At 49.0% G+C, this 70,200-nt stretch overlaps 2 protein-coding genes and 1 pseudogene across 6 annotated transcripts; 1 reads left to right on the forward strand and 2 right to left on the reverse strand.

Annotated features, from left to right (window-relative positions):
* Nucleotides 1-750: 750 nt before the first annotated feature.
* LOC129146513 (uncharacterized) lies at nucleotides 751-4,209 on the forward strand. 2 transcript variants are annotated; one of them, XR_008553364.1, is made up of 4 exons: nucleotides 751-925; nucleotides 1,185-1,374; nucleotides 1,611-3,948; nucleotides 4,043-4,209. XR_008553364.1 is itself a non-coding variant. In XM_054699154.1 (3 exons), the coding sequence occupies exons 1-3, from the start codon at nucleotides 791-793 to the stop codon at nucleotides 1,904-1,906; spliced, it is 621 nt and encodes a 206-aa protein (XP_054555129.1). In that variant the 5' UTR covers nucleotides 751-790; the 3' UTR covers nucleotides 1,907-4,209. The 2 variants fall into 2 exon arrangements, 1 of the variants encoding a protein (XP_054555129.1); XM_054699154.1 differs by having other exon boundaries at nucleotides 1,611-4,209.
* An 11,061-nt stretch (nucleotides 4,210-15,270) lies between these two features.
* LOC119253903 (class I histocompatibility antigen, Gogo-OKO alpha chain-like) lies at nucleotides 15,271-23,039 on the reverse strand. Of its 4 annotated transcripts, XM_054699152.1 has the most exons (7): nucleotides 22,924-23,039; nucleotides 22,407-22,676; nucleotides 21,923-22,195; nucleotides 21,071-21,346; nucleotides 20,820-20,954; nucleotides 20,161-20,190; nucleotides 15,271-16,499 (listed from the first exon to the last, which is right to left on the reverse strand). In XM_054699152.1, exons 1-5 carry the CDS (start codon nucleotides 22,985-22,987, stop codon nucleotides 20,833-20,835), a joined length of 1,005 nt encoding a protein of 334 aa, XP_054555127.1. In that variant the 5' UTR covers nucleotides 22,988-23,039; the 3' UTR covers nucleotides 15,271-16,499; nucleotides 20,161-20,190; nucleotides 20,820-20,832. The 4 variants fall into 4 exon arrangements, with proteins under 4 accessions (XP_054555127.1, XP_054555126.1, XP_054555125.1 ...); XM_054699151.1 differs by lacking the exon at nucleotides 20,161-20,190 and having other exon boundaries at nucleotides 15,271-16,578; XM_054699150.1 differs by lacking the exon at nucleotides 15,271-16,499 and having other exon boundaries at nucleotides 17,545-20,954.
* Nucleotides 23,040-43,837: 20,798 nt separating this feature from the next.
* LOC119253904 (class I histocompatibility antigen, Gogo-OKO alpha chain-like) lies at nucleotides 43,838-46,028 on the reverse strand (annotated as a pseudogene).
* Nucleotides 46,029-70,200: the final 24,172 nt, after the last annotated feature.

Below are 70,200 nucleotides of genomic sequence, written 5' to 3' on the forward strand. Positions count from 1 at the left end.
CCGGGCCTCATCATCCAACGGTAACCCAGCCCTGCCGGGCAGGGTCAGCAGACATCTGCGAGCAAGGAGGGCGCCCTGGGAACACTGTGGCCGGCACTCGCAGGATGTGTGTGGCTCTGGCCCTTTGATTCGGGCCCACAAGACCCCTGTAGGGCACGGCCAGAGAGGAGCAGGGCTGAGTTTGGGTGGATTCCACCTCTCAGGAGAACAGGCACACCGGGTGGGAGATGACTCTGCCCCCAGCAGGGCTGGCCAAGCCTGGGTGAGGCGTGTGCAGGTGCCCTCCCCAAGGGGGAACCCTCCAAGTGCTGCGAGCCTGACACCAACCACCCTCCAAGGGCAGCAGAGAGGAGTGGCCCACTCCCCAGGACTGCCCCAGGGAGACGCTCCACACTCTGGAGCTCCTCTGGGCCCATGGGAGACGGGAGCCTGGAGTTGCCGATACTGCAGGGCCTGCTTCCTGGCAGGGAGGATGAGCCAGGTCAGCAGCCAGAGACCAGAGTGCCCAGCAGGGGCCCTGGCTATGTCTTGCCTTCCAAGAATTTGGGAGGCTGTGCTGCTGTCAGTGTTGTGGACTGGGCCTGGCATGGAGGACAAATAGGAAGTGGCCTAGGTAACCATCGGGGGAGGCTTCTGTCTGAGCAGGAAATCCAGGGAGGGGGACCCAGAAAGTGACATCACCTCCACGAAATGACACGGCACAGAACTCGGAACCCTGGTCCCCAGGCAGCTGGGTTCTGAACACAAAGCCAACCTGGCTCATGTGCCTGGTGGTCCTGGACCCAGCGCCATGTTTTCTTGCTGTTTGGACATGTTTCCCCACAGTGGCCCAAAAAGAGGTCCCCAAAACGCATGTTGCACTCTGCTGAAAGGCATGAAGTGCCTGTGTCGACCTCTCAGGCCAGAAGCTAACACTGCCCCTGAGGTAACTGGGGGGGCCCTGGGGACAGGTCAGGCCACGCCAGGGCTCTGATGACCCCACCCCTCCCTTTCCCCCATGAGTGTGGGTGTGCGAGCTGTGAGAGTGAGTGTGTGCGTGCTCAAGAAGGAGGGTCTGGCCCAACCAGGAGGTGCGTGATGTCTACACCAGGACCAGCCTGGATGGTGGTAGGACCCGAGAGTCATGGCCGCTCCCTCTTGCCCCAGTTCAGTGCTACTCAGCAGGTGTGTCTGTTTGCTCCCAGAAGGTGCTCTGTGTCCAGGAAACTGAGGAGGCCCAGGGAGTGCATTTCAGCCACTGGCCTCCCTCAGCTCAGTGTGGGATCCCACTCAGCGTAGAGCGCAGTTTGAAGCACACCCGCAACATTGAGCTTGTCACACATGTCCATAGGAACTGGCTGGAGTACATAAAGCCCATGATGGAGCTGCACGAGGGTGAGTGGCCTAGGCTGGTGCCCTGGCTTGACTGGGAGGGGTAGGGTCAGCTGCCATGGGAGGAGACCCAAGGGCTGGATTTGGACCCTAAGCAGTATGACCTGGGACTTGTAGTTGCCAAATGTAGGGAAGAAGACCCCCAAGGGCCCACTATCTGGGCCTGGTCTCCTCTCAGGCTCTAGCATGAGTTCTGTTGCCAATGTGGCGTGTGGCTGACTATCCTCTTGCATCTCTAGCATCTTCTCCAGGAGTTCAGCAGGGCTCCGCTGTAGCCCAGGGGACAGGTCTGGAGCCCGGCCAATTTATCGATTGGACGCCAACAGTCACCAGGGGTCCTGAAGGGACAGGAGAATCTGCTCCTGCATATGCGGTTCTAGAGCAACAGGAGAGCCCAGCAGGCCTGCTGGGTCAGGAGGAAAAAGCCCAGGATGATCCTGGCAGCTCTGGGGCCACCGAATACATAAAGCCCGTGGAGGATTTGCTGGAGAGTGAGTGGCCTAGGCTGGTGCCCTGGCTTGACTGGGAGGGGTAGGGTCAGGGGCCATGGGAGGAGACCACACGGGCTGGATTTGGACCCTAAGAAGTATGACCTGGGACTTATAGTTGCCAAATGTGGGGAATGAGACCCCCAAGGGCCCACTCTCCTGGGCTGGTCTCCTGTGAGGGCTCTAGCATGTGGTGTGTTGCAAAGTCTGGTGTGTGTATTTTTTATCATTATTTAAATGGTGGCCAAATTTCATATAAAACTAAGGTTTTATTCAGTTTAAGAATGAGAATTTGTTAAATAATATCACTTTCTCTAAAAATCATTGAGCTTGCAGGTTTACTTTTTGCTTCTTATTATAAGAAAACCAAAATTTAATGACATCGCACCAAAAAAAATTAAGGCAATTAAAATATGTGTTTCTGTATGAGTTATCCAGGATAATAGTGGGGTCCCCAGGAAAAGGGGAAGTTCCAGGTTCCCTGCCCCACCTAAAGGAGGGTGGAGCTGAGCAGGGAGAGAAGAAGCTGCAGAGGATTCTGAGGAAGCAGGATGGAGCCAGGAGACCCCGAGGAGGCACATGGAGCCATGTGAAGAAACTGCGCTTGCCTTTTAGTTGTGGACTGGGTGACACAGATGTGGGTGAGAGACCCGTGGGGAGGTGACATTGGTGGTTTTTGTCTTTATTTTGATTTTGTTCTTTTCCTCCCAAACTTGTCTGGTTGTTTCTGAACCTTTTCTGTGGGTCCCCACTGGAAGGTGCTTTGGACTTGGGACAGGCTTTGGGGCCTTGCTCTAGGCCAATCCTGTTTGGGTGGAATTTTTCCCACGAGGGGACAGGTAACTTTGGGTGCTTGATTTAGAAACTATATTCTTTACCTTTCCTGCATTGTTTACTAACTGTATTAACGTTCCTTTTCATTAAAATCTCATGTTTTATGTTGATGCAGCGGATGGCAGAACCCATTTAGAGCAGGCAGGTTTGTGGTGTCTGAGCTGCCCTTCTCCCTGACCTCTAACAGATTCTTTCTCATTTCTCTATTGTTTACTAATTGTGTTAAAGTTCCTTTCCATTAACATCTTTAATGTTTTGTGTTGATGGGGTAGATGGCAGAACCTATTTAGAGGAAGCAGCTTTAGGGATTCTGGGGTGCCCCTCTCCCTACCCTGTAGTAGACTGACTACATACACCTCCTGGATGACAAGTGACAGGGCCCAAGGACGTCGCCAGTTCCCCAGCAATGTGATCTCTGTGGTTGAGCCTAGGGTAACCCTGGATGTCACAGGTAAGATACTAATTTTCTGATTGCTACGGGAGCCACTTACTCTGTAGTCACCCAGCATTCGGGACCCAACTTCCTCTCCTCACAAAATATAATAGGAATGGCTTTGATGGAAGACAGAATAGAAAGACTGGAAAGGAGGTACCCTGACACCAGAACCTGACTCACAAGGAGGTGGGGATAGAGGGTAATAACATGACCATTAACTCAGCTGTAGAGGTCGTGACCCTTAGGCACCAGGGCCTCATCATAAGGCATGAGACCCAAGCAGGATCAGATGCTCTAGGGAGTGGAGCACAGGCCTGAGGGGAAAGATTTGGAGATTGGGCCCATCCTGGAATCTCCACTCCCCATCCTGGTATCTCCGGACCCTCTTGGATTCTGCGTGGTTATCCAAAATCAGCAACCAACTGATGGCTCATGTAGAGGCCAGGAACAGACACGGTACAGGTTTTCTGATCCCATGCAGACCGGGTAAAGGAGGAGTCAGAGGCCTCAGTGTGTTTTTTTTTTTTTTGGGCAGGTCTTTTATTGAGATTACCAGGTACACAACAGGCAGGGGTGCTGGGGGGCCGGGAGGCTGGCAGGCCTCCCAGCCCCCAGCAAATCCGCACTCTCTCTGGGCTCTCTGGCGTTCTCTGCTTCTGTTTTGACTTCTCCTTCAGGTTCTGCTGGTTCTGCTGCTGCTGCTGCTACTGGTGCTGCTGCTGCTGCTAGTGGCATCCCCCCACCCCCGTGACGCCGCCCTTAAAAGCACAGTCTTAGCTCAGCTGACTCCCATCTACCTATGCCCACACCCTATTCCAGGTGCCCGCCATCAGGCATGCATTCAGGACAAGGATCCATCATCTATCCTGATGGCGGAAGGGCAGAAAAGCCTGATATTTTCTTTACCCTACAGCTCACAAGGAGTGACCCCCCGCAAACAGAAGAGGACTGTGTCTGTAAAGTCTCTGCACTGGCTCGGGGCAGCACTCCCTCTGCCCACCTGGGACTGTGTAGGTTCCTCTTCTTACCAACTCCCTCCCTCTGCAGGGCAGCAGCTTCCTGCCTGCCTGTGACCTGTCAAGGCCGCCTGCCTGCAACCATGCAGGCCTCTCTCAGCAAAACCTGCCCCTTTCCCTTTCCCTAATAAACCTGGTCTTTAAATATAACTACCGTCTCTGTCTCGTGGAGAAACTCGCCCGGAAAACTCACCGCGTGCCACTGACAGGGGAGCTCTGCAGACACCTTTCCCAGAGTGAACAGCAGGACCCCGCTGTAACGCAACCAACCCATCCCGGGTAGGTTTATGAGCGGATCTAGCAGCCACATGCTCTTCATCGCTGTTTGTAGTCACCGTCCTCCTCCGTACAGGGTGGAACTGGGTGATCTCTCGCAGCTTGTCAAAATTAACTGCCTTGGAGACTGGCTGCTGCTTGGAGTCCGGCTATCAGGCAGGGGATGAAGCGTCTCAGCGAGCCCTGCCCCCCGCGACAGGCGTCAGTGTCAGTCTGGGATTCCCAGCCAGGCTCCTGGCGGGGACCTGCTTCAGGGCCTGGGGCATGGTTGTGTCAGTGAAGTGGCCTGATCTGCCTGGCCTCGAGCAGACTGAAAAACACGTTCTCTGTGATTAGAGGCCAGGGTGGAAGAGAGGATAACGTGTAGTCATGACACCGAAGGTTATAGGTGTAACCTTAGGTGTAACCTTGGGTAAGAGAACGAAATTCTTTGGTGTAGGTAGTGGGGTCCTTAGTGAAACAGCCGAGACGCTTTTCAATCTGGGAGAGATCAGACAGAGGGAAAGGATCGTGGACTCCACCTGCTCCTTCATCCCCGCAACCTCCCTAAGGGGACAAAGAGGACGACTGTGAGAGCAGGTGTGCTGGCTGGGAGGTGGAAGCGGGGGCTGGACTGGGGAGCTGAAGGAGGTGAAGACTGAACATCTAGAGGATCAGAGAATGCAGAGGAGGTGTCTGGAGAGGGCGAAGAGTGCGAGGAGGCTCTTGAGCTGCTCCGTGTCTGAGGGCCGTCTTCTCTCCCCACAGCCTCTCTCTGCAGCCCCTTGATGACCACACCCTGGAGACTGCAAAGCAGATGCTTTTCCCTTCCGCTCCCTGTGCCTTTCCTGAGGGCTATTTTTCAAATTGCAGTAACGTTGATTTACAGTTCATGCAGGGATCAGAGGTAGTGACCACACCACCCTCCACCCCAGCACCCAGAGTCCTTCCCCATATTCATTGTGCCCCCACACTCTGCTCTCCCCCTCCTTCCCCATCTAGTAGCCTCATTCCTACAGTCATGTGTCTAGGTTTGTTTTGGTTTGGGTTTTTTTCCCTTACCTTTTTGCTTGCTTTCTTTATATTCTGCATGTGAGCAAAATGGTCTGATACATGTCTTTATCCTTCTGACTGACTTCATTTAGCCAATCCCCTCCAGTTCCATCCATGGTGTTGTAAATGGCAAGATTTTATCTGTTTTTATAGCTGAGTACATATGCACATCTTCTTACCCCTCTCCCCTGCTGTTGGGCACTTAGGTTGATTCCATGACTCCGCTGCTGTACAGGGAGCTGCAGTGAGCACAGGATGCATGTGAAGAGGTCACAGGAGGAGGGAAGAGGTCGTGGCCTGGCAAGAGGGGTGGCTCCTGGAGGAGTGCTGAGAGGGAGGAAATAGGGGCTTTAGGGGAAGGAGGCCAGAAGGAGGGGAGAGGGAGGCCCAGAGAGGATTGGGGCAGGAAGGGTCAGCTTAGGGGACACTTGGTGAGAGGGGTGGTCTGTGTGGGGAGAGGCCCAGGGGCTCTGGCTGTAGAGTCTGTTATCATCCAGCAGTGACTCCCTGGGGGACGTGAGTGTGGGGGTGCGGGATCTGCTGGTTCTGTGCTGACAGCTCTGTAGCTGACCGGAAACTGTACTGAAGTTAAAGGCATCTCCGCACTGCAGGTGTGGGGTGACTCACATTCAAGGCGAAGATGGGAAAGGAAGAGGGGAGTGATGATGAAGGGATTCCCCTCTTCCAGAGCAGCCCCCCTTATTCTAGGGTGACAGGGCGAATCAAGGAGACAAGAGAGGGGGAGCCCAAGGTCTGTGCTGCCTGCTGGAGGCAGCCCTGGGGCCCTGACCCAGGGTCCAAAGGCCCTCCCTGTACTGGGACCTCACAGCCCGGTCTGAATCCATCTCAGCTCACAACCCTTAGGCCCTGGACACCGTCCAGGTACCAGGAGCCACTGCACCAGGGGGAGTGGCCCAGGCCTTGGACTCCATGTTCTAGAGCACAGAAGGCAGGGGTGGGAGGAGCCTGGAGTCTGAGGCAGCCACAGGACATCAGCCAGGAGTAGATCCTAGGTTACTGGCTAACTTCTCCCCAAAACAGAATGTGTCTCCCCATCCCCACCCTCCAGGCCAGGTGTCCACACTCATACCCAAGATGCCAAGGATGGACCCTCCTGCCCAGGGTGAACCACCTACCTTTGGAGCCTGGAGGGTGGCCCTTCCACTTCCCTATCCCTGGGAGCCCAGGCCTGGGGTCTTGTCTCTTCTCCCTCCTGGACAAAGAGGCAGGGATCTGCCATCTGGATCCCTCAGGCCTCGTTCCTGTCACCTCCTGCAATGAAAGTAAAGGTTAGTGGTTCTACTTTCTATTTCCTTGGCATATCTTTTCACTCTTTAACTTGTAAACTATTTTTGTTTGTATAGAAAGTCTTTCCAGCACACAGAGAATACAAGTCTCCTTGATATTATCCAGTCTGAGAATCTCAGGCTTTGGATTGGGATATTAGTTAATTTATTTTTAACATGATTTTTTATATGGTCTGATTTGAGTCTATCATTCTGATATTTATTTTTCAATTGTCTCACATCTTTTTTATTCCATTTCATCTTTTTCTACCTTTCTTTGAGTCAAGCAAATATTTTTTCTGTGAAATTAATTCTTCATGTGGCTATAGATATTTTATTGCAGTGCACTCTATTGTAAGTATTTAAATCTGTATTTTTAATTTTTCAAAATCTACTTAATTGAACTACATCCCATAACGTACAGGAAATTTACAGCAATATAGTTCTATTTAACCACCTTAATGTTATTATTGTAATATATATATTAAACCAAAATACAATTTACCCCAATAAAACTTTATAATAAAAAAATTAAGTAATCATATCTGTTCAATACATTAAGACAAGTCTACAAATAAAGAGTATTCTGTGTGTCTCTGTTGTTAGTTACTGCTCTAATGTGTGAGTTATTAGCTAGTGCCATTTCCCTTGTCCTGGAAGAATTCCTTTAACATTCCTTAGGATAGAAGTGCTAGCAATGAATTCTCCGTTTTTAATTATATATAGTGTATTTACTTTGTCTTCTTTCTCCCCTTTTATTTCTTAAGTTCTTTATATGAAATAAAATGTCACAGCTCGTAGAGATGCCATTTGTACCAACAGCAAATAGCCTTAGAGAGGCTGGGCAGAAGCCACCAGCAAACAGCTCCATTGGAAACACCAGGGACAGCTGACGATGCTCTGCAGGCAGTGTTAGAGGCAGGGCCAGAGGCAGGTGTGATGATGAGGTCTCGGGAAAGGTCTCAAAGGTATATTGAGGTCTCAAAGTCTGCGGAGGTCTTGGCAAAGATCTTTCTAGGAGTACTTATGAATCTGACCTGCAGTGTCTATCACGTGGCTCAGGCTGGCTACTGCTCCGGCTTGTATCCTCTTCAGGATCCCAGCTATTCAAGCCTGACTAGCCCCTTTATAATCCCAGCTGTTTGGTTTGTGCCAGTTGAGCTCCAATCAGATTGGTCCATTTAGAGCCCTGAATTGTCTCATAAACCTTGAATGGCTTGAGAGCTATGAAAACATATTTGCTTGACTCAAAGAAAGGTAGAAAAATATGAAATGAAATAAAAATGATGTGAGACAATTAAAAAATAAATATCAGAATGATAGACTCAAATCAGACCATATAAAAAATTATGTTCAAAATAAATTAACTAAAAAACCCTAAAGCCAGTAGAAGAAAGGAAATAATAAAAATCAAAGCAGAAATAAACAAATTGGAAATTAAAAAAACAATCTAAAAGATCAATGAGGGGCCTCCCCTGGTGGCGCAGCGGTTGAGCGCTGGGCTGCGAAGCTGCGCACAGCCTCAGCAGCGCGGGTTCGATCCCTGGCTGCCAGGCGAGGGTCTCACATGGTGCGCAGACCTCTCCTGCCACCCACTGCTCCCCTCAGCAGTGTACTCCGTCACTCTGCCTGTTCTGCTCTTCGCTCTGGCTCTGGTGAATTCTCTCACCCTCCCGCGCTTCTGACTGTACCCAGTGCTTGTATGAATAATAAATAAATCTTAAAAAAAAAAATACAAAATAAAAGTCAATGAAACCAAAAGTTGGTTCTTTGAAAAAATAAACAAAATAGACAAATCTCTAGCCAGTCTCACAAAGAAAAAATGGGAGAAAGCACATATAAATAGGATTGCAAATGAAAAAGGAGAAATCACAACAAACTCAGTAGAAATCAAAAGAATAATCGGAGATTATTATGGAAACTTATATGCAAACAAATTCAACAACCTAGAAAAGATGGACAAATTCCTAGAAAAATATAATCATCCAAAGCTGGACAAAGAAGAAATAGACAACGAAACAGACCAATTACAAGCAGTGAAATTGAGGCAGTAATCAAAGCACTTCCCAAAAACAAAAGCCCAGGCCCAGACAGCTTCACAAATGAATTCTACCAAATTTTCAGCAGTGAACCAGTGCCTATCCTACACAAACTCTTTCAAAAAATTGAAAAAAAAAGGAATACTACCAAATGCGTTCTATGAAGCCAGCATTACACTACCAAAACCAAACATACACAGCACAAAAAAAAAGAAAATTACAGACCAATCTCACTAATTAACACTGATGAAAAATCCTCAACAAAATCTTTGCCAACAGAATCCAACAATGCATCAAAGGGATAGCACACCAGGACCAAGTGGGATTCATTCCAGGGACACAAAGATGGTTCAACATATGAAAATTGGTAAGAGTAATCCAACACATCAACAAAAAGAAAAATAAAAACCATATGATCATATCAATAGATGCTGAGAAAGCATTCGACAAAGTCCAAAATCCATTTATGATGAAGACCCTTGAAATTCTCGGGATAGAAGGAACATACCTTAACATGATAAAACATATGACAAACCCACTGCCAACATTATTCTCAATGGTGAAAAGCCGAAGGCCGTCCATTTAAGATCAGAACAAGACAATGATGTCCTCTCTCACCACTGCTCTTCAATATAATACTGGAGGTCCTAGCCAGGGCAATAAGACAAGAGAATGACATATAAGGAATCCAAATAGGGAAAGAAGAAGTAAAACTATCACTATTTGCAGATGATATGATAGTATATATAGAGAACCCTAAAAACTCCACAGAAAAACTACTCAAAATAATCAACCAGTTCAGTAAAGTAGCAGGATACAAAATCAACATACAAAAATCAGTAGCCTTCACAAACAATCAATCCACAAACAATCACAAACAATCCACAAACAATCAATCGGAAGAAGAAGAAATCAAGAAAACCATCCCTGGCCCCCCCCCCCCCCCCCCCCCCCTGGTGGCCCAGTGGTTGAGTGCTGGGTTGCGAAGCTGCCCACAGTCTTGGCAGCGCCGGTTCGATCCCCGGCTGCTTCCTGGCCACCGGAGGAGGGTCCCACATGGTGCGCAGACCTCTCCTGCCACCCACTGCTCCCCTCAGCAGTGTGCTTCGGTCCTTCTGCCTGCTCTGCTCCCTGCTCTGGCTCTGGTGAATTCTCTCACCCTCCCGCGCTTCTGACTGTACCCAGTGCTTGTATAAATAAATAAATTTAAAAAAATAAATAAATAAATCTTTTTTAAAAAAGGAAAGAAAACCATCTCTTTTATAATTGAAACCAAAAAAAAATCAAATACTTGGCAATAAACCTAACAAAAGAGGTGAAAGACCTATACAAAGAAAATCATAAAACACTGTTAAAAGATATTGAAGAAGAACCAAAGAAATGGAAAGACATCCCCTGCTCATGGATTGGAAGAATCAACATTATTAAAATGGCCATCCTCCCAAAAGCAATATACAGATTCAATGCTATTCCAATAAAAATCCCAATGATATTCTTCAAAGGAATAAAACAAATACTGATGAAATTCATATGGAACCACAAAAAAACCACGAATAGCCAAAGCCCTACTGATGAAAACAAAGGAGAAAGGAGGTATCACACTTCCAAACTTCAAGCTATACTACAAAGCCTAATAATTAAAATAGATTGGTATTGGAACAAAAACAGACACACAGACCAATGGAACCTCATAGAGAGCCCAGAAATAGTCACACTTTTATGAACAAGTAATCTTTGACAAAGGAGCAAAGAATATGCAATAAAATATGGACAGTTTGTTTAATAAATGGTGCTGGACATCCACATGCAAAAAAATGAAACTAGACCACTACCTCTCACAGTGTGCAAAAATCAACTCAAAATGGATAAAAGAACGGGACATAAGACCTGAAACCATAAAATATATAGAAGAAAATATAGGTAAAACACTACAAGACATACATCTCAGAAACACCTTTAAAGACTCATCACCCAAAGCAGTGATAGTGAAGGCAAAGATAAACACCTGGGACTACATCAGACTGAAAAGCTTCTGTATAGCCAAAGAGACATTAACCAAAACAGAGAGAGACACCCCACTGATTGGGTAAAATCTTTGCATTCCATTCAACTGATAAGGGAATGATCACAAAGATATACAAAGAACTCATAGGGCTCAACAAAAACAAAATAAACAATCCAGTCAAGAAATGGGCAGAAGAACTCAAAAGACATTTCTCCAAAGAGGAAATGCAAATGGCCAATAGGCATATGAAAAAAATGTTCAACATCCCTTATCATCAGGGAAATGCAAATCAAAACCATACTGAGATACCACCTTACACCAGTAAGAGTGGCACATATCAAAAAAACAAGCAACAACAAATGTTTGCGAGGATGTGGTGAAAAAGGAACTCTCCTACATTGCTGGTGGGAGTGCAAACTGGTCCAACCATTGTGGAAAGCTGTGTGAAAGTTCCTCAGTCTACTAGAAATGGAGCTACCATATGATCCAGCAATTCCACTCCTGGGGATCTACCCAAAGGAAACAAAAACAGTGATTCAAAAGAGCACCTGTACACCTATGTTTATTGCAGTACTATTTACAATAGGTACAACCTGGAAACAACCCAAATGCCCAAAAATAGATGACTGGATCAAGAAGATGTGGTACATATACACAATGGAATATTATTCAGCAATCATAAAAGATAAACTCATGCCATTCGCAGCAATGTGGATGGAGCTAGAAGGAATTATGCTCAGTGAAATAAGCCAGAAGGAAAAAGAAAAATATTGGATGGTTTCACTTGTAACAGGAATATAGGGGAACCAAATAAGACATCAGTGTAAAAAAAAAAATAACAGTACAAAACACAACAAAGCAAAAACTGACAATTATAAACCAGAGACATACTGCAGGGGAGGAGGAGGGAGAGGGATCAGAGGGAGGGAGGGAGCAGCACAGGAGACTGTGGTGATGGTGCATGGGTGCCTTGGGGAAGGAAATTCTATGGGCACTCAATTTGAGGGGCTGGGGGGAAGCAAATATCATCTAAAAAATGTAAAAAATGATAAATGTTAAAATAAAAAAAATTTAAAAAATTAACTAAAATCCCAATCAAAATGGCAAAAGAGCTTGAATCTGATTGGTCCATTTACAATTCTGGCACTGTATTCATAAATGAAACACCTGCCAGTGTGTCCAGATGACTGATGTCAGGTAGTCTCACACAGAAGTGCAGGAGTTTGGGGCCTGGCACACTCAGAACCCATCTGAAGGGCCCAGAGGCTACCCATGGTAAGGTCCCCTCTCCCCCCTGCATCAGGGATCATGTGGGAGTGGGCTTTAGCGGGGCCAGATGCTCACCTGGGCATCCAGAGCAGGCACCCCTCTATCACAGCCCACCAGGCTGGTCTCCCTCCTGCCACAGCACAGCCTAGGTCAGCTCTGCCAGAGCTCAGGGATGCCCACAGGCTGCATGCTGAGTTTGGGGCCTGGCACACCATGGGCCCCTCTCCCCGTGGCTTGTGTCAAACCTGCTGCTGAAGTGGCCTCAACAAAACTGGTCACACCCCACTGACTGCAACAGATTGCAGGGATCCTCATTTATGTAGCTACTCTAAAATGACCACTGGCCAGTTCTGCCCCCAGAGGACACACCCACTGGGGCTGCTGTTCCCTCTGGGGTGGTTCCTGGCAGCATGGCCAGCACGTAGCCCCTCAGTGGGTCTCAGAGTGACTTGGCTGTGATAGGCCTGGCAAAAGTTGTGGCCACAGGAGATGCTCCCTGGACCCCTGTCTCCAGGCAGAGGCTACAGGTCACCTCTGCCAGGAGGGCCCAGTTGTGGCCCCAAGGTCATGACTGTCCTGCAAGGTGGGTGAGGAAGGGGAACAAACGGAGGGCAGAGGAGAAGGTCAGGGAGGAGGTGACCACACCTGCCCTGGTCAAGCTGCAGGAGCCTCCTCCCTGCCCCGCACACTCTCACCCTCTCCAGCATGTGCTCCCCAAGGCGCCCCAGGGCTTTCCCAACATGGACCCTCACCTGCCTTCTCTGCTCCCCACACTAGGCAGGGAGGGCTCACAGGACCTGCCATCACCTCCACTTTCTCCCCCAACCCCTTTCCCTGAAGCCAGGAGAGCAGACAGGGGCTGAGTGCCCATGATGTGCCAGGCCCTGAGCTCAGACTCACAGGCATCAGGTCACCATCCTCACCGTGTCCCTAACCTCACCACACGCAGGTGAGGACACTGAGGCCCTGGAGGGGAGTCCCTGTGCAGGCCCCACCCACGTGATTGGGGGAAGACAGGCTGGAGTCCCATGGGGATCCAGGGGGCTTAAGGGAAGGCCCACGCTCCTCAGCCCCCGCTGCAGTGGCTCCAGCTCCTGCCTGTGCCCAGCCCTGGACCCACCCCTCGCCCAACACCCAGGACCCTCACCTTGTCTCCTCGGAGTCACTCACCTCCCTGTCACCTCCTGCTCCCCCTGGGGCTCAGGTCACATGTCACCTCAAGGAGGAGGCCCAGAGGCTCCCAGGTCAGGGGACCCTCGCTCTGTTCTCCCCGGGCCCGTCTCCAGCTGGACTCTGAGTTACAGACACAGAGTCCTGGGACGGCTCACTCTGCACCCCAGTGCCCAGCGGAGGGCACCCCAAATATTGGTCATTTGAGTTAAGAAATTAATACAGTTACACAAAAGCCACTCAGGAGGACTCTTGTTTCTGGTAATGACTTGTTAGGACATTTCCATCAAACACAGACTGAAAACAATATCTATTGGTGGCATTTACCCTCCTTAAGAACACAAGGATTTCAGATATTTCAAGGGCGATTATGTGAAGATTTATATTTATTCTGTTTGAACACAGAGGTCAGAACCTGGTCATGTCTGCAGCAGTCTGGGGCCCAGCCTCTGTCATCACCTCCTCACTCCCCTCGTCTCCCTCCATCACAAGAGCAACATCAGGAGGAATTTTTAAATTCAACTAAATCACATATGGCTGCCTGGGCAGGAAGGGGGTGCCTATCACTAAGAGGACCCAACCCTCACTCTGGATGTTTCCAGGGGATGTGACCACACTGAGACCTCAGCCCCCTCAGCTCTGAGACCCTTCCTCACTGCAGCTGCCACAGAGGGGGGCCCTGAGGCAAAATGTTTATTTTCTTTCATTCTTGCCTTTTTGTCCTGCTTTCATTGTTTGCTGGGGTTAACATTTTCTCCTCTCACACAATTTTCTATTTCACATCATTAAAACAACAAAAAATAATAGAACTTTTACAGTAAAAAAGAAAACACCTCCAATCCTGGTGGCTAATGTGGTAACAACACTCCTTTTTATGCCTCCTCTTCCAGTGGGGACCAGGACAGTCATCCTGAGCACAGTGGTGAGGAAGGGAGGGAGGGAGGTGGGGGAACCAGCCTGGGTTTATCTGAGATCCTCTCCCCGCTGCACACGGAGGGTGACCCTGGGGAGGTGGGAGAGCCCCAGAAATGAAAAACAATCATTTCACATGTCACCCACTCTAACATTTTCCCTTCCTCCAGGAGCTGAGGTAGACCCTGCTCCATCTCTCCCTCCCTTCCCAGACTGTGGACAAAGTCTCAGCTCAGGAACTGGGGTGACCTGGGCTAATCCTGCCCCTGGGCCGGGCCAGCAGGGCACACACTCCTCCCTCCCCCTGTGGGACTCCCTCCTGCTCTGCTCTAGAGAGAAAGTAGCTGCAGCCCATGGAGGAAGTGACCCCCTGGGAGACAGAGGGGCTGCCAGGCTGGAGCTCCCTGACTCCAAAGGAGATGAGCCAGGAGTGAGCATTAAAGGAGAGAGAGAGCTGGGGGGGGAGAGGGGGTTGCCCCCACAGCCCAGCAGGGCCCCACCCAGGCTCCCTACAGCAGACAGCGGCTGAGCACCCAGGATGTCCCAACTCCAGATCCTCTGCTGCCTCAAGTCCTGCTTTAAACCTGCTTCTCCACAGAACTGTGCTTATAGGTGTGTTGCCTGACACTCTTCACTCTGTGGGACTGGAATCAATTTATGCTGGAGCTTGATGTGCAATTATCCTCCCAAAATAGTTTCTTGATAGAACTTTTGCCATTGAGGTGTTGTCCTGACATTCTTTGCTCTTTGTGGGATTTGAATTCATTTATGCTGGGCTTGATGTGTAATTGTCCTCCCACTGTCTATGTTGTGTGCCCTGTCTCTCCTGACACACACACACACATACCTCTCCTTGGGAACCAGATCCTCACTCAGCACTGGGGTTACCCTGACCCTCTGTCTCTGGTCCCCTCAGAGCCGCCCTCTCTGCAGTGTCTCTACTCAGCCGGGTCTGAGCAGCCCCAGGAGTCCCTGCACCTCCTGCCTCTGCCCTTGTGGGAAACCAGCCCCTCAGCCTGCATGACAGTGAGGAGGCGAAGCAAAGTCCTGAGGTCAGTGATTGATGGAGAAAACAAGTTAATTTTTTTCTTCGTTTAAAAGTTTTTTTATTACTGTATTTTTAAAAGTAACACTCGTTTACACATTGCACATGACTCAAAGTCGGAGACTCACCTCCTCAGATACAGGTTCCCTCACCCCCCACCTCCAATGCACCCAGAGTCCTCCCCTGTGTTCCTGTGGGCCTTCTTACTCCTTTTGCTCCCCACCCCCAACTCCCTCTGGGAGCCTCAGTTCTGCAGCCAGACTCCAAGGGCAGGTTAGGTTTTATCTGTTCCTTTGCTTGGTTTCTATATATTACATATAGGAATCATATCATTTGGTATTTGTAGTTCTCCTGATTTATTTCACTTAGCATACTTTAACCCATTTCCATCCATGTTGTTGTAAATTCAAGATTTCATGTACCTGCCACTAGAGTTCCAGTCATCTATTTTTATGCACATAGATTGTTTCCATAATTTGGTTATTGTAAATACTGTTGCAATGAACACAAGAGTGCACATATCGGGCCTCCGCAGTGGCACAGCGGTTGAGCACTGGGCTGCGAAGCTGCCCGCAGCCTCTGTAGCGCCGGTTCAATCCCTGGCCGCCTGTGAGGGTCCCACATGGCGCACAGACCTCTCCTGCCGCGCCCCCTGCTCCCCTCAGCAGTATACTTTGGTCCTTCTGCCTGTTTTGCTCCCCGCTCTGGCTCTGGTGAATTCTCCCACCCTCCCGCGCTTCTGACTATACCCAGTGCTTGTATAAATAAATAAATTAAAAAAAAAAAAAGAGTGCACATATCATTTGAAATGAGCTTTTGCATTCTTTGGATAAACCCCAAGGAGTGGATGCTGGGGCCTCTGGCAGATCTATGTTTAATATTTTGAGGAAACTCCATACTGTTTTTCATAGAGGCTGGACCAATTCCCACAACAGTGTATGAAGGTTCCTTTTCCCCCACACCTTGCCAACACTTGCTGTCTCTGGTCTTGTTAATATGAGCCCCTCACAGGTGCGAGGTGGTGTCTCATTGTGGTCCTGATCTGCATCTCCTGATGATGTGTGATAGGAGTATTTTCCATGTGCCTGTGGCCATCTGTATCTTCTTTGGAGAAGTGTCCACTTAGTTCCTCTCCGCGTTTTTGATTGGGTTGTTTTCTGGTTGTTGACTTATATGTATTATTCATACATCTTGGATGTATGATATGCAAATTATTTCTCTCACTCCATAGGGTGTCTTTACATTTAATGACAGTTTCCTTCGTTGGGCAGGAGCTTGCAGTTTGATGTGTCTCCACTGGTCTCTCTTTGCTTCTGTTTCCTTGAAGCACAGAAGATTTTCAGGGCAGTGAGTCTACTGTGTAGGACACACTATGGTGTCCACGTCATTGTACATTTGTCTAAAACACAGCAGGATAGGATGAACTAGGGAGAATCTGACATTTCTTTTAAAGTCAAACACAGACCAACCATACAGTCCAGCAATCACTGTCCCTACTATTTACCCAGCTAACATGAAAACTTGCATTTGCAAAACAACAAAGAAACCAAATCAAAATACCCTGCATGGAAGTAAATGTTTATAGTAGAACCCCCACTAAGTGTGAGCTAACCATAGTGACTTCCTTCCAAAGACAACAATAACTAAATAAAGGAAAAATAAAAGTGGATATTTGTACACTTGATGTGCTGATGGAGAATGGCCTCAAATTGAAGCCATTGTGCCTGAGTAGCTCTGCTCACAGATGTCATCAGAAGAGGAAAGTTTGAGAAATTGTCAGCCAGAGAAACTAAGGACACGTGGTTGGAACTTCACTTGGTGTCCTGGGTGAGATGTTGGAGCATGAGAAAAGCATTAGGAAAATTAATGAAATCCAAATACAGTGCAGACTTCAGTGAAAGTGCATCAATATTGCTTCCTTAGTGGCTCAAATGCACTGTGGTCACATGAGATGTTAATATGGATACGATGTGGGTTATATGGGAGCTCTACTACCTTTGCCATGTTTCTGTCAATCCAACAGTATTTTTTTTAAAATGTCATTTGAAATTAAATTTTAAATCCAAACAACATTTTAGGGCCTCCCCTGGTGGTACAGGCGGTTGAGCGACGCACTGTGAAGGTGTCCACAGCCTCTGCAGCGCTGGTTCGATCCCGGCCAGCCCGCAATGGTCCCACATGGTGCAGCACACCTCTCCTGTCTCGCCCGCTGCTCCCCTCAGTGGTGTATTTTGACAGTCAGCCTGCTCTGTTCCCCGCTCTGTCTCTGGTGAATCCTCTCACACTCCCACGCAGCTGTCCTGTACCCCAGTACTTGTATGCATAAATAAATAAATCTTAAAAAAAAAATTTTAAAAAATAGCTCTCAACAAAGTTATAGGCTGGAGTAGGAAAAATGATGAATTTCCCAGTTTTCCCAGGTATTGCTTTCAAGAGACTAGAGAGAAGAGTTTTGGGGAGGAAACCTGGAAACCTCACACACAGGACAGGCTCCGGAGTCTCCTCTCCTCTGAGCCCTGCTTCTCTGACTCCTCACAGAGCATCTCTGCCCCAGGACACCGCCCTGCAGGACCCCCAACTCTGCTCAACTCAGACCCCACACCATCTGGCAGCTCCACCAGAATCCGGAACAGCGCGGCAGCGCCCCCGTGTGGCCACAGGTGAGCACAGGAGACCAGAGCTGCCCTTTCTCCTGCTCAGCCAAGCCCTCCCCAGGGTTCCCTGTGCTCCCAGCATCAGGACAGGTCCACTGTCAGGTTAGGAGTTCTCAAACTGACCACCTGGTGGGTAACTATGGGTACAGGCCTCAGGGAAGAGCCAGGTGTCTAGGTCATAACAGTTGCTCCCCTAGTTCTGGGAAGGCAAATTATACAGTTTCCCTCAATCTTTTTGGATGGGAACTTGGACTCCAGAGTACCTGTTATCTGTTCCTGCTTCCAGGGATGAAAGTGCCTCATCCTGAGCATCAGCCCTAAATTCTCCATCCCTAGGGTGAAGGAAGGAGCCAAATAACAGACTCTTAGGCTCTGTTCTAGACCTTCTGAGTCTTCATGAGCATCCAGGTGATCCTGTGCTCATTGAAGTGGGGGCTCCCTGGTCTCCGGGTCTTCTCCATGTGGGGTCAGACTGTATAGTCGGCTCTGGGGGGTGTCTGCTCCAACTGCTCATCACTGTGGATTCTGGGGTTCAATTCTGCTCCTTACTCTTGCTTAGTCATCACTTTCTGGGTGACCCTTACATGCTCAAGACTTTAAATATCATTTACATCACATCACCTCCCAGATCTCTTTCTTACCTCAGACATTTCACCTGTGCCCCAGACTTGTCTGTCCAATTGCCGACATCACTTTCAACTTTAATAGATCTGACTCAACTTTCCTAAATTGAGTGCCTAGGATGCCCACATATAGTTCTTCTGGGTCTTCCCCATGTCACTGAGGCTCCGCCTCTCTGCCTGCACAGTCTGAGACACTGAGTGTCATCCTTGACCCCTTTCTCACAGCCCAGTAGTAGGAAACTCTGTAAAGTCCATGTCTATATATGCACAGTCCTGTCACTTCATATTATTTTCCTGCTCACCCCCCAACGAAGCCACCAACCTCTCTGTCCTGGGACCTGCACTGGTTTCCTCCATTTTTCTTTATACCTCTCACCCTTCCATGCTGCACAACAGCCAGACTGAGGCTACCAGAGAGAGGTCCCACAGATGTATCTGTTCAGAAGGTATTGCACCCCCACATCTTACTAAGAGAGTCAAATGCTCCCAACATCCTCGAGGCCTGAATGACCTGGGTGCACACAGGTCCCATCTCATTGGCCTCTGCTCAGCCTTTGGCCTCCTTGCTCATGTCAGTCACACAGACACATTCCTGCTCAGGCATCTGCACTGGAGGTTGCCCTGTCTGGACTGAAGTTCCCTGCACATCACATCCTTGTGGCACATCACGTGCCCATTAAACTTTTTCTCAAAGGTCACTTCAGTGAGACCCACACTGACCACGCTGGGAAGAAAACCATCCTGTCACCTTCCCACATCCCTTACCCACTTCTATCCAGACACGCGTGGTTTACTGTCTGATCTACTGTCACACAGTCCCCAGTCTCCCCTCCCCACTAGGACACACTCTCCACAGGCCGCAAGTTGTGCATTTTTTAGTTCAGTTTTCCTAGATGCAAAAACAGTCAGTCACACGTCTGGTGCAACAGTCGTTGGTTGTGTCATCAGTGTAGAGCACCTCCCCATTCTAGAGACAGTGTCTCTACTAATGTGGCACGTTACACTGGTATATTTCTTTTGAAAAGGGGTTCCTAGGTTTTTTTTAAGATTTATTTTTAATTATTTATACATACAAAACTGGGGTGTAGGCCAGTGGTGTGGAGGGTGAGAGGATTCACCAGACAAAGTAGGGAGCAGAACAGGCAGATTTACTGAAATACACTGCCACGGGGAGCAGAGGGCGAAACAGGAGAGGTCTGCTGCGCCATATGTGGGTTAGCTCCCTGGCTGGGTATTGAACTTGGGGTGCAGAGGTGAATGCTGAGACTTAACCCCTGGGCTAGCAGGGAGGACCAGTTTCCCAGATTTATGGGTCCTATTTTCCAGCCAATTATGAGGGTAACTGACTCCATCAACCACAGGTCTCAACTGGCACGGCCACTGGGGTTACTACATTTAAGGGAAGGGTTACAGGGAGAAGCTGTAGAGAAAAATATAAATCTATCAGGAACTTATCTAAATCCATAAGGAAAATATCAAATCCTCCTCTCTAGTAATACCAGAATTTGTTGGAAAAGATGGACAGAATAATCCAGAAAAAAGTCCTAAATGAGGCTGAAAATCAGATGAGTCTGGAAATGATCTCACCAGACTCCTGTGTGCAGGGGACACCATGGGCCTTGTAGGTGCAATGACAGGTGCCTTCTGTTGCTACATATACACTGTCCAGGGGGCTCAGGGACCAAACACCTGATCCACACTTACCTGCAGCCTGAGTGTAGGTTCCTTCTTTTCCTCCAGTGGGAAGAAGCATCATGTGAGACCAGGGAGGAGTAGGCTATGAAGCCCTACAGCAATCCCCAGTGCGAACCACAGGCATGTTTCCGGAACTCTGACTGGACACTTAGGTCAAGACCAGGAAATACGCAGCCTTCCTGGTGGCTCAGGGGTTAAAGACAGAGCTAGCTATCAAGCTACTGCCAGCCACTACAACAGGAGTTCGATCCCCAGCCAGCCAAGAAGCAACCCACATGGCGCAGCATACCTCTCCTGTTGCCCACTGCTCCCCTCAGCAAGGGATTTCAGTCATCTCCCTGTTCTGCTTCCCACTCTCTCTGGTTAATCCTCTCGCCTCCCGCATCAGAAAGGAGATAAGAAGGGAGTGACCAACTGCCTTCTGGGTCTGCCCTCAGCAGGGAACTTCCCCTCTACCATTTGCTGGAATCAGGGCCCCAGCACCAGATTTATCAAAGTGAACAATGTGATTCATTTTCAAAAATGCTTTACAAAAGAGGGCTAGCAATCAGCTCCAGACTGGGCAACACAAATACATGTAGTGTACTTCCAATTACCAGTTAGGGCAAGTTCTACTTGTGGCCTGAAAGCTCCCAGTGGACATGATCCCTCCCCACTCCCTTCCCTACCTGAGCGCGTCTTCTACCTCACAGCTGCAGCCACCACAGCTACACTGAGCACAGCTCCAAGGAGAAACAGGCCAGCAACGATGCTCACAGTGGGGAGGATGGAGTCAGTAGGGACAGTGGGCTGAGGAGGTGGCACTGGAAAGGAAGGGAAGGTGAGATCCTGAGCCCCAGAACCCCTTCTGATGCTCTGAAGGTCTCCAGAAGGGCTCCTGATGCCCCTGAGAAGCAACGTGCCCACGTTCCCTCCTTACCCCATCTCAGGATTTGGGGCTCCAGCAGCCCCTCATGCTGCACATGGCACGTGTATCTCTGCTCCTCTCCAGAAGGTACCTCCACAGCTGCCCACTTCTGGAAGGTTCCGTCCCCCCCAGGCCTGGTCTCCACCAGCTCCGTGTCCTGGGTCAGGTCCTCCCCATTTTGCTGCCAAGTCAGGGTGATGTCCGCAGGGTAGAAGCCCAGGGCCCAGCACCTCAGAGTGACCTTCTGGTTAGAGGTGGGGTGGTGGGTCACGTGTGTCTTTGGGGCCTCTGAGGAGAAGGGTGAGAACTTTCACACTTTGGGTTTTTTTCTCATGGACCCTGAAAAACCCTCCTGTGACCATCCTCAGAATGGACAGGGCAGTGTGTTTAGAAGAGGAAGCACAAAATCTAGAAACCAGCCTGGTCTGGGGAGTCTGGGATAATCTCTTATTCCTTAGAAAGTTCTAGAATTAGGGTGACAACTCTGGATAGGAGGACACAGTTCTCTAAGGAGGAGAGCACAGGCTTTTGCTGCTGACCTGGGGACTCAGAAAAGCAGGAGTCAGACCAGAAAAATATCCTCTGACCAATCACAAGACCCTGAGGGAAAAGCTGATGGTTCCCAGGAGGGCTGCCTTGTCACAAGGATCCCATGAAGGGTGATTCCAGGGCTGGTCTCCCCTCAGGCTAGGAGAGACTGGATTCCTTAACTGTTCTGAGGAAAAGTGGGGTCCTCTGGGGAGTCAGGAAACCCAGGGGGGCTCCTCCTCCCCTGACCAGAGAGGGGGCGCTGCTGTGACCCTGACTCCACCCTCCCCGCGGTGCCGGCCTGAGGGAGTGGGGAGACCTCGCGGCCCCTCTTACCTGAGCGCTGCAGCGTCTCCTTCCCGTGCTCCAGGTACCTGCGCTGCCACTCCACGCACGTGTCCTCCAGGTAGATCCTCCAGCGCTTAGTGGCTCCGGCCTCCCACTGGTGCCGGGTGATCTGAGCGGCCGTGTCCGCCGCGGTCCAGGAGCGCAGGTCCCCGTTCAGGGCCAGGTAATCGGCGCCGTCGTAGGCGAACTGACTGTACGCGCGGAGGAGGCGCCCGTCGGGCCCCACGTCGCAGCCAGACATCCTCTGGAGGGTGTGAGAGCCTGTCCCCGCCCGTCACCCCGCGTCACCCCGCCCGCCCCCCGGGAATAAACCGAAACTGACGCGGGAACCCCGCGGGGAACGTCCCGGGGCTCGTCCCGGGTCGAGGGTCCGGCGGGTCCCCCCGCCTCAGGGGACGCTCGGGCCGGGGTCTGGGGTCCCCGCCCGCCCGCGGGGGTGGGGTCGTGAGCGCCCCGGGCCCGCCCCGCTCACCGGCCGCGCTCTGGTTGTAGTAGCCGCGCAGGTTGTTCAGGCTGACTCGGAACATCTGCGCGTTGGCCTTCATGATCCGCGTCTCCTCCTCCCAGTACTCCGGCCCCTCCCGCCCCGCCCAGGGCGCCCGCGGCTCCATCCTCGGCCCCGCCGCGGCGCTGTCGAACCGCACGAACTGCGTGTCGTCCACGGAGCCCACCTCCATGTAGCGGGGCTGCCCGGGGCCGGGCCGGGACATCGCGGTGTAGAAATACCTCAGGGAGTGGGGGCCTGGGGGCGGGAGGGAGACCCGGGCTGAGCCTCCTCCCCGCGCGGGTCCAAGGGAGTTGGGGCTGGAGGGGAGGAGGGGCAAGAGGAGGGAGGTGGGGAGGTATAGAAGTGGGCAGGGCGGGGTCAAGGGGGATAACAGGGTCAGCAGTGGCAGAGACTTGCCATTCCAGAGGTCCTGCCCCCCCTGCCGGGGTTCCTCTAGTTCCCACCTTGTCAGTGGCATTTTTGCTCCAGAGCCCGCACTCACCTGCCCAGGTGTCTGTTGGAGCCAGGGTCCCTGAGAGCAGCAGCAGGAGGGTTGGGGGCCTCATGACTGGTGCTCTTGCGGTCTGGGGAGACTCAGCCCAGACTGGTGCAGCTGTGATGCTGATTGGACTTCCTGGAGACCTCCAGGCAATGAGGAGAGAGAACTGGGGTGAGTCACCAGTATCCAGGAAGGAGGACCCACGCAGGTTGTGAGAGAAGTGAAAACTGTGGGGGATGGGGAATCCCCAACAGTGACCTTCCCAGCCCCAGACAAAGCCCAGAGAGCAGAGACCCTGAGAACCACACCTGGCACCTGGGACTTTGCTGCCCCCTCCTCTTCTGCTCCAAGGCCTTTGTCACACCGGGTCCCTGAGTCCAGGCCAGGAACTGGGTCAGCAATTTTTAGGCTTTTTCGTTTCAGGATCTCTGCAGTTTTACAAGTTAGCGAGGACCCAATGTAATTTTAGGAAGTTAATAGCTCTCAGTATTTACTACATGAGGAATAAAAACAATTTAAAGATATTTTTATTTAATTGAGAATATTAATACCCCAATGTGTGTTCAAAGTATCTTAAAGAAATATAGATATTTAATGAAAATAGTCAGGGTAATGAGTGGATCTTTTTCAGCTTACATTTTTGCAGTTATTTTTCCTTTCTGTCTCACTAGAAGAATGTTGGATTGTCATATTTTCTCCTGCATTTACTCTTTGTTTTTTGTTGGCCAATGAAAAATTATACAGCCTTGAAATATGTGAAAATAAATTTTTAAGTACTTTGCAGAAAATTGTTAATATTCAACTTTGTTCCACTTCTACAATAAATTGAAACTATACAGGTGGTGGTTTTTCAAATGTTATTTGCAAAGTGAGTGGTAGAACAGTATCATTGAATGTTTTCTATCCTGTTACGTTAACTCCATAGGCCTCCATTGATTATTAATCTTGAACTAATATATGATTTTAAAAAGTGATGCATTGTTTTACCAGGTTATATCATCTTATGTTAATTATTCTAGAATCAAATTTTGAAAATCATACATGTTTTAAGTTCCAAAGATCCCCAAAGAAAATTAAAAGGCTACTGAAAGTTGTCGAGTTTATAGTGATGGGACACAATTTTTCACTAACTGGTTTTCACTTGGAGCTTGTACTTTATCAAGGCAGTTAACTACTATCATTTATCAACTGTCAGTTGATTTTCTTAAAGGGACAGCTCACATTCATCTTCTAGAAAGTGTGCACAGGTTAACCAAATCTAAATAATGATAGCTTTTGTCATTCATTTCTTCAAGAAAAGATGGTAGTACCCTTCCTACCTCACAAAAAAGAAAAGGTCTAATTCACCTCATACAAATTAGTTTCCTTGGCACATAGTACTTTGGATTGTGGCAGAAGTGACTTACATATGCTCTATGTCATCAGAAACTTGGTTTACTTTGTCTCCAGATTCTTTCTCTCGGGCTTGAGGAGATGCTCCCTGCTTTCCTGAGCCTCCCTGACCAGGACCCCACAGCTCTTTACACTGGACAGGGTGGTCTCTATCCATATCCCTGCTTTCTCCCTCCTGCTCCCTTCCTGTGCAGCCCTTCTCCTCTGGGCTCAGGTGCTGGACCTGCCTGGGGAAGGTTGACAATGAGGGGTCATCTCCAAACTTGAGGCCTCATTTCAATGCTTTTCTGTTTCTCATTGTTACAAACAGCTGACAATGTTTTTACTCCCTGCTGGTCTAAAAATGTAACATTTTGTATTTTTATTGTGAACACAGATTATATCCTAAGAACTGTACTATATATGTGTGTATATATAGTATGTATACATACACACACATTATATATACATACACACACATACACACATTATAGGCAGAATAAAGCAGGTCTTCCTAAATTTTGAAAGGGACACGGATGTTGGTCTTCAGACTCGGCACAGAGCTGAAGGGCTGGGCTCCATGTCGGCTATGGGCAGGGCCCTCACAGCCATTCCTCCCTCCTCAGGAAGCTGTTCTCTGTGGGGCCCAGGCAGGGTCTCTCCCTTCTCTTCTGGGTGTGGCCATTTATTACTAAGAGACTCACTGGCCTTCTTTGCGGCAGGCTGCGCCTCCCATACTGTCTCTGGACAAGGTCCGGGCATTGGGGGAGACTCCGGAGAAGTGGGGAGTTCCTGTGCTCTCCTGAAGAGGGAAAGTTGTACTTCCCAGAAGAGGGGAGTTCTTGCACTTCCCAAAGAAGATCTGAACTAGGGAGTCTCCATGGCAACGCCTGCTAAAGCTCTCCTCTTTGTTCTTGATTAATGCTGAAGTAAATTAGTTATTAATTGGCCTGTGAAAACCTAATTGGGACCCAGGTGACAATTGGCTTATTGTTCTTACTGCATGAACTATCACAAAAGAAGTAAAAATTGTTAAAAGTATAGTTAGGAAAGAAATGTTTTGGTCCTGAGAACTATGGAGAACAAGCTGCCCTGAACCAGTTGTGCTTGGAAACCATAGCCTAACCTGGGGGGTGCGTGTTTGCAGCAACAGTACATCTCCTGGTGTATGTGAAAGACCAACAGTTCGCAGGTTGTGTGGAGGTTAGGAATTTCTAGTTAAGAGTTAGACTTCAGTAGAACTTACATAGATTTGATGAGTTGTTTTAGATCACTTTGAAGTAATTAATAATAGGCTAGATGAATTGAGTACTAGAGAATCGGTTGATTTTGGTAATATAGCATAACAATGGACTTTCATGTCTACTCCAAAATCAGGAAGGCTTGACAGGATGATTGATTGTTACTGAACATTGTACTGTCTTAGACAATTGATTATGTTAGAAAAAGAGTTGTACCTAGGAGAGTAATTGTCCCTGTTGTTTTTCTTAATCATATTAAAGAAGTGTCCTTTTGTAGTATGAGATCAAGAGGGTCTTTGTATATTCATGAGAAAGTATGTAATGATTGTCTCTGTTCTGCTTTGATGCTTATGCTGATGTAATCTAAGGTATAAATAAAGACCTGCTGAGACCCTCAGTAGGAGATACTTGCACGAACTAAGGTGTCTGTGTCTACCTCACTTCTACCTCGCTCCACTTCCCCTCAGTCCTCCGAGAGAAAACTTGGCCGAAACCGTCCCCTCTCCTCTCTGAGACCCCTGACACAACTTCTAGCTGGAGCTGGTCTCCAGCACTTCTTGAACATACTTAGGCTGCTTCTTTAACATACTCAAGCTGCTCAGGGCTTCCAATCTTAGCACCAGCTTTTGCCTTACCTAAGTTGGCTTTATGATACATCTCCTCTGCCTGGCTGCAGAGAACTTGGCGAGGGCTCTCCCCTCAGCCAAACATGGGCTCATCTCATGCCTGCCCCATCCCCTAATCTACCATTGCCTCCCTGGGCTGTGGCTCTAGGGTTGCTGGGCAGTGCACAGGCTGCTTTTGGCCACGGAAGCCCACCGGCCGTGCATTGGTTTTCATCTCCTGGGGTTGACCAAGAAAAAAAAAAAACAAAGGGATGTTTAATCTTCAGCCCCACAAGGAATCTTCAGCCCCTCTGTGTGAGGCCCTTTTCTTTTCTTTTTTAAAAAAGATTTATTTATTTATTTATACAAGCACTGGGTACAGTCAGAAGCTCGGGAGGGTGAGAAAACATACCAGAGCCAGAGCAGGGAGCAGAACAGACTCACGAAATACACTACTGAGGGGAGCAGCCCCTCAGCTGGCAGCAGGAGAGGTCTGCGCGCCATGTGGGACCCTCACTCGGTGGTCGAGAATCAAACCGGTGCTGCAGAGGCTGCGGGCAGCTTCGCAACCCAGTGCTCAACCGCAAGAGGAGGCAGGAGGCAGGGAGGGACAGAAAGGGGTCAGGACAGGGGGCGGTCAAGGGGGACAACAGGGTCAGCAGAGGCTGAGACTCGCCATTCCTGGGATCCTGCGCCCCCATGCCAGGTTTCCTCTAATTCCCCCCTCTCAGTGGCCTTTTCCCTCCAAGCCAGCAATTACCTGTCCAGGTCTCTGCCAGGGCCAGGGTCAATGAAAGCAGCAGCAGGAGAGTTGGGGGCATCACTGTGCCCTAGAGGTAGCTGGGCTTTTGAATCTTGGCGGCTCAGAGGAGACTTTCTTAACCTGGCGCTGCGGGGCTGCTGATTGGCTGCTCTGGAGACCTCCAGGCAATGGGGAGAGAGAACTGGGGTGAGTCACCAGTATCCCAGGAAGGAGGACCCGACACAGGCTGTGAGAGAAATAAGTGAAGCTGTGGGGAGACGGGGAATCCCCAACAGCCACCTTCCCTGCTCCAGACACAGCCCTGGGTGCTGAGACCCTGAGAACCACACCTGACACCTGGGACTTTGCCGCCCCCTCCTCTCCTGCTCCAAGGCCTTTGTCACACTTGCCTCCTGGAGTCCAGGCCAGGGACTGGGGCAGCGATTTTTGAGCATTTTCCTTTCGGGATCTCTGCACAGCTTTCAAATTAGCAAGGACCCCAGTATAATTTTAGGAGGTTATAGCTCTCAGTATTTACTACATGAGGACTAAAACCAATTTAAAGATATTTTTATTTAATTTAGAATAATATTAATAACCCAATGTGTGTTCAAAGTGTCTTAAAGAAATATAGATATTTAATGAAAATAATCAGAGTAATGTGTGGATCTTCTACAGCTTACATTTTTGCAATTATTTTTCTTCTCTGTCTCACTAGAAGAATGTTGGATTGTCATATTTTCTCCTGCATTTACTCTTTGTTTTGGTTGGCCAATGAAAAGCTTTAAGCTTCTCTGAAATATGTGAAAATAGCATTTTAAGTACTTTTCAGATAATTGTGAATATGCAACTTTGTTCCACTTCTACAATAAACTGAAACTATACAAGTGGTGGTTTCTCAAATGTTATTTGCAAAGTAAGCGGTAGAACGATATCATTGAATGTTTTCTATTCTGTTACATTAATTCCATAGGCCTCTGTTGATTATTAATCTTGAACTAATACATGATTTTAAAAAAGTGATGCATTGTTTTATCAGATTATAGGATATTTATGTTCAGTATTCTAGAATCAAATTTTGAAAATCATACATGTTTTACATTCCGAAGATCGCCAAAGAAAAGTAAATGGCTACTGAAAGTTGTCAAGTTTATAACGATGGGACAGTTTGTCATTGTCTGGTTTTCACTTGGAGCTTGTACTTTATCAAGTCAGTTAACTATTTTCATTTATCAACTATCAGTTGACCTTTTTTTTAAAGATTTATTTATTTATGCATACAAGAACTGGGGTATAGGCCAAAATTGTGTGGGGGGAGATTGCGGGGTAGTGAGGTGAGAGGATTCACCAGAGACTGAGTGGGGAACAGAACAGGCAGACTGACTGAAATACACTGCTGAGGGGAGCAGCGGGCGAGTCAGGAGAGGTCTGTGCGCCATATGTGGGTAGCAATCAAAAAAGATAAACACTTGCCACTGAAGGTGGAGCTAGAAGGGATTATGCTAAGCAAAATAAGTGAGAAGGAAAAAAATCAGTATCATTTGGCTTCACTTATATGTAGAATACAGAGAAATCAAACAAAGGGTCAGAAAAAAGACAAAATTTACAAGCTGACCACAAATCTAAGGGGTTCAGCAGAGGAGAGGAAGAGGGGGTCAAAACAGGGAAAGCAAAAGCACAAGGGACTGTGATGATGGATCACAATGGTGGGAAGCTATGGGGACTCCGCCTGAGAGGATAAAACAAATACTGTATAATAATCAACGGTGTAAGAAAATAAACAAATATTTAATTTTTTTTTTAAGTGTAAGGAGTCAGTCTAAGGCAGACCACCAGCCTCTGCAGACTCTTGCATTGGGGAGGACGCCCTGGCCAGGTCGTAGGTTTGTTAGGCATTAAAGTCCTACTGGCCCCAGTCTTAGGTCCAGATTCCTGTGATTCTGCCCTGCTGGAAGGCCGGGTGCAGCTGCCACCTATGGCGCCCTGGGAACTCCTCCCCTGACCCTTAACCCCTAGGTCTACATTGAAGATCAAAAAGTTGATTTGTGTCCAGGATCTCCAGGCCTTTAACTTAAGAGTCAGAAGCCAGAGGGCATCTCTTTGGCCCAAGAAGGGGATGGAGAGAGAGGACCCCAGGTTCTGGCTCCGAGGTATGGAGTGGGGGAAGGGGCCATTCTATGGACTCCAAAGGCTGGGTGTCTCACCGTGGGCACCTTGGGTATGGAGTGTGGACACCTGGCCTGGAGCATGGGGATGGGGAGACACTTTGCCTTTTAGGGAGAAGTGAGTCAGCAGTCACGGCCCCTTCTCCTGACTGATCTCCTTGTGGCCACCTCAGACTCCAGGCTCCTCCTACCTCCTGTTCTCTGTGCTCCACAATATGGAGTCTAAGGCCTGGGCCACTCCTCCTGGTACAGGGGCTCCTGGTGTTTGAGATGGTGTCCAGGGCATGAGGGCTGTGAGCTGAGATGGTCTTAGACTGAGTTGTGAGGTCCCAGCACAGGGAGGGGCTCTGGAATCCCAGGGCCAGGGCCCAGGGCTGCGCCCAGCAGGAAGCACAGACTTGTGTTCCCCCTCTCTGGGCCCCTTGGGTCTCCCTGTCACCCCAGCATAAGGGCACTTTGCTCTGGAAGAGGGGAGCCCTAAATTACCCCCTTTACCTTCTTTTCCCCTTCTTCCCTATGTGTTTGAATTATACCAAATGTCTCTGCATGGAGAAGGCCTTACACTTAAGTACAGTTTTCAAGCTGATCACAGAGTGACCTCTATGTGATCATAGCCCAACTGACAACAGAGACTCTCCCAGGCCCAGCCAGAGCCCCTGGGCCTCTCCCTACACAGACCATCCCTCCCACCCAGGTGCCCACTAAGCTGACCCTTCCCTGCCCCACCCTCTGGCTCCTCTGCCTCCCCTCCTGTTGGCCTCCCTCCCCTAAAGCCCCTATTTCCTTCTCTCCTCACTCCTCCAGGAGCCTCCTCTCTTCCTAGCCATGACCCTGGGGGTCTCTCCCCTGACCCTTTTCTAGCCTATTCTAGGGATGGAAGGATTAGTGTCGATTCCCTGGAGAAGGAGCCTCCATCCCTGGAGTCAGCAGCTGGAACAAGTGACAAGGACTCTGGGGTCAAGGTCTCACCCCAGGAGACAGAGGGCACCTAGTATGTTTGTGGGGCCACCCTGGTCTTTAGATCTAGCTATTATGGCCTGCGGATCTGCTCCTTCCTGAACCAAAGTCTGTGGTGATTATTGGACAGGGACCATCATGTCAGCGTGTATTAAGAAACAGATCAGACACAGAACATGAAGCTATATGGGGTTCCCCATCATGTGCACAGCCCTGTCCTGGGAGACCCTGAGAGCCTGTGAGATCACAGGGTTCTCGCCCTCTGGCCTCAGCCCCGTGGCCACGCGGGGGCGCTGCGGCGCTGTCCTAGTCTGGCAGCCAGGGGAGAGGCTGGGTGTGTGTGCCTCAGGCTGAGAGGGTGAGCTGGGGCTGAGCATCCCTGGGGGGAGGGGGTGAGCTGCCCTGTGAGCAGCCCTGGCACCAGGCTGGGGTGGGGGCAGTGGGGGAGAGGAGAGGAGGCTGTGGAGCTGCCTGTGTCTGACGCGCCATCTTCTCTCCCCAAAACTTCCTCTCTCCAATGAGACTGCCAAGCAGATGATTTTCTCTTCCACCCCAGTTCTTATATGCATAAATAAATAAATCTTTAAAAAAAGCTATAGGTATCCCAGAAGGTGGGGAGAGAGACCAAGGCACTGAGACACTATTCAAGGAAATTAAGCATGGAGTTTGGTAATTGTGTCACCATTGCTTCATTAACTGTAAAAAAAAAATAACTTTAGTCATGTAGGATGTTAACAAAATGGAAATGGTGTGGGATAAACAAGAACTGCACTACCTTTGCAACTTTTCTGTAAATTTAACAGTATTCTTTAAATGTTATTTTTTAACGTCCCCAATACTAAATAGGTTGTAGAAGGAAAAAAATGATCTACTTTCCTGTTTTCGCAGGTTTTGTTATCCAGGGACTGGAGAGAGGGGTCCTGGGGAGAAAAGCTGGAAACCTCACACACAGGGCAGGCTCCGGAGTCTCCTCTCCTCTGAGCCCTGCTTCTCTGACTCCTCACAGAGCATCTCACCCCAGGACGCCGCCCTCCAGGACCCCCAACTCTGCCCACCTCAGCCCCCGCCCCGACCTGGCAGCTTCACCAGAATCCGGAGCAGCGCGGCAGCGCCCCCGTGTGGCCACAGGGCTGAGCACAGGAGCCCAGAGCCGCCCTTTCTCCTGCTCAGCCAGGCCCTCCCCAGGCTCCCTGGGCCCCCAGCGGCAGGACAGGGATCTGCACACAAGGGGGGCCCAGGTCCTGTGTCAGTTTCAGTGTCCTTATTTTTAGTCTCCAGTGGACATGACAACAGGCCCCTAGGTTCTGGGCAAATCACCAAATATAAAGTTCTCCTCAGTCTCTTGGGATGGAAACTTAGATCCCAGGGTCCCTGTAATTTGTTTCTGCTTCTGCTTCCAAAGACGAAAGCCCCTCCTCCTGGGAATCACCTGACATTCTCCATCCTTGGAGGAGGGGAGGGCCTAGGAGAGCCCCCAGGGCACTGGCTAGGAAGATGGGGAGGCTCCTGGAAAAGAGAGCAGAGGATGGAAATGGAGACTTTAGGGGACAGAGGTGGAAAGGGGTGAGGGGGAGCCAGAGAGGACCGGGCAGGGAAGGGCCAGCATAGGGGACACTGAGGGGGAAGGTCTGTGTGGGTGACACGGGCTCTTACTGGGGGGCTGGAGCATCTGTCTCCCCTGGGGGATGCAGCAGTGCTGGCCTGTAACTGCCCAGGGAACTGCGTACATCTGGGGCCTTGCCCGTCCTTGCAGGGCTGGTTCACCCACACACGCACATGCTGGTGACGGAGAGGACTGTAATGGGGAGTACCCAGGGGAGGATCCAGGTTCCCTGCCCCACCCAAGGAGGGTGAAGCTGAGCAGGGAGAGAAGCTTGAGAGGAGGCTGAGGAGGGAGGAAGCAGGATGGAGCCAGAAGGAGACCTGGGGGAGGCACATGGGGCAGAGACATGTGAAGAAGCTGCACTTGCTTCTTGGCCTTCGACTGGGTGACACAGACATGGGTGAGAAATCCATGTGGAGGTGACAATGGCAGCTTCTATCTTGATTTTGCTCTTTTCCTTCCAGACTTGTCAGCCTCATCCCCCCTTTTCTATGGGTCCCGCCAGGAGGTGCTTTAGACTCATGGCAGTTTTCAGGCCCTGCTCTGGGCCAACCCTGTTTGGATGAACATTTACCCACAAGGGGATGGTGACTTTGAGTGCTTGGTTTGGAAACTTTATTCTTTCCTTTTTCTTTGTTGCTCACTAATTGTAGTAAAGATCCTTTCCATTAAAGATCTTACATGTTTTGTCTTGATGCCGGGGATGGCAGAGAGATGGGGGAGACAGATTGTTAAGGGGAGTCCCCCTCCTTATTCAGAACATCGCTGCTCAGTTCCCCAATGCTGGGGTGTCAGGGAGGTGCAGGGACCTAAGATGAAGGCAGAACAAGGCCTGCGCTGCCCGGGAGGACCAGCCCTGGGGTCTGATTCTGGGACTCTAGGACCCCACTCCCTGCAGGCGGGTCAGAGTCAGCCCTGCTCATAGCTCCAGGCTGCGGGACAGCCCCTCTGTGCCATTACCCTGCAGACACCGCTCTGGAGAGTGTGTGAAAAATAAATGAACATCAAAATTAAATGGAATCTAAAAACAGTAGAAATAATTTTTTTAAAAATCACGTTTATTTTGAAGGACACTTTCAGGGGATGTGGCATTCACCTCTATCAGGACCTTGATTGTCATGTGAGTTACTCTGGCTCACCTGTTTCTTGTAGGAAACAGCCACTGATTGCTTTATCGCCTTATTTTTTTAATGGTTTGTACCAAATCACTTCATACTTTGCACCTAAAACAAAGATCTGGCGTCTTGCACATTCTCTGAGGGGGAAGCAGCAGGAGGGGCCTCCCTCAGAGGCTCCAGCTCTGGGTCCCACAAGGCTACGATGGGAATGAGATTTTGGCAGATCTGAATGGCCGTGATCCATGTGGAAGGTCCTGCCTCAGAGCTCATGGGTATGGCTCCTGGAGAAAACCCTCAGTTCCTTGTCCTGTGGGTGTCCCCTAGGCTGAGGGTCCACCATGTGCATGGAGTCACCCCAGAGAGTGACCAGGAGGGGAGCCGGGGCAGGAAGTCTCAGCCCCTGTGAACCTGACTCTGTGACATGGTGCGTCCCTTCTGCTTCATTCTCCTCACGAGGAAGAGCCAGCAAGTCAGACACACTCACGGGGGGAGCTGTCTCCCCTCCTGTGTATCACAGAACTGATGGAAAATTGAAAACCAACACAGAAGACCTTCTAGACACTAATTATTTCTATTCTGCCAGCGTGAAAAATAAGCTGCCTCCCACCCAAGGTCCCTAAATGTCTCTTCCATCACAGAAGCAACGTGACATCTGCATCTCATCATGTGACTCAGGACCAAGCAGAGGAGGCTCCTTGAGAGCATCTGTGCAGTGAAGCTGTCTGTGCTCAGCTCCTCATGAGCTGAGGCCGTTTCCTGCCTCACAAGTCCTGGATGTGGATACAGTGGAGGACAGACACAGGGCAACTTGAAGACCCATTTTTTAATATATTTTTAATGCAAATTTATTCACATATAAGTTATGACCATTAAGTCACTTGTTGAAGTCTCACCTCACATGTCCTTTGTGAAAGTACAGAGCAGGGCCACCATCCCATACTCTACCTTGAGAACATCTCCATCACCACAACAACCTTGATTCCTGGGCCTGGGCCCATGGGTACCACCCACCATCCCCTCCCCAGCCTGGGCATTCAGAGCCCACTCTCTGCCTCTGGGGACGGGCCTGGGAACTTCTCTCTAAACACACCCCAGGCGACTCTACTGACATAGACCTGTGGTTGGGCATTTGGGGTCCCCTAGCCCAATGCATGCTGTTGCCCAGGAACATACTCCACTGGGTGCTGGGGTCACAGAGAACTACGTGACCCCACCATGAGGACCTGCAGCCTGGGGTGTGTGAGGAGAGAAGGGCTGCAGTAGCTGCCTCAGAGGGGGTCAAGGGCAGAGCCAGGAAGGTTCCTCCCTCAGCAGGAAGGGGACATAGGAGCTGGATCTTGAAAGCCAGATGTGGGCACAGGAACAGAAGTGGCTCAGGAAGCTGAGGGAAGGCCTGCATGACCTCAGGAGTTACTTTTTCTGTGTGACCTCAGAGATTCCTCCCCAGCACTCTGTGAATTGGGAATTGATACTGTCCCGATGCCCCCACCCTCACATTCCACTTCAGAAAAAAGGACATGGAGACTGGGGGGTTATGGCAGTACCCAGATCTGAACCACAGCCACCTGGCTACAGAGTCCAGGTCACCTGCCTGATACCATCCTGTTGACTGACCAAGGGAACTAGAAGGCAGTGACCCAGAAGTCATCACCACCCTCTCCAGATACCACACACTTCTTGGATGGATTGTGACTAAAGACAAAAGGACAGTACAATCATCATGCATCAATAGTCATTTTATGTAAGTGGACTGAGCTGACTGATAAAAAAGGCATAGAGTGGTTGGTAGGACCAAAAAACAAAACCCAACTTTCTCCTCTCTTCAGGAGACCCATTGGAGCTACTAAGATAAAAGAATAAACATGAAAAAGTTCTTGGCTAAAAACATAAGTGATTCGGGCACCCCCAAAATCGCAGGGGTTGCCATATAAGATAAAATCAACTTTCAGCTAAAAAAAGGTAACAAGAGACAGTGATGACCATCATCTGATTAAGGAATCCTACATCAGGAAGACATAACACTCATCAATACACATGCACCAAACAAAGGAGCAGCAAAATATATAAGGCAACCATCAACACATCTGAAAACAGATATTGACAGCAACACAGTAGTAGTAAAGAAACTCAACGCCCCACTTTCATCAAGGACTCACCACCTGACAGAAAATCCACAAGGAAACTGTTGCTCTAAGCAAGGCATTATAAATATCTACAGGGCACTGCACTCCACAGTCTTCTCAAGTGCTCATGGAATATTACTAGAATAAACCACTTGTTAGGTCACAAAACAAATGTCAATAAATTCATAATGACTGAACACACTACCGAATGACTATTGGGTTAATGAGGAAAGCAACCAAGAAATTTAAAAATACCTTGAGACAAATGACAACCTATAGGGCCTCCCCAGTAGCGCAGCGGTTGAGCACTGGTTTGCAAAGCTGCCCGCAGCCTCTGCAGCGCCAGTTCGATCCCCGGCCACAGGGCGAGGGCCCCACATGGCGCGCAGACCTCTCCTGCTGCCCACACTCCCTCAGCAGTGTACTTTGGTCCTTCTGCCTGTTCTGCTCCCTGCTCTGGCTCTGGTGAATTCTCTTACCCTCCCTTGCTTCTGACTGTACCCAGTGCTTGAATAAATAAATAAATAAATTAAAAAAAAAAAAAAAAGACAACCTATCATGGGGCACAGCAAAAGCGGTACTAAGAGGGGAATATAGAGCAATACAGGCCACACCTAGAAGCAAGACAGAGCTCAAGTAAAGAATCTAACCTTACACATAAAACAGTTGGAAAGAACAAATGAAACCAAAAGAGAGTGGAAGGAAAAAATTTAAAGTAGAAATAAATGACACAGAAATCAAAGACAGACCAAAAAAATCAATGAAACCAAAAGCTGGTTTGGTTGAAAAAAAAAATAAACAAAATAAATCTTTTGCTACACCGTCAAGGAGGAAAAAAGGGGAAAATCTCTAATAAATAGAATAAGAAACAAAAGTGGAGAAGTTACAACAGACACTTTAGGAATAGAGAGGATCATAAGACAATACTAAATATCTATATGTCGATAAATTGAATAACCTCAACCTAGAAGAAACTGACAAATTCTTAGAAATATTCAAGCTTTTGAGACTGAATCAGGAAGATTCACAACAAAGCAATTACAAGCAAAGACACTGAAACACTAATCAAAAGGTTCCCAAACAACAAAGCCCAGGACCAGACATTTTCAGTGACTTCTACAAAATCATTAAAGATAAACTAATACCTGACTTCTCAACTCTTAAAAAAAAAAAAAAAACAGAGGAAGTAGGAATGTTGCCATCACATCTCACGAGGCCAACATTCCCTTGATACCAAAAGCAGAGAAGCACAGACCTGGCTCCTCTCAGGGCTGCTGAGCTTCTGTGCTGCTGGAGACCATGAGGTTTATGGGAGAAAAAAATCCTCCCTTCTCTTCCCACTCCATGGAACCCAGACCCACTCTGCTCAGAGCACCAGGCCCCTCCATTCCCAGCACCTGGGCCCGGGGTGCAAACTGCCCTCCCCTCCTCATCATCACACCCAGTGACTTCCCAGGACAGAGGCCCAGACACAGGCCCCCCATGAAGGACGGGCCAACGTCTGCCCATGGTTCTGTCCGCCTCAGTGTGAGCAGGTGTTCCTGAGAAGCATCAGGATACAAGACTTTGTCCCCAAGGAGTCGGGGTTCCCCCACAGGCCCCTGTCCTGTTCTATCTGCTTTTTCAATTCACCTGAAGGTCAGACCCTCCCCAGCCCTGACCTGCCAGGGACAAGGACAAGGTCCTGCCCCAAACACAGCATGAGCCCAGTCAGATCCCCACTAAGGGCTTCCTCCTCCTCTCTAACTCTGGGGGGGATTCCTGCCCAGGGTCATGGGCCCAGTGGGACAGAACAGCAGAGAAGGTGTTACAGGGCAGGGAGAGGGGCAGCTCAGTCCCCGCAAACCTGCCTGCTCTAAATAGGTTCTGCCATTCTCCGCATCAACACAAAACATATGAGACTTCAATGGGAAGGAACTTTAATGCAATTAGGAAACAATACAGGAAAGGCAAAGAATCTAGTTTCTAAATCAAGCACCCAAAGTTACCAGTCCCCTCGTGGGTAAAAGTCCATCCAAATGGGATTGGCCCAGAGCAAGGCCCCAAAGCCTGCCACAAGTCTAAAGCATCTTCCAGTGGGGACCCACAGAAAAGGGTCAGAAACAACCAGACAAGTTTGAAAGGAAAAAGAGCAAAATCAAAATCAAGACAAAAATCGCCATTGCCACTTCCTCACAGGTCTCTCGCCCACATCTGTTTCAACCAGTCCACGACCAAAAGGCAAGCGTGGTTTCTTCACGCGTCTCTCTGCTCTACGTGCCTCCTCTGGGTCTCCTTCTGGCTCCATCCTGCTTCCTTCCTTCCTCAGTCTCCTCTGCAGCTTCTTCTCTCCCTGCTCAGCTCCACCCTCCCTTGGGTGGGGCAGGGAATCTGGAACCTCTCCCTTTCCTGGGGACCACCCTGTTACAATGCCCCCTTTTTAATTTTTATTCCACCATATCTATGGTGGCACAGATCTCAGGGTGTAGTCTCAGGAGACAGTCTTTTTTCATGGTTACAATGTGTGTAAGAGAAGCAACAATTAGTCAGCAGCATTGTCCATGAATGTCCAGTATGACAGTTTTCCATTACTGGAAAATAGTCCATTATCCAAGCCAAAAGAAAAAAAAAATGTGGAGGCATTAGCTAAAACAAGATAGCAAGTATATCAAAATCACAGGGAAAAAAAATCTTAAAATTGGTTGAACTTATGTAAACAAAAAACAAAAAAAAGAACAAGTTCTCTCAACATTGAGCCCAAATTGTTTCAACAGCATAGCAAAAGTTTGCAAACTAAATCTACTTTTAAACCATATTACCTATTTTTGCATAAAATCACAGCACAGAATAACTAAACAGCAATTTTAGCTGACTTTGTTGGAATACTCCATATAGGATCAGAGCAAACTTGACATCCGGTCCACATACGGTTCAAGAACAAAGTTGGTCTCACCCGATATATTTGCTATCTTGTTTTGGCTAATGCTTCCAGATTTTTGTTTTTGTTTTTACTTTTTTTTTGTTTTTTGGCTTGGACTGATGAACTGTTTTTCCAGGAATGGAGGACTTTTGCTTTCCACAGTGGACAATACCTGGAGGGACTGGTTTTTCTTTCACACTGGAACCCTGAAAATTTTCATCTGAGACTGTATCCCAGCATCCATATATTTGATCTTCATCACCATGGAATGGTGGCAAAAAGTGAAAGGGGAGAATTGATAGGGAGAAAGGATGTCCTGAGCTAATTCCATACAGGCTTTGTGGACCCCAACCCCATGGACACTGGGATCTACAAATCCCATGATCACCAAAGGGAAGGTTGGGAGGACCTGAGGGTGGAGTTAAGCAACTAGGCTCTCCCTTTGGGTATTTAACTGGCCATGTGGGGTGGTGGGGGGGTCGCTCACTTGGCCTCCAGGCGTGCTAGGTTTTTGCCAGCTCGGTGGGTCATTGGGGATTCCAGGTCAATGGAAGGGATAGGAGGCAGTTATGAACTTATCTCCCTCTTTTTTCTCCCTGAGTTATTCATTTCCCCAGTTCCCCTTCTCTTGTAAATAAACCTTTTTCAGCCTTTTGTGTGTGCTGCAGTTTAGCATTCATGAGTCCCCTTTAAGCACACGGGTGAGGACCCAGTCAGGCAACCCCATTTTATATCAGGGTTTGCCATGTAACAAAGGGAAATGAGTCCTGGACAGAGAAAGCACCCTCAATCAGTTAGCAGGCAGAATGAGGGCCTCCCCAGGGTTCCCAAACCTGTATTCTTTAAATGGCTTCTGCCTTCTGCCACATAAAGATAGAGCACTCTGAGTTTGAAAGAACACAGTACAGCAGCGCCATAGAGAGAAAGTGAAGATGGGATAACAGTTTCCCAACAAAACACTGAAAGTTAAACTACCCCCCCTCCCAGCCCCCCCAGGGCACCTGACCAGCCAGACATCCTGGGGGGAGGGGCTGCAGCTGCAGGATGTGCCCCACCCCAACCCCAGCTCTTAGCCTAGCCCAGCCCCCACCTCTACCCACCCCAGGGGGAGGGGAGCAGGAGGGGAAACTTGGTCTGCCATGATCTGCCGCAGAACTTGCCAGCCTCCCGGGTATCCTGCCCCTGGTACATCAGAGGGCGTCAGTGTCCGGCACCCTTTGGGGCATCAGCAGGGCAGGATCTCAGTGTAAAACAAGAGCTTTGGTTCAAAGAAAACAGACCATGAGTCATGTAGCATGTATGTGCAACCTGTGTGAGTACAGATTCCTGAACTAGGTATGGGTCCTTCCTCCCTGGCCCGCTCTCAAAAGGACAGAGCTAAGGTAGAGGACAGGGCACTGTCTGTGGGTTCTCACCCGTGTGCTCAGTTGCAGCCACTCAGGCTCAGGGAACAGCAATGAGGTTTCTTTAACAAAGAGGTGAGCTGGGAAATAAAGAGTTTCTAAGGCCTCCGTGGACAGCTGTGTCACCCCAGATAGTGTCCGCAGTGTCCGATAGTCCTAAATTAAGGCCGCCCATGTAAGGTGTGTAAGGTGCTACAGTCCCATCAGGGAGGGCCTGGAGCTGGTGGAACAGCCGCAAGCTCTGGGCCAGGATCCAACTCACGGTGGCAGTGGGAGGTGCACCCAGGGGGTGCTCCCCTCTGAGGAGACACCACATCAGGAACAGCCACAGTCTGAATGCCAGGCCAGACGGGAAGGAGGCAACAGCACCGGGAGGTTGTGCTGGAGAGTCAGCAGCAATGACAGGTCTCAAAAGTGACCTTGCTGCTGTAGCCCCAGTGGGCTGCATACCCTGGGGCAGTGTGGGGGGGATAGAGAGTCTCTGCTGCCAGATTGGCTGCTGCCTTTGTCCATGACACTGATGGGGGCTGGTGGTAAAGTGCCCACCCACTGTCACCCACTGCCACTCCTGCTGTTGGTTGCAGTGGACACAGCTGTCAGGGTGGCCTGGGCCCTGTCCTCAAGCAGTGGCTTCCTGGAGCCTGCCAGGGCAGGTGGGGGTCCATTCAAACCCAGCTGATGCCCCCCAGCTCTCATGCCTAGCCCAGCGAGGTGGCCTCAGGGAAGCTGTCCTGTGGCACCCACTGAAGGGCGGCCTTGGTGCTGCCCAGAAGCAGCTCCTCTGGGGGGCAAGGAGGGGGGAGCCTAAGCCCTAAGGGCTCCTGTGCTTAACCCTGGCTGCTCTCGGGGAGGGGCCCTCTGAAGGCTGCCTGGCCCCTGGCAGGAAACCCCCCTCTGCCACCACCTCTAGAGCTGTGCCCACCAGCTCCCACCCGCACACACAGGTGCCAGGGCAGGAAACCACCACTGCTGCTGCCAGCCCTTTCAGACTCCTGTTCCCACTGGCCTCTGGCTGTGCCCACTGGGGCAGCCACTCCAACAAAGCCCGCATGTCCCACCACTCAGGGGGCAGGATAGAGCTGGGTAAGCCACAGGGATCTGGAGTCAGTGTCACACACTATACTATTACATACAAACATACACACATTCACATGTAGCTATTAATGCCTTCAGTAAATTTTACTTGAAAAAAATTGCATCATAAATTTGTATCAAATGAGTGAGAAATCCATCCAGGGATAGTGACAGGCCCTCCACATCTCTACTTCACAGTCTGAAATGTTGGGTGGCATCCTGACCCCTCTTTCTCACACCCCAGATGTTACATTAGGAAATGCTGTAAAGTCTGTCTCTAAATATAGCCAGCTCCAATGACTTCCTATTATTTTCCTGATCACACCCCAAAAAGCTACCAAATTTTCCATCCTGGAATCTGTGCTAGTTTATTTATCTTTCCACCTCTCACCTTCACCTCTTGATTCTGCACAGCAGCCAGATTGAGGTTTCTAAAGAGAAGTTGACCATGTTACTCTGTCCAAAAAGGTCCATTGATAACACATCTTACTCAGAGAAAAGATTATGAAATCCAAACCAATCTTCAGTGACAAGCCTAAATATTTGTCAATTATTTCCTTTTATAGAAAAGTATAGGTTTTTCACTTTGAAACAGCAAAAGTGCAGTGTATCAGCTTAGTTAAAAATCCAGCAGCCAAATATACTACTTGGCCATCAAGTTTCTCTTTCTAAATTCATTTACATTCACATAATTCTACACTTATTACAAGATGATTTTAAAAATAAAAACCATCAAAATCTTTAAATAATCCCACATCTGGATTGAATCATGGTAGTATGGATAATTTTTATAAATTCCAGTTTATTTATTCATCAGTAAAATGTAATATTTGACAATATCTCCAGAGACTAAGCTTCCTGTGTTTAGGGAGATGATAGTATTATCATGCCTGCTATGAAGTGGATCATTTGCACAGTCACTACTAGATTATATCAGAACTGCTATCATACAAAGGCTTCCTGGTAAACAAAGTACTACAAGTGGTCATTGCCGTGCCAGTACCGAACGCAGAGCTCACTTCTGACACCAGGCACCACCTGAATCCTGTATTTGTGTTTCCTTGTTATGGCGCTGAGCCATTAATAAATGTCCTTAAGAACTGAAGATACAAAAATCACCATAATGAATGGAAACTGTCCAGACGTTGACCAAAATGTACAACCTAAATAAGCCAGCTTGTGGACCATTCACTAATAATGAGTTGAATCCAGCCATTTGGAAACTCTCATATTTTGTCATATAATTTGCTGTATCCTCTCAGCTCCAGCAGTAACAATGAAATGGTGAGAATACTTAAACCATTGTAATGATGTAACAGTAAACAATTTCTTGTAAGACCTGATTCTTTAAAAATTGTGGGTGTTAGGGGCCTCCCCTGGTGGTGCAGCAGTTGAGGGCTGAGCTGTGAAGCTGCCCGCAGCCTCTGCAGCACCAGTTCAATCCCCAGCCCCCCCGGAGAGAGTCCCACATGGCGCAACAGACCTCTCCTGCTGCGCCCACTGCTCCTCTCAGCAGTGTATTTATTTCATCAGTCTGCCTGTTCTGTTCCTTGCTCTAGCTCTGGTGAATTCTCTCACCCTTCCATGCTTCTGACTGTATCCAGTGCTTGTATAAATAAATAAATATTAAAAAAAAATTGTGGGTGTTGGGCCTCTCTGGTTGCCTAAGGGTTAAGTCTCAGCACTACCACAGAGAAAGCCCGCTGCAACAGCCTGAGTGGGTCCCCAGCCAGGGTGCTGACCCACATGGAGCAGCAGACTACTCCTGTCTTGCCCGCTGCTCCCCTCAGCAGTTGTATTTCAGTAGGTCCACCAGTTCTGCTCCCCATTCTGTCTCTCATGCCTCTGCCCTATACCATTGGCCTTCACCCCAGTTATTCTAAACAAAAATTAAAAAAAAAAAAAACTTAAAAAATTGTAGCTGTTTCATTAGGAAATTATAGATAAATAATAACTCAGTGTTGCAAAGGGAAAATAAAGGATAAAAGCATCAAGATTTGTTACTATCAGGAGAATAACAATTTGTCACAAGATGTCACCTTCTGGCCATGTGGGGGATATATCAGTGGTATAAAAAAGTCATAACCTGCAGCATCAAGTACAAGATCCATCTCAGACCCAGCAAACAGCAGTGGCTGGGGACCCAGTGGTGGTGCAGGTACAACAATACAAAAGGGGGGACTCAGTTAGCGGGAGTCAGGCTTTGTCGTCAAATGAGTCTGATGCCAAACTAGAGAGGGTCAGTCCACTGTCCAGCGCTGCTGGGCCAGGAAGCCTGGGTTGGTCTGCAGCCCTGGTCAGCAATAGCACAGCCTGGTGGGGGTCAAGTGTTAGTTTTCAAGATTGGCTTAATCTAATCTGGCCCTTCATTTGCTTTCTCTCTATCCATATATAAGTATTTCTCTTTTTCCTTCTGACATATCCCTCTTCTATCCATGTTGCCAGAGTGGCATGAGTTATGTTTTCTGATTGTGGATGCTATTTCATTATACAGGAACATACATCACCTGTATATGTACATACATGTATACATGTAATACCAGCTTCTACTTGATTCGTCACCTGTCTGGGACATTCAGGTGGTTCCCATAGCTTGGCTACTGTAAATAGTGCTGCAGTGGTGACGGGAGTGCAGGTCCCTTCACAGGAGAGTATTTATCCTCTGTGAGGAGATCCTCAGTGTAGAATTGCTGGGTCCAATGGCAGAACCACATTTACTCTTTTAAGAAACCTCAGTACTGTTTCCATAAGGGCTGGCTCAGTCTATATTTAAAAACAATGTAGGACTGTCCCCTTTTTTTGTCCCCAGGACTGTCCCCTTGCCAGCACTTGTTGTTTCTGGTCTTTTGGATATGGGCCATTCTCACAGGTGTGAAGTGGTTTAAACCAGGGGATCAAAAAGCCAGAAAATGGGGAAAAAAAGAAATCCTGTAACACTCAGGCCAACACATGGCTGTCTCACACCATGAAAGAAAATAATTATGAAGAAATTCAGGTGTATTACCTGGGTGTTAACAATATCAATGGTCCACTGCATTCTCAAGATGTCCTCCTGAAAGCATCCCCATAATCTAGTCCTAGCCTCTCTGCTTCAACCCACAGCAACCACTGCATACTTGAGGGTCTCACCTTTAGGGGCTGAGATACATTTCAGAGCCATGGGCACTGCCGCTGCCCAGGGGAGAACACAACAAAACTTGGTCAGAGATGAGACCAGGAGGGACTGATGAGGGTGAGTCCCCCATGGGCTCCATCTACACTGTCCCCAGGGGCGCAGGGATCAAACTCCTGATCCACACTTACCTGGAGCCAGAGTGTAGCTTCCTCCTTGTCCACCTGTGGGAAGAAACATCATGTGACACCAGGGAGCAGTCAGGTCAGAAGACCTAAAGGAATCTTCTAATCCTACACCACAGGAAAGTTTCAAGAACTGTGACTAAAGACCCAGGTCAGGACTGGGAAAACAGAAGAAAGTAGGTGAAGGGGGACTGAACCAAATGCCCTCTGGGCAATACACATGTGTGGATGGTACTTCCCATTAACCAGGCAGGGCAAGTTCTCCCTGGGACATGAAAGCCCTCAGTGGACAAGATCCCCCACCTCCTTCCCAACCTGAGCGCTTCTTCCTCCACATCACAGCTGCAGCCACCGCAGCTCCAGTGAGCACAGCTCCAAGGAGAACCAGGCCAGCAATGATGCCCGTGGTGGGGATGGAGGGCTGAGGAGGGGGCACTAGAAGGGAAGGGAAGGTCAGACTCTGAGCCCCAGGCCTCATTCTGCCCCTCTAAAGGTTTCCAGAATGGCTCCTGATTCCTCTGAGCAGAAGCTCAGTGACCATGTCCCCCTCCTCACCCCATCTCAGGACTCGGAGCTCCTCCAGCCCCGCGTGTTGCACACGGCACATATAAATCTGCTCCTTTCCAGAAGGCATGACCACAGCTGCCCACTTCTGGAAGGTTCCATCCCTACCAGGCCTGGTGTCCACCAGCTCTAAGTGCTGGGTCAGGTTCTCCCCATCTCGCTGCCAGGTCAGGGTGATGTACGCAGGGTAGAAGCCCAGGGCCCAGCACTTCAGGGTGACCTCATGGTCAGAGGTGAGGTTGAGGGTCACTTGTGCCTTTGGAGGATCTGACAAGGATAAAAAAAATCACACTTTGGGTTTTTTCTTCCTGGACACTGAAGTAGCCTCCCTGACCATCTTCAGAAAGAACATGACAATTGGTTTGGAGGGAGGAAGCACAAAACCAGCCTAGTCTGGGGAATCTGGGATAATCAGGTGAGAGCCCAGGGTAGGAGGACACTGGTTTTTGCTCCTGACCTGGGTGGAGGGTGATTGACACAGAAAGGCAGGAGTCAGATCCAGAAATGTTCTCAGACCAAAAACAAGACCTTGAAAGAGAAACTCATGGTTCCCAGGATGGCTGTCGGTCAAAAGGTTGCAGGGAAGAGTTATTTCAGGACGGCCTCCCCTCCCTCAGGAGAGACTGGATTCCTTAACTGTCCAGAAAAGTGGTGTCTTCTGGGCGAGTCTCTAGCACAGAACATGACACCCAGGGGGACTCTCCCTCTCTGCCCAGAAAGCAGCTGCTGTTCTGCCCATGATTCCATTTCCCTGTGGGGCCCAGGAGAGGGGAGGTCCGAGGCCTCGTGGCCCCTCTCACCTGTGCGCTGCAGCACCTCCTTCCCCATCTCCAGGAGTCTGCGGAGCCGCGGGAAGCACCTGCTCTGCACACTGTGCCTGACGCGCTCGGCCCTGCCCGCCGCCTCCCACGCGCGCTGGGTGATCTGAGCCCCCGAGTCCGCGGGGGTCCAGGAGCGCAGGTCCTCGCTCAGGGAGGTGAAATCCGCGCCGTCGGTCACGCCCGCCGAGGAGGCTCAGGTCTGGCCCCACTTCACAGCCAAACATCCTCTGCAGGGTGTGAGACCCTGAAACCCACCCTTCCGGTCAGCCCCGAGGTCACCCCGAGATCACCTGCCTTTTCACCCTGAATAAACCTAAACTGAAAATGAAAGGACAGGCAAAAAGTGCCGCGGGCTCTTCCCAGTGGAGGGACCTGGCAAAAGCCTCGAGGGGTCAGTGGACCCTGAGACCCGGGACACCCCGGCCTTACATTGGGAATGGGGGTGACCTGACCCTGGCCCCGCTCCGCGAAGCTCACCGTCCTGGCTCTGGTTGTAGCGGCCGCGCAGGTCCCTCAGGAGCGCTTTGAACCACTGCGCGTTGTCCCTTTGGTTCTGAGTCTCCTCGTCCAGGTCCTCCTGCCCCACCTGCCCCGCCCAGGGCGCCCGCAGCTCCGCACTCTGGCCCGGAGAGTCGCTGTCGAACCGCCAGAACTGCGTGTCGTCCACGTAGCCCACGGCGATGTAGCGGGGCTCCCCGGGCCAGGCCAGGACTTCGCGGTGTAGAAAAGCCTCAGGGAGTGGGAGCCTGGTGGCGGGAGGGGAGACCCGGGCTGACCCTCCTCTCGCGAGGGCCCAGGGCCCAGGGCCCAGGGAGATGGGCCTGGAGGGGAGAAAGGGGCGGGGCCGTGAGAGTGAAAAAGGGGGTGGGCCAAGAAGGGCCCAGACTCAGGGGCCCAGAGCACTCAGGGGAGGCGGGAGGGACAGAAGGGGCCAGAACACAAGGGGCCTGAAGGGGTACAGAGGTTGGGGAGGAGATGAGCCTTTCCTGGGGTCCTGCACCCGCAGTGGGCTCCTTGCTCCTCACTCCTGGAGCAACAGTGTCCAGCTGGACACGCACTCACCCGCCCGGGTCTCCATCAGGGCCAGGGGCCCCCAGAGCAGCAGCAGGAGGGTGAGGGGCATCACACCCCGATTTAGGGGTCTGGGGAGAAGGAGTCCAGGACAGTCCTTGGAGACTTTGTAACTGGAGCAGGATGATGCTGATTGTCTTCCCTGGACACCCCCAGGAAATGGGGAGAGAGAATGGGGGTGAGTGTGGGGTCATCAAGGCTGCACCACCCCACAGAGCCTGTGAGAGGGAGACATGATGCTGTGACAGTGTGACATCCACAGACAGGGGAGGCTCCAAATTCCCTTCCCCACCTTAGGGAGGAGTGGATTTGGGCTGGGAGAGGCAGCAGCCTGGAGAAATGAAGAAAGTATTGTGAATATTCCACTTTAATACTGAATTATAACTGTATAGGTGGTAGTTTCTCAAAGGTTATTTGCAAAGTGAAACCTGAAATAATATCAGGGAATATTTCCTATTCTGTTACATTTCCATAGACCTCTCTTGCATAGTGGTTGTAACTTGTGCTAAAGTATGATTTTTTTAAGGTGATACATTGTCTCACTAAGTTACATAGATCTTTAGTGTTAATTATACTGGAATCAAGTGATCAAAAAAAGTTTTATTTTTTAGTCACAAATCCCAAAAGAAAAATTCGTACTGTAAGTTGTTAAGTAGTGATGCTCTCAATTTTTCATAATTCTGGTTTTCTCGGAGAGCTTATATTTTATCAGGCAACATTACAGCCGTTTGTCAATTGTCTATTGATTTTCTTCAAGAAACAGACATTCATTTTTGTGTAAAGTTTCTGCTAATTAACCAAATTTAAATAACCTTAGTTTTTGTCATTCATCCCTTCAAGTGAGATTGATATTGTCCACAAATAAAAGAGTCTAATTCATCTCATACAAATATTTTCCTCGGGACACATGTGTGGGGATGCCACAGAAGTGCTCCGTGTGTCCTTCTAGGTCAGCACACCAGATATTTTAAAATGTGAAGTCGAGGATGACGCAATAATGAAGATAACTTAATGCTTTCTGAACCTTTTCAAGTAAAACTGGCTTTAATTTTTGTTTCTGCAGGTAAGTGCTGGTGATAAATTACTTCTTCTGCAGTGGAACTATAAATTCCTTTCTTACTAAATTTTAGCTCAGCAAATGCCAAAATAGTGAAAAGACAAATGGTGTCTATGTGATGTTTTGAAAATAGTTTTATGTCATGGATCCCATGAAAGGTTCTGTGTGACGTCAAGGGTTCCACAGACCACACTTTGAGAAACGCTTTTCTCAGGAAACCAGGGAGCATCTCCCAAGTGTTCTCTGCCTTTGCCTCCTCTTCACTTCCCAGCATCCCTCTCCCTGGCTGGCTCCTGTCTCCCCAGGCTGCCTACCCTGCAGATATAATGGGGAGCAGATAGAGCACCCTGGAGACTTGGAGCTTGCACTGTCATGAGAGATGGACACTGAGTAAAGGTGATAAAGACACATGTAAACCCCACCTGAGCCCCGTGCTAGGAGGAAGGAGCATGTTTATTGTGAAAGCAGAGAAGCAGGAGATCTACAGGTCCCGACCACTATTGTCATGGTATCAAAGATGTTAAAAAATATACATATTAAAAACAAATTAAGCATAAGGAAAACAGATTTCATCTCCTCCCATAGCTGTCACTTCCGCCTCTGACACACATGCTCTGGCCCCATAGACCAGCCTGTCCCCCTCTTCCCTCAGCCCCCTCCACATCCTGCCCCAGAACCCAACCATATTGAGGAGGCCTGTAGCCTAATCTGCCTCCTAGTCCTGCCCCATCCTCACCCTCATCTGCTCTTCCCTCATTTATTTTGTGCTGAAGGAAAGGCCTCCCATGATGTTCAGAAAGGGGTCCCCAAGACAAGCCACTATGGCATGTGAATTATTTCCATCTGAGCTTCATGAGGGGTTCATCTTAAGAAATCTTTACTACTTTATAACTACCTAGTATGAAAATTGGTGGTCTTACCCAAAATTAGGGTTATTGCCTGAAATGAGCTTTGTATCCGAGAAACCTACCTATAAGTCAGGGCAAACATAATTCCAGAACATCTGGTCTTCATCATATGAGCCGCCCTGTCCTTGCCATGTGATCCCCTCCTCTCCCTTGGAGTTCCCAGGCCCCTATCTCACTACTTAGCTCAGGAGACACACCCTCATTTCCCGCACAGATTTCAGACACTCATTTAGATGTAGATTCCCTATGCATGTGTAGGTAAATTTGGTTATTTTCTAGTTAAAAAAAAGAAAGAAAAAAGGATTTTATAGAATTTCATGTGCTCAGAATAAGAGTTCTTGAAAATTAGAGATTTAATCACAGAAATGAATAAATCAGTAGATGAACTGGACTATTTAAGACTCACTCCCACTATATAATGTAAATGGAAAAGAAATGACAAGCAGAGAGAAGACCTACAAGAACCTGAGTCTATCGATCAGGAGAGTCCGACAAGTTAATAATACGAGTGTCTAAAAGAATGGACAGTGGAAATGATGAAAAAAATCAAGAAAATTCCTGAGCATTCACAGATAAAATGGGCACGCTGAGTGTCCTCCCCGGGTTCCTCCTACAGAGGATGAGCAGCCCCACACCATGACCCACTGCCCGGGACTTTCAGAAAGAGGCTGGAGAAGGACAGTCCTTGGGGCCTCAAGAGACAACTCAGGCCTGGAGGCCAGAAGACCCTGGAGCCAGGCCTGCCCAGTCCTCAGGGGAATCCAGCCCAGACTCCATGTCAGACCCAGGTGAGGGAGACGCTGGGGGCACAAACATTCATTTCATCTGTTCGTGGTCTCAGGGGTTACTCTCCACGTCCCTCCTCTAGTGGGCAAAGGACACTGGTGGGCAAAGGGGGAACAAAGATGATGGACACAGAGAATAGGACACAGGTAAATCAGCCACAGGGGAGCAGGGACAGGAGAGAGGCCAAGGGTGAGGTGAGGGATCTGGGCCTTCAGCCCTGCCCAGGTGAACAGGCCCCATGCCCCGGGAGGCAGGACTGAGGCTGTGGGACAGGGGTCTGCCCAGCATGAAGCGGGCAGAATAGCTGGTGTGTGTGATATGTCCATGGAGATTCTGACCCTGGGGAGGGCTTGGGGCTGATTAAGATTGAGAAAAACAGGAACTAAGCACATGAGGGGACAAGATAATTATAACTTCAGAGAAGAAAATTATTCTGGTCTACTCACTGCTCAGCTGTGACTGGCTCTCATGAGGTCAAATGATATAAAACCTGCACTATGTGTCTCTCAATAATCTGCCAGAGTGGCCTCAGGGGGCAAATGCCTGTGCTGTGGATCTGAGGGGCCACCCTGAGGCCTCCTTGCCACTCAGCCAGCTCTCAAGGCCTGGGTGGTGTGGGCAGGGACGTCTCCAAGATTCTGGCTAAAAGATTCCATGTGAAGGAGCAGAAAGCAGGACCGTCAGGGGCCCTAGAAAGGCTGCTGGGAAGACAGTGACAAGCCTCCTTGGGGAGGAGGCTACAGCTGCTCGCCCAAGAGCTGTAGCACCACGAGGAAGCAAGTCACCAGGCCCTTCAGAACATGTCCCCGTGCTCAGTGGTGCCCAAGCCCTGACACAGGAGACAACTTTTCTGAAAGACACAATTCAGGGTAAAGAGGACATTAAACAATGTGAACAGGACACATCTCAGCCGATGCAGGTGTCAGTAGAAACAGACCAGTCCAAGTCCAGAGAGCAGCTGCTGCAGAACCTCCAAGAAGCGGACGCGTGAGCATGTTTGGAGCTGACACTGAGGAGACACTGATAACTCAGACAGAGCCGACATTTCTGCCAGGTTGACAGGCATGTGGAACAGCTTAGTGTTGGTCTCCATCCTCCAGGCTGCTCAGAAAAACAGGTGCCCTCAGAGGCTTTAAAGGACAGGCTGGAGGCCTTGACCTGCCCCCAGAGTGTGGCCACATTTGTGGGGCTTGGATTATCATGTGCCTCAACTGTTCTGTGTCTTTGCCTTGATTATTCTTTGCTTTGAAAATTCTGTGCTCTCAGTGTGCAGAAACAGGGAAAGTCTGACATGAGGAACCTCTTGGGCAAAAGTCCTGGTGTGAGCATCTATCTATACGTGCTAGAAACAGCGTGCGCAGAAACAGAAATAGGTGTGATGGTGAAAGCAGCTTAATCACTGAGACTTTCCTTGTTTCTCCCTGTTTCCCCACCTTGGCTGGGCCCCCTGGTAACGCATCCCCCACACACTTGTGCATTCCCCAGGTGCCTGCTGCTGCTTTGGTCTTTTGTATTTTCTGTCTGATCCTAAATAAAAACGAGACTGCCCTTGGAGTTGGGCTGCATCTTCGTGCTGTGGTCCCTCTAGGCTTCTCATTGTTCTGCACATGGACTCTGAGTAATCCCTTTTCATCCTACCACTGCATATCATAACCAGACAATTGGTCCAAGCTCAACCCCCACAAAAGGGAAGCCCGTCACAGGGGAAGGATACCCGACTTCATTCTGTTAAGGCACATCGTCAGTAAAGGGCTGGTCTTGCAAGCCTGCGGGGAGGCCATGTTAGGTATCTCTCCTGGAGGTTTTTTCCTCTTTTTTCCTTTTCTCTGCTTGTGTAATTGAATTTTGCTTTTGCTTTTATTTTATTTTTTCTTAAGATTTATCTATTTATACAAGAACAAAGGTATAGGCTAGATGTGCGGGAGAGTGAGAGGACTCACCAGAGACAGAGTGGGGAACAGAACAGGCAGACTGATGAAATACACTGCTGAGGGTAGCAGCGGGCGAGACAGGAGAGGTCTGCTGTGCCATGTGGGAATTTCCCCTGCTGGCTGGGATCGAACCCTCGCTGCAGAGATTGTGGACAGATTCACAGTGAGGTGCTCAACCACCTGTGCCACCAGGGAGGCTCTGCTTTTGCTTTTAACTTAAGGGGAATGCACTTACAAGTGAAGAAAAACAGCATAAATTACAATTACAGAGTCTTTTAAAAGTGGGAGGATACAAAGAACTAAGCACCAGCTCCATAAATTACTTCTCATCCTTAGACAACACAGTTCTCATTACCCAAAAGGAGGGCTTTAGACCTGGAAGCCTGGGAAAGGCAGGACAGTGGCTGAGGCCATCAGCGGGACCCAGGACAGTGTCTCCCCTTCCTGTGTGGAGTCTCTGTGATCAGCACTGAGACCCGTGCAAGGGAAAAAAGATCTGACACCCAGAGGGCCCAGGGCTTTCTGCCCGACGTGTCCTTCTCCTCTCCTTTCTCCTCCGCCGTCTCCAGCAAATTTTGAGCCCCTCATAGAAATAAGTTTTCGTGAAGGATGGCAGTCCAAGGGAGAAAAATTATTTGTGGAGGAGGCCAGTGTCCCTAATATGAAAGTTTGCCATTTGCTGTTTTCAAAAAATCTAGAAAAACTATTTCTGACAATAGTATTCAAAGTTCATTTATTAAAAAAAAAAAAAAATTGAAGCTGTAGAAATGGGTATGACATGGCTGCATGGGATTGGAAAGTCCTTATCAAAACAGTACAGTTGGTGCCCAACCACTGGGCCCCCCCCAGGTGGTGCAAGGGGTTAAGCCTCAGCACTATGAAGCTATCAGCAGCCACTGCAGTACAAGTTCAATCCCTAGGCTGGGAGCTGACCCACATGTTTCATCAGACCTTTCTTGTCTCGCCCCCTGACTCCTCAGCAGTGTATTTCAGTCAAACCACCTGTTGTGCTCCCCACTCTGTCTCTGATGAATCCTCTCACTCCCACCCACCACTCTGGCCTATTTTGCAGCTCTTTTATACATAAATTAGCAAAATTAATCTTAAAAAAATACAAATCACTGCTCATTATCGTTTCTGGCTTCAGATTCTTTCACCAAAATTAGAAAAATATCCACAGCAGTTGGCTGGTGGGGGGTTGCCTATGGTCTCTGCAAGCACTAGACTCCACTAGAATCATTGGCAGGTCTCTGCTGCCTTCCCTCTGAGGAAGAACTGGACCCTTCTTTTGTCCATCATGCAATACTGTTCTGGTCTGCTCTATGGGTACAAAATTCTATTTCCCTGTGTTTTCCTAATCTTAAAATCTGACTGTTTAAGATAAAAATTACTAAGTTATTTTGGACTTGCTAATAAACTATACAGAACACTTAATTGTTGAGAAAAACTTCTAAATTGCTTATTAGGTCTGGGAAAGTCTAAGTTAAAACTAACTAACCTAGTAAAAACTATAGAATGAAAATGCAACTTTGTGAGTTGAATTTCAAACCTCAGATTTCTTTTTTTCTTTTTTTTTTTAAGATTATTTATTTTTTTATACAAGCACTGGGTATAGTCAGAAGTGTGGGAGGGTGAGAAAATTCACCAGAGCCAGAGCGGGGAACAGAACAGGTAGACTGACGAAATACACTGCTGAGGGGAGCAGTGGGCATGGCGGGCGGGGGGGGGTGTCTGTCACACCATGTGGGACCCTCGCTGGCAGCTGGGGGTTGAACCGGCACTGCAGAGGCTGTGGGCAGCTTCGCAGCCCAGTGCTCAACCGCTGTGCCCCCAGGGGAGGCCATCAAACCTCAGATTTCTGATGAGAGTCCAGGAACAAGCAAACTGCAAAATAATAATCTTAATGTGTCTCTTCTCCTGTACACCTCATGGTGCATAAAAGACAGTTAAGTCAAAATGTCACTCTTAAAAATACAAATTTGAGGGCCTCCCCGGTGGCGCAGCGGTTGAGCGCAGCGTTGCGAAGCTGCAAGCAGCCTCTGCAGGGCCGGTTCGATCTCCAGCTGCTCCCCGTCCACCGGAGGAGGGTCCCACATGGCGCGCAGACCTCTCCTGACGCCCACTGCTCCCCTCAGCAGTGTACTTCGGTCCTTCTGCCTGCTCTGCTCCCTGCTCTGGCTCTGGTGAATTCTCTCACCCTCCCGCGCTTCTGACTGTACCCAGTGCTTGTATAAATAAATAAATAAAATCTTTAAAAAAAAAATACAAATTTGAGATGTTTTATCTAAAGGAATTAGTAAAAGCAGCTTGTAAATTTAATCAATAAAAACATCTCCGTATTTTGGGCCTCCCCTGGTGGCGCAATGGTTGACCACTGGGCTGCGAAGCTGCCGAAGCTTCTACAGCGCTGGTTCCATTCCCGGCCACTGGTGAGGGTCCCACATGGTGCGACAGACCTCTCCTGCCATGCCCGCTGCTCCCCTCAGCAGTGTATTTCGTCACTCTGCCTGTTCTGTTCCCTGCCCTGGCTCTGGTGAATTCTCTCACCTGCCGGCGTTTCTGACTGTACCCAGTGCTTGTATAAATAAATCTTAAAAAAAAAATCTGTATTTTCACAGATAGAATAACTACTTCTTAAAACTAATACACATGGGGCCTCCCCGGTGGCGCAGCGGTTGAGCGCTGGGTTGCGAAGCTGCCCGCGGCCTGTGCGGCGCTGGTTCGATCCCCGGCTGCTCCCCGGCCACCGGAGGAGGGTCCCACATGGCGCGCAGACCTCTCCTGCCGCCCCGCTGCTCCCCTCAGCAGTGTACTTCGGTCCTTCTGCCTGCTCTGCTCCCAGCTCTGGCTCTGGTGAATTCTCTCACCCTCCCGCGCTTCTGACTGTACCCAGTGCATGTATAAACAAAACAAACAAACAAACAAACAAATAAATAAATAAAACATGCCTCTATTAAAAAAAAAAAAAAAAAAAGAGCAGAATGTGAAAATAATTGGAAAAAAAAAAAAAAAAAAAAAAAAAAAAAAAAACTAATACACATGGTCAAAGGTTTTTTTAAGATTTATTTATTTATTTACTTATTTATACAAGAACTGGGGTACAGCCCAGATGTGCAGGAGGGTGAGCGGATTCACCAGAGACAGAGGGGGGAACAGAACAGGCAGACTGACTAAATACACTGCTGAGGGGAGCAGCATGCGCCACAGGAGAAGTCTGCCGTGCCCACATGGTCAAAGTTTATGTTAAGGAATGTATTTGAAATGGATGAGTTGAAGGTATTGGGAAACAGTGGTGTCAAAATAAAATGGCTCTTTAAAAAGAAATGGCATAAAAATAGGAAGGTAAAAGAAAATGTTGAAGGTCTGAGAGAGGTATGTATCTGTGCTGTTATGTGCTCAAATGACTTGTTATAGAAATATTTAAGTTTAGTATCAGTAGTGTACTTATGTCCAACCAAACTTTAATTTTCATCTGTAATAAGGACTCAAGTATTCTTAAACTGCTCTCACTAATTTTTGATGACAAATTAAGGACTGTTTGTGTAATCTAAAATCTTGGTGCTTTTTTTACCCTCAGGTTACATGAAAAAATATTTTCCTATCAGCATTGCTCAGACTCATCAATGAATAGCTCTATTCTTAAAAATCCTTATCACTGGCTTTGGTCTGGAGTGGGGGTGGAGTCCACAAAGCCTGTATGGAATTAGTTCAGGACATCCTTTCCCCCTAACATGAGGACCCCTGCTACCAGGACCAGACTGGCCGGGCCTGTCCCATCACTGACCCTGTGCGCCCTGACCAGGAGTTGGGTCCAACAGGGGTGAACCCCACTCCGGAGACTCACCTCTGTGCGAGCTCCCGCGTCTCCCCACAGCCCCAGGTCGCAGGCGCCCTAGGCTGCCCTAGGCTGTTTGTGGGCCTCTGGGGAGTGGGTGCCTTTCTCTGTTGTTTCTGAGTCTATTTATTACCCAGTGTGGTTTGCTCACAGCCTTAGTGGTTAGTCGCATTTCCCCTGGGCGCAGGTGGGGTGCCTGCAGAAGCTCCTGACCCTAGTTTATTGTTGTTTATTTCCCCTTTTTGTAGGTCGGACTGAGCCGGCTTTGCGGGTGGGGGAGGGTGCAGAGTTCTGCTGCTTTCCTCTCTTCTCCTCCTCTGATATTGCAACTTTCCTCTCCCGGCAGTTTGCTGGCGTCATCAGTTTATCTTGCCTGTCCTGGTTCTTGCAGGGACCTGCCGCTTTTTCTCCCTATTGTTTTTTTTTTTTTTTTTTTTTTAGATTATTTATTTATACAAGAACCAGGGTACAGGCCAGATGCGCGGGAGGGTGAGAGGATTCACCAAGGACAGAGTGGGGAACAAAACAGGCAGACTGACTGAAATCCACTGCAGAGGGGAGCAGCAGGGGAGACAGGAGAGGTCTGCCGCACCATGTGGGACCCTCACCAGCCAGCAGCTGGCGGGGCTGCGGACAGCTGCACAGTGTGGTGCTCAACCACCTGAGCCACCAGGGGAAGCCCTCTCCCTGTTGTTTTTATGGGAGAACTTACTGCTAGCATTTCTTTGCCACCATTTGATCGGCTGACTGTCCTAGAGATTCAAATATTTGTCTTATACTCCCCTCCCGGAGTTGGGCAGAAAAGGAAGAAAATGGATCTTGTGGGCTCAATGAAACTTCCCCTCCACCCACCTGGGGTGATCTAAAAAAGTTAATGAGTGAAGAGAAAAAAGAAAATAAAAAAATTTTTAGTAAGGGAATGATAAAGGGGAACAGCCAGGACACGAGTTGGTTTTAAGGATTTAAAAGTAAGGCGGGCACAGACTCGTGAGTGAGCCCAGACCTTCATGGTGTTACATAACCACTGAGACTGGGGGATTCAAGGAGCATTGTTAGCTTGAGGGGTGTTATGGTTCCATCAGGAAGAGAGGAGGTTCCTTTGATTGCACCCTAAGAGGGGTGGGAAAGACACCTCAGCCTGGCACTGTAGTGTCCCAAACACCTGGAGGGGTTGTAGCCAAAGTGGCGGCATCAGTGAGAATTAGGGCTTTGGTGTTATTCCTGTCTTGTGTAGCAGCAGCTGGGAGAACCAATCATGTCTGCCAAGGCTGTTAGTTTGGAATTCAGTCACCATGTCCTGTCCTAATAGAGGAAGTTAGGAAAGCAAGACTGAAAACCTATAAACATGTGGCCTTGTAGCGAGCAAGGAAGCAGTGCTGTGCAGTGTCCTGGCTCAGGCTGGCCATCAGTACTAGTGAGGGGGACAATTGACCAGTAGGTCAGTCCAAAGAATTGCAGCAAGGCAGAGCAAACGGCTCATTATTTACCAAGAAGGTGATCTTTTTGTCTAACACTTCTAGGGTCACCTGAGGCTTATCCATATAAACAGTACACAGGAGTGCCTGTCTCATGTCTGGACTTCTTCAGAGAAGGTCTCCTACACCGGGTTCTTCATAGTCAGAGGCAGCTGGTGGTCAAGACTGTCCTCCCATCCTGTCCTGTGGGTTGGGCTTGTCCCTCCCTCTCTGGAGAGTGGGGCAGTCCCTCTTTCAGTGCCCTGTGCGATGGCACTGAGGGCATGGCCCTGTGGGCAGCTTCCTTGCCCCTGAGGTGTCCCAGTTGCTGGCAGTGGAAACAAGCTGGCAACTCATTAATAGGTTGAGGTCCAAATGCCTTGAGGTGCATGGGGCCTGGGGTAAGTCTGAGGTATCAGGGCAATGAGAATGGCAACTGCCATATACTGGGCCCTTCTCTTGTCTTTTTCAGTCTAGCAAGTCCCTTCCATGTTACTGTAGCCTTGAAGGCCATGTCCAAAAGTGTTAAAAGGATCTTAGACCCTTGGTTTAGTCTCTGGAGCCTGCACCTGATGTTAGAGCAAGACTGGCTAAGGAAGGAGGCCGCTAAAATGATGTGGAATTTTTGGAATTTTGAGTAACTTATCTCAGCCATTTTATAATTGACTGGCTTATTAGGTTTTAAGAAGTCTTATGTATTTTAGAACAATCTCATTAGTTTATATTTATGTTGAACAGGTGTAACAATCCTATGAGAATACTTCCTATGAGGTATCAATATACCCAAATTGACTCAGTTGTTTGTTTTTACGATGAAAAACAATTTTGGGACCTCCCTTGGTGGCACAGGTGGTTGAGTGCAGTGCTGTGAAGCTGTCCGCAGCCTCCCCAGCCAGCCTGCGAGAATCCCACATGGCTCAGCAGACCTCTCCTGTCTCGCCCGCTACTCCCCTCAGCAGTGTATTTTGTCAATCTGCCTGTTCTGTTCCCAGCTCTCTCTGGTGAATCCTCTCACCCTCCTGCGCATCTGGCCTGTAGCCCAGTTCTTGTATAAACAAACAAACAAACAAATAAATAAATAACTATTAAAAAAAAAAAAGAAAAACAATTTTATCGGGTGTCCTGGCTGTGCCCAGCCCTGACTGCCCCTGTGCCCAACCCCCAGGACCCTCACCCTGTCTTCTTGGGGTAACTCACCTCCCTGTCACCTCCTGCTCCCCCTGGGGCTCAGGTCACCTGTCACCTCCTCAGGGAGGAGGCCCAGCGGGTCCCAGGTCAGGGGCCCCTCGCTCTGTGCTCCCCGGGCCCAACTTCAGCTGGACCCTGAGTTACATACACAGAGTCCCAGGACGGCTCACTCTGCGCCCCAGTGCCTGGCAGGTGGCACACCAAATACAGATCATTTGAGTTAAGAAATAATACGGTTATGCAAAAAGTGGCTGAGGAGGACTCTTGTTTCTGGTAATGGTGGGCTAGGACTTTCCCACCAACCAACATACTGAAAACCATGTGTTTTGTTGGGATTTGTCCTGCTTATGCACACAGAGATTTCAGACATTTCCAGGGCTATGATGTGAAAAAGTGTCCTTATTCTGTTTGAACAGAGGTCAGAAATTGGTCATTCTCTAGAAGTTTGGGGGCCCAGCCACTGTCATTACTTCCCTCTCTCCCCACGCATCTCCCTCCACCACAAGAGCCACATCAGGAGGAAGTTTTAATAAGACAACAATAAAAGGGCTGCCTGGGCGGGTAGTAGAAGCCCATCACTGACAGGACCCAACCCTCACTCTGGATGTTGTCCAGTGAATTGTGATGATGAGAAAATGAGAAAGAAACAATAATTTCACCTCCTCTAACGTTACACCTTCCTCCAAGAGCTGAGGTAGACCCTGCTCCATCTCTCCCTCCCTTCCTGGACTGTGGACAAAAACTCAGCTCAGTAACTGGTGTGATCTGGGCCAGTCCTGGCCCTGGGCCAGGCCAGCAGGACACACACTCCTCCCTCCCCCTGTGACTCCCTCCAGCTCTGGTCTAGAGAGAAAGTAGCTGCAGCCCACAGAGGCAGTGACCCCTGGGAAACAGAGGGGCTGCCAGGCTGGAGCTCCCTGACTCTGAGGCCTGTGGGTTTTCTATAGTGACCCCAAAGGAGACAATCTTGAAGTGAACGCTGGGGACTGGGGGAGGGAGGTATCAGGATGGGGGTGTCACCACATTGTAGCTGGGGGTCCTACCCAGTTCCTTCCAGCTCAGTCCAACCAAGACATATTTCTAAACTTTCTCCTTCTTCATATCCATTGCTTTCTCAAGACCTGCTCAAAATAGCTTGTTGGTGGACGGTGTTGTCCTGACATTCTTTGCTCTTTGTGGGATTTGAATTCATTTATGCTGGGCTTGATGTGTAATTGTCCTATCACTGTCTATGTTGTGTGCCCTGTCTCTCCTGTCACACACACACGCACACACACACACACACACACACACACACACTCCCCTCTCCTTGGGAACCAGACCCTCACTCAGCACTGGGGGTTACTCTGACCCTCTGTCTCTGGTCCCCTCAGAACCGCCCTCTCTGCAGTGTCTCTACTCAGCAGGGTCTGAGCAGCCCCAGGAGTCCCTGCACCTCCTACCCCTGCCCTTGTGGGAAACCAGCCCCTCAGCCTTCATGACAGTGAGGAGGCGAAGGCAAAGTCCTAAGGTCAGTGATGGATGAGGAGACAATCTACTTTTTTTTTTTTTTTGCATTTTCTTTTTTCCCTCATTACTGTGTTATTTTTGTTGAGGCAACATCAGTTTACACGCTGTATGTGCTCAGAGGCACAGGGTCACACCTTTTCAGATGTTACCACATCACACCCACCTAAAGGCACCATAGTCCTCCACCATAGTCCATGAGGCCCTCTTCCCTCTTTGTGTCCTGCTCTCACTCTCCCTCATCCATAGGGTCAATTTTCAGTCATAGTTCCAGAGTTTGTTTTGGTTTAGTTTCATCTGTCCCTGCTTTGTTTCTGTATATTCCACTTTTGAATGAAATCATCTAGTATTTGACTTTCTCCTTCAAACTTATTTCACTGAGCATCATACCCTCCACATCTATCCATGTTTTGCATATTCAAGGATTAGTCTTTTTCACAGCTGAGTAGTATTCCATGTGTCTATCTACCACCTCTTCTTTGTCCACTCATCTGTTGTTGGGCACTTAGGTTGTTTCCATAGTTGGTTATTGTGCACAGTGCTGCAGTGGATACAGCAGGCACATATCCTTTGGAATTAGTGTTTTTACCTCCTTTGGATAAATACCAAGGGATGGAATGCTTGATCATGTGGAAGGTGTGTTTTGAATATTTTGAGGAAACTTCATTCTGTTCTGCATGGGGGCAGGACTGTAACAGTGTGGCATCCATAGAAAAGGAAGGTTCAAGTTTTCTTGTCCCACCCCAGGAAGAGTGGAGCCCACCAGGGATGAGAAGCTAAAGAGGAGGCAGAAGCAATGAGATGGAGAAAGGGACTGAAGGAGGCACATGGAACAGAGGGAGATGTGAGAAAGAACACGCTTGCTTCTGAGCTTTGGGCTGGTGCCAGAGACCTGGAGGACATGGAAAGAGACACTTGAAGAAACAAAGACATGGGTGAGAGACCCAGGGGAGGCTGACAATGGCAGCCTTTATCTTGATGTGGATTTTGATTTTGCTCTTGTCCTTACAGACTTGCCTTGCCCCTCCTGCCCCTTTCCTGGGAGTCCCCACCAAAGGTGCCTTAGACTATGGCAGGCTTTCGGGCCTCAGCAGTGCTGCTTTGGGCCAATCCTCTTTGGCTGGGCATTACCCATGAGGGGATGGGTAACTTTGGGTGTTTCATTTGGGAACTATTTTAACTATATTCTTTCTCTTCTCTTTCTCTATTGCACACTAGTTCTCTATTGCACACTGATTATATTATCATTATTTTCTATTAAAGGTCTTACCTGCTATAGTATGTTTTGTCTTTATGTAACCAATGTACCTACTTAGATTGATCAGGTTTGAGGCTCTGGGGAACCCCTCCTGCCCTCTAACAGGAGCAGTCTCCATCCCCACCACCATGCACCAGAGTTCCTTTTCCTCCTCACCCTACAATGGTCATTGTCACAGGTGTGAGGTGGTATCTCACTGTGATTTTTATTGGCTTTTTCCTGACAGCAAACACTTTTTCCTAACAAACATTTATCCATGCACGTATTGGCCACACACATGTCTTCTTTAGAGAAGTGCTTATATGGCTCTTGTTTGATTGGGTTGTCTGTTTTCTCGTTTTGGGGTCCTTGGTGAGATTTGTAGTCTCTCTGGTCTGGGGTGGGGATGAGGTCCATAAAACCTATCTGTGGAGTTTGATCAGGACATCCTCTCCCCCTAACAGAACCTACTATCTTTGCAAATTTTCTGTAAATCTAACAGTATTCTTTAATTTTTTTTAAACTACCCTCAACACTTAATAGGTTGTGGAAGGAAAAAACTATCTACTTTCCTGTTTTCCGAGGTTTTGTTATCCAGGTTCTGGAGAGACGGGTACTGGGTAGAAGAGGTGGAAACGTCACACCCAAGCCAGGCTCTGGGGTCTCCTCTCCTCTGAGCCCTGCTGCTCTGACTCCTCACAGAGCATCTCACCCCAGGACACCGCCCTCCAGGACCCCCAACTCTGCCCACCTCAGCCCCCGCCCCTTCCTGGCGGCTCCACCAGAATCCGGAACAGCGCGGCAGCGCCCCCGTGTGGCCACAGGGCTGAGCACAGGAGCCCAGAGCCGCCGTTTCTCCTGCTCAGCCAGGCCCTCCCCAGGCTCCCTGGGCTCCCAGAGGCAGGACAGGGATCTGCACACAAGGGGGCGCCCAAGTGCTGTGTCAGTTTATTTATTTATCTATTTATCTATCTATTTATTTATTTATTTATTTTGCTTTCATTTATTAAAAATTTATTTGAATATATTTTACATCATTGTTCATTTTTTAACGATTTATTTATTCATGCATACAAGAACCGGGGTACAGGCCAGAGGTGCGTGGGGTGAGAGTATTCACCAGAGATAGAGAGGGAACAGAACAGGCAGACTGACGAAATACACTGCTGAGGGGAGCAGTGGGCTTGTCAGGAGAGATCTGCCTCACCATGTTTGTATCTCCCTGGCGGGGGATCAAAGTCGTGGTGCAGAGGCTCCGGATAGCTTCATAGGTTGCATATTAACCCCTTGTGCCACCAGGGAGGCCGACTTCTGCCCATTTCTTGACTGGATTGTTTACTTTGTTTTTGTTGAGTCTCATCAACTCTTTGTAGATCTTTGTGATCAGTCCTTTATCAGTTGGAGTGCAAAGATTTTTTTTCCCAATCAGTGGGGTGTCTCTTTGTTTTGGTTAATGACTTTTTTTCCTTCTGATACACTTAGTTTTATTGTTTTATTTTTTTTCAGATTTTGAAGCTAAATAATTTTATTTATTTATTTTTTTAACAATATTTGCTTCTCCCTACCCTCTCAGATTGAGTCCCCATAGAATTTCCTTCCCCAAGGCACCCAATATTATTCTCAATGGCGAAAAGCTGAAGGCCTTTCCTTTAAGATCAGGAACAAGACAAGGATGCCCTCTCTCACCACTGCTCTTCAACATAATACTGGAGGTCCTAGCCAGGGCAGTAAGACAATGGAGAGACATACAAGGAATCCAAATAGGGAGAGAAGAAGTAAAACGACCACTATTTGCAGATGATATGATAATATACATAGAGAACCCTGAAAACTGTGGTAATGACTCTTTTTCTCTACAGAAGCTTTTCAGTGTGATGTGATATAATCCCAGGTGTTTATCTTTTCCTTCATTTTCTTAGCTTTAGGTGATGAGTCTTTAAAGATGTTACTGAGATGTATGTCTTGTAGTTTTTTACCTGTATTCTATATAATTTAAGGTTTCGGGCCTTATGTCCAGATCTTTTATTCATTTTAAGTTGATTTTTGTGCCTGGTGAGAGGTAGTGGTCTAGTTTCATTCTTTTGCATGTGGAGGTCCAGTTTTCCCAGCACCACTTATTGAACAAACTGTCCTTGTTCCATTGTGTCAGGTTGTGTCATATTTCCTAGCTAGTTGGTGACTTTGGGCTTAGGAGATAACCAGGTCTCCAGGACATGACAACTGGCCCCTAGGTTCTGGGCAAATCCCCAAATATATAGGTTGCCTCAGGCTCTTGGGATGGAAACTTAGTTCCCAGGGTCGCTGTAATTTGTTTCTGCTTCTGCTTCCAAGGACGAAAGCCTCTCCTCCTGGGAATCACCTTACATTCTCCATCCTTGGATGAGGGGAAGACCTAGGAGAGCCCCCAGGGCACTGGCTAGGAGGATGGGGAGGCTCCTGGAAAAGAGAGCAGAGGATGAAAATGGGGACTTTAGGGGACAGAGGTGGAAAGGGGTACAGTGTGGAGCCAGAGAGGACAGGGCAGGGAAGGGGCAGCATAAGGGACGCTGCGGAGGGAAGGTCTGTGTGGGTGACATAAGCTCTCACTGGGGGGCTGGAGCGTCTGTCTCCCCTGGGGGGATGCAGCAGTGCTGGCCTGTAACTGCCCAGGGAACTGCCCATATCTGGGGCCTTGCCCTTCCTTGCAGGGCTGGTGTCACCCACACACACGCACATGCTGGTGATGGAGAGGACCGTAACAAGGGGGTACCCAGGGGAGGATCCAGGTTCCCCTGCCCCACCCAAGGGAGGGTTGAGCTGAGCAGGGAGGAGAAGAAGCTGGGAAGAAGACTGGAGAAAGGAAAGAGCCAAAAGGAGACCTGGAGGAGGCACATGGAGCAGGGAGACACGTGAAGAAGCTGCATTTGCTTCTTGGTCCTGGACTGGGTGACACAGACATGGATGAGAGGCCTGTGGGGAGGTGACAATGGCAGCTTTTGTCTTGGTTTTTCTCTTTTCCTCCCAGACTTGCCTGTTTCTGACCCTTTTCTATGGGTCCCGGTGGGAAGGTGCTTTACACTGTGACAGGTCTTCGGGCCCTGCTCTGGGCCAACCCTGTTGGCTGAACATTTACCCACGAGGTGATGGTGACTTTGGGTGCTTGATTTGGAAACTTTATTCTTTCCCTTTTCTTTATTGCACACAAATTGTATTTAAGCTCCTTTCCATTAAAGGTTTTACATGTTTTGTCTTGATGCAGCAGATGGCAGAGAGATGGGAGAGACAGATGGTTAAGGGGAGTCCCCCTCCTGTTCCAGACATCCCCCCTCAGTTCCCCAATGCTGGGGTGTCAGGGAGATTCGGGGAGCCAAGAGGAGGACAGAGCAAGGCCTGGGCTGCCCTGGAGGACCAGCCTTGGGGACTGATTCTGGGGCTCCAGGGCCCCACTCCCTATAGGCGGGTCAGAGCCAGCCCTGCTCACAGCTCCAGGCTGCTGACAGCCCCTCTGTGCCGTGACCCTGAAGACACTGCTCTGGGGATAGCGTGATGGAAAAAAAATGAACAGCAAAATTAAATGGAATTCTAAAAGCAATAAAAATAATTTTTTTAATTACCTTTATTTTGAAGGACATTTCCAGGGGACGTAGATTTATTGTTTGACATCTTATTTGTAACAGGACCTTGACTATGTCACTCCAGCTGGTCAGGCCTCCACTGTTGGCTTGTGAGAAAACAGCCACTGATCACTTTATTGTCTGAACTTTATGATGGTTTTGAAGCAGGGGCAGAGAGGGCCACAAAGAGGCCACAGGGCAGGAGGCCGAATGGAAGGAACGGCCACCCTCTGCCCAGGCTCTGAGACCAGGGAGACACCAAAAAGCCCCAAAATGACAAAAGGCCAAAAGGCCCAAAACAAGAAGCTACAGCCTAACAAAGGTCAGTGCCCGGTAAGAGGATGGGTCACTGTCTGTGGTTCTTACCTGTGCACACAATTGCAAGAGACCTCAGGCTCCGGAAACAACAACTGAAGCAGGATGTTACCCAAGCCTGCTGCTTGGGGAGTCTGATGCTTAGTTTCTGTTGCTTCCCCAAGCCTGCTGATTAAGGGGGGTCTACCGCTTTGATTCTGCTGCTTGCTGGAGTGGAGAAGTGCAGGGTGCGCTGTACTGCTTGTTCATTGTGGTAGCCATGACATCTTTGAACCTCCTTCCCGAACAATAAAGGAGGCTTATGCTACGATGGATGGGAGAGCAAGTTTCTCACACAAACTCTATAAAACCCTGCCATTTTTACTCTTGGGTGCTCAGCCTTTTGGGAGTGATCCCACTGAACCCGCCATGTGATAGTTAAATCTCTCTCTCCACCTCTCTGAGTGCCGTCCGATTTCTCCGGTAAATTGCCATAACACAACCATGGGGTTTGTTTACAAACGGGAAACAAAGAGCTCACTGTACCCACAGTGGCTGCCTCATCCAGGGGGCATCCGTGATGGTCGCGACCAGTCCCCAGGGGCGCTGGACAGCACCGGCCAGTAGTGATGGCCACAGCGGGGCCTGCAGAGGCAGCATCAGAGACGCCCAGTGGTAAAGGCTCTTTGTGAGGGGTTGGGTTACACCAGCACCAAACAGCTCTTTGAGACGCCAGGCCCAGGGCCTTTGGGCTCCTCTCAGGCGATGCCAGGGACAGAACCACGGCCCAGCCCGTGACAGTCCTTCGGCTTCTCTCCCTCCTCGGAGGGCGGCTGCTGGTGCTGCTTTTCTTCTTTCTTCGGAATGTCTTCTTTTCTTCAGGGGCTTCTGGCATCCTCTCTCATTCGCCTTCAGGGGCTCCCTTGTCCTCTTCTCTCAGGGCTGGGGTCTTCGTTTCCTTTCCTTCAAGGGAGGGGATCTCCTCAGCAACCTCCAACACTGGCTTTTATCCTCTTTCATCCACAAGTCTGTTGGGGCCAGTTAGCACCAATCAGCTCACAGCTCACACCTGATGGCCCAATACCAAGGGCAGTGACTGGGCTCTGAGGAAGAGCTGCCACATCTGCCTGTGGAGCAGCAGGTTGAAAAAACCACTGTTCTGCCGCTCCCACTGCTGAGACCCTGGGTTCTGGCAACAGTGTGTACAAAATCACTCCAAACTTAGCAGCTAAACCAGAAAACTCTGCATCTGGCACAGTCTCTGGGGTGAGGGGGCATGAGGAGGGGCCTCCCTCAGAGGCTCCAGCTCTGGGTCCCACGAGGCTGCGATGGGGACGAGATGTTGGCGGATCTGAACGGCCGTGATCAGCGTGGAAGGACCTGCCTCAGAGCTGATGCATGTGGCTCCTGGAGAAAAGCCTCAGGTCCTTTTCCTGTGGGCGTCTCCTTAGCTGAGGGTCCACCGTGTGCAGGGAGTCACCCCAGAGAGGGACCAGGAGGGGAGCCCAGGCGGGAAGTCTCAGCCCCTGTGAGCCTGACTCAGTGACGTGGCGCGTCCCTTCTGCTTCATTCTCCTCACGAGGAAGAGCCAGCGAGTCAGACACACTCACGGGGGGAGCTGTCTCCCCTCCTGTGTATCACAGAATTTGTAGATAATTGAAAACCAATACAATCCACCTTCTGGACACTAATTATTTCCATTCCTCCCGTAGACAAAATAAACTCCCTCCCACCCAAGGCCCCTAAAAGTCTCTTCCATCACAGACGATGCATGACATCAGCATCTCATCTGTGCAGTGAAGCCATCTGTGCTCAGCTCCTTGTGGGCTGAGGCAATTTCCTGCCCCACAAGCCCTGGATGTGGGTACAGTGGAGGACAGACACAGGGCAACTTGTAGACCCATTTCTTAATATGGTTCTAAAGCCACTTAATTGAGATATAACTTATGACCATTAAGTCACTTGTTGAAGGCTCACCTCTCATGTCCTTTTGGTTTGTTGAAGGCTCACCTCTCATGTCCTTTTGGTTTGTTGAAGGTTCACCTCTCATGTCCTTTTGGTAAGGACATGGTAAGGTTGCCTTTTGGCAACCCTTCCATACTCTAACTTGAGAACATCTCCATCACAACAACAACCTTGTTTCCTGGGCCTGGGCCCATGGGCACCACCCCCACCTTCCTCTCCCCAGCCCTAGGCAGCTGGAGCCCACTCTCTGCCTCTGGGGACAGGTCTGGGAACTTCTCTATAAACACATCCCAGGTGACTCTGCTGACACAGACCTGCAGTTGGGCATTTGGGGTCCCTTAGCCCAACACATGCTAGTGCCCAGGAACATATTCCACTGGGTGCTGGGATCACAGAGAACCATGTGGCCCCACCCTGGAAGATCTTCAGCCTGGGGTGTGTGAGGAGAGAAGGGCTGCAGTAGCTGCCTCAGAGGGCGCCAATGCAGAGCCAGGGAGGTTCCTTCCTCAGCAGGAAGGGGACATGGGAGCTGGGTCTTGAAAGCCAGATGTGGGCACAGGAACAGAAGTGGCTCGGGGAGCTGAGGGAAGGCCGGCAACGTGACTGCAGCAACTACTTTCTCTGTGTGACCTTGGAGATTCCTCCCCACCACTCTGGGCATTCTGCCTGACACCATACTGCAAAATGACAAGGGGATCTAGGAGGCAGGGACCCTGGAGCCGTCATCACCCTCTCCAGATACCACACATTTCTTGGCCGAATTTGACTAAAGACAAAAGGGCCGTAGTAAGTCATCATGTCATCACCCTTTATGTAAATGAATTGAACTTACTAAACAAAAAGGCACAGTGACTGTACCAAAAAATAAAATTCAACTTTATGCCAGGAGACCCATTGGAGCTACTAAGATTAAAAAAAACAGGATTGAAAAAGTTCTTGGGAAAGAACACATGTAATTGGGGCACCCCCAAAATTGCAGGGGCTGCCATTTAAGATAAAACAAACTTCCAGCTAAAAAAGGTAACAAGAGACAGGGAGGAGCAACATATGATTAAGGAAGACATAACACTCATCAATATATATGCACCAAACAAAGGAGCAGCAAAATATATAATGAAACTATTAACAAATCTGAAAACAGATATTGGCAACAACACAATAATGGTAAAGAAATTCAACACCCCACTTTCATTTAGGACATACCCACCTGACAGAACTCAGGGAAACTATAGCTTTAAATAAGGAATTAGACTATGTGGGCTGAAAAGATATTTATAGGGCACTACCCTCCAAAACAGCTGAATACATATTCTTGTCAGGTGCACATGAAATAATATTCAGAATACACCAGTTGTTGGGTCACACAACAAGTGTTATAAATTCCTGATGACTGAAATCATGTAAGTATCTCTCTCAAATCATGTAAGTGTCAAACTTGAATCAACCATTAAAAAGAAACTGGGGGATAAAAATAATATGTGGAGACTGAACAACACACTACCAAATGATTATTGGGTTAAGAAGGAAATCAAAGGAGAAAATTAAAAATACCTTGAGACAAATGACAACCTATCAGTGGGCACAGCACACACAGCACTAAGAGGGGAATATAGGCTACACCTAGAGTGAAGACAGAGCTCAAGTAAAGAATCTAACCTTACACCTAAAACAGGTAGAAAGAATAAATGAAACAAAGAGAAAGTAGAAGAAAAAATATTAAAACTGAAATAAATGAAACAGAAATCAAAGACATCCAAAAAATCAATGAAACCAAAAACTGGTTCTTGAAAAAAATAAAATAGACAAATATTTTGCTACTTTTTAAAGGGGGAAAAACTCTAATAAATAAGAAACAAAAGTGGAGAATCTACAACAGACACGTTCAGAATAGAGGATCATAAGATAATAGTAAATATCTGTATGTTGAGAAATTGAATAACGTCAAATAACCTAGAAGAAACTGACAAATTCTTAGACGTATACAACCTTCTGAGACTGAATGAGGAAGATTCAGAACAAAGCAACTACAAGCAAAAACATTGAAATAGTAATCAAAAAGTTTCCCAAACAACAAAGCCCAGTACCAGGCGTTTTCAGTGACTTCTACAAAATCTTTAAAGATGAACTAACACCTGACTCCTTAACTCTTCAAAATAAAAACAGAGGGAGAGTGAACGCTGCCATCACATCTCACAAAGCCAACATTCCCTTGATAACAAAAGCAGAGAAGGTCAGACCTGGCTCCTCTCAGGGCTGCTGAGCCTCTGTGCTGCTAGAGACCATGAGGTTTATTAGAGAAAAACATCGTCCCTTCCCTTCCCACCCCATGGAACCCACACTCCAGACCCACTCTGCTCAGAGCACCAGGCCCCTCCATTCCCAGCACCTGGGCCTGGGGTACAAACTGCCCTCCCCTCCCCATCATCACAGCCAGTGACTCCCCAGGACAGAGGCCCAGATCCAGGCCCCCATGAAGGACAGGCCAGTGCCTGCTTGTGGTCCTGTCCCCTCAGTGTGAGCAGGTGTCCCTGAGAAGCATCAGGACACAAGACATTGTCCCCAAGGAGTCTGGGTCCCGCCAGGGGCCCCTGTCCTGCTCTGTCTGCTTGTTTGGTTTACCTGAAGGTCAGTCTCTTCCCAGCCCTGACCTGCCAGGACAAGGACAAGGTCCTGCCCCAAACACAGCAGGAGCTGGGTCAGATCCCCACCAAGGACTTCCTCCTCCTCTCTAACTCTGGGGGGGATTCCTGCCTCAGGGTGAGGGATGCAGTGGAGACAGAGAAGTAGAGGAGGGAAATGAGTCCTGATCAGAGAAAACATCCTCAATCAGTAAGGCAGATACCGCACCCCCCACCCCCCCCCCCCGCGGGATCCCCAAACCTGTATGCTCCAAATGGCTTCTGCCTTCTGCTGCATAAAGGCAGCGCACACTCTGAATGTGAAAGAACACAGTAGAGCAGCGCCATAGAGAGGAAGGTAAGATGGGATAACAAGTTTCCCAACAAAACAATGAAAGTTACCCCACCACCCCCACTCCAGGGTAGAGGGCCAGCCAGACTTCATGGGGGGAGGGGCTACAGCTGCAAAACTGCCCCAGGAGGACACACCCAGAAACCTCATCTCCCCCCAGTGCTGCCCTTGTGTCATGTGGGGTGGAAAAAGAGGGGGGTGCAGAGCACAGGGCAGGTGTTCCTAGACAACCCTGGGGGACACTGGACACCCTGCAGGAAGGACAATCACCCTCTCACTGCCTCTCCAGCTCCTCCGGGCCTGTTCCTGCTGCTTTGTCAGCACACACTGTTCCCTGTTCACTGAACTGTCTGGTCAGATACAAATTGTCCTAATCCTGATGGGTTAATAATTTACTTCCCTCTTTAATGAGCATATACCTCTAACTTTTTTAATTGCTTCAAGTGCTTTTGAAATAGTTTCAGGTAAATACCTCAGTTTGCCAAAAGACAGAGGAGAATATAAAATGAATTGTGAATTGAAAATACAACTGCTGATGGGAAGAAGTAAACCCCTTTCTCCAACATGCAATCCAGTAAAGTTTAGGTTCACAAAGTTGAGATGAGGGGTTCACAGGGAAGCCTCCTCGATAAATGGAGCTGGGGACACTAGACAGCCACATGCAAAGGAATGTAAACCAGACCACTGTCTCCCACCTCACACAAAAATCAACTCAAAATGGATAATAGGCTGGGATGTAAGACCAGAAGCCATAAAACACATGGAAGAAAACAAGGGCAGCACACGCCATGACACACATGTCAGAGATATCTCTATGCAACAGAAGGGAATGTGGCAGCAGGGGCTCCAGCACACTCAACAGCTGCTGCACAGGAAGGCGCCATAACGCAGAGAGCCCTGCGGAGAGGGAGGAAGCACGTGCACACCACACACCTTACAGCACAGACAGCAAATACCTACAACTGTTGGTGGCATAAGCAGAAGTCATTTAGAGCTTACAGATTTGGGGGTCCCTTCTCTGATGCCCGTCACCCCCAGAAAGCCACAAGCAGAGCCAGGAATTGAACCTATAAGCACTTTCACTTTTCAGATCACTGGCCATTGATCTGAGAGAATGGGGGGCATCGCACCCTGAAGGGCCCATTCCCCATCTCATCTCCAGCTGACCTTGTTATAATCAGTCACACACAGACAGTCACAGCAAACAGCCATCAGAACAGCCCGTCACAGTTGCTGCTCCTCGTATCCAGCACTTTCAGCCTCCAGACTGTTATCAGCCCCTGGCCTTGCCCAGACACTACACTGCCAGTCAGTTTGCATGAACTCAACAGGAACAGAAATTTTTATGCAGAACTTTTAATTTTGCTTTGTGGGAACTTATATGAACCTCAGACTGAGAGCTCCTAAAGCCAGGAGTCAGGGCTAAGGACCACGCCAAGGTCTCACCATCAGACATGGCCTGCGGTATCTGTATCTTCAGGGAAATCCCTCTCAAGTTTCCC

The sequence above is a fragment of the Talpa occidentalis genome, unplaced genomic scaffold, assembly GCF_014898055.3.
Source record: "Talpa occidentalis isolate TD23 unplaced genomic scaffold, MPIMG_talOcc4v2.1 talOcc4.23, whole genome shotgun sequence".
Classification (NCBI taxonomy): domain Eukaryota; kingdom Metazoa; phylum Chordata; class Mammalia; order Eulipotyphla; family Talpidae; genus Talpa; species Talpa occidentalis.

Excerpts from the sequence above, each read along its gene's own strand:
- LOC129146513 (XM_054699154.1), top strand. The coding sequence starts at position 791 with ATGTTTTCTTGCTGTTTGGACATGTTTCCCCACAGTGGCCCAAAAAGA. Across the intron at positions 926-1,184 it reads AAGCTAACACTGCCCCTGAG|AAGGTGCTCTGTGTCCAGGA; the intron begins GTAACTGGGGGG and ends GTTTGCTCCCAG. Across the intron at positions 1,375-1,610 it reads CATGATGGAGCTGCACGAGG|CATCTTCTCCAGGAGTTCAG; the intron begins GTGAGTGGCCTA and ends TTGCATCTCTAG.
- LOC119253903 (XM_054699151.1), bottom strand. The coding sequence starts at position 22,987 with ATGAGGCCCCCAACCCTCCTGCTGCTGCTCTCAGGGACCCTGGCTCCA. Across the intron at positions 21,347-21,922 it reads GGAGACGCTGCAGCGCTCAG|AGGCCCCAAAGACACACGTG; the intron begins GTAAGAGGGGCC and ends CCTTCTCCTCAG. Across the intron at positions 20,955-21,070 it reads GCCCCAAATCCTGAGATGGG|TGCCACCTCCTCAGCCCACT; the intron begins GTAAGGAGGGAA and ends CTTCCTTTCCAG.